Source organism: Clarias gariepinus, chromosome 3, assembly GCF_024256425.1.
Source record: "Clarias gariepinus isolate MV-2021 ecotype Netherlands chromosome 3, CGAR_prim_01v2, whole genome shotgun sequence".
NCBI lineage: Eukaryota > Metazoa > Chordata > Actinopteri > Siluriformes > Clariidae > Clarias > Clarias gariepinus.
In genome coordinates, this window is record NC_071102.1 from 40,450,475 (window position 1) to 40,522,563 (window position 72,089).

Below are 72,089 nucleotides of genomic sequence, written 5' to 3' on the forward strand. Positions count from 1 at the left end.
ATCAAGAAGCTAAAGTACAAGACTAAAAAAGCAACACAAAAAAAAGAATAAAGTAGTCGGGTGACGTCAGTAGGGTAAAGGCTTGATGCTGTTTTTGCAATCAATTTTCTTTCTTGGGCTTTGCTTCATTTGTGGTTAGATTGACACATCGGATCATCATTTGATCAAAATCTGGCATGGGTGATATGCTGGATGACCTTTCTATTACAAACCTCCAATTTTCTAACCAGGCTTGGGACTGGCACTGCATGGCTGGGTTGTATGGCACATAGGGTTAAAGAGCTTTGTCCAAGGACCCAACAGTGGTGATGAACTCCTAAAATTTCGATCAGCAACTCGGAGCCTGAACAACCTAAGCCACTACTGAAATGCATATATTATATATTTATTCCGGGAAATAATCATGTCCAATACACCCCATGACTGCTGCCTCGAACACCTCCTGGATCTTCATAAGAGGTAGGGACAATCATGGAATGATGCAAACCGCTGGTAACGGTTTGTCTAGTTTTAGCCTCTGGATTTCATTTGCCGGTTTTATTATTTTATTTATTTATTTTTAAAGCTTGCTTTTTGACTTTTTTAGGTGTAGACATTCAAATGTCGATTTGCGCAAGATCATCTACTCCTGTTCTCAGACTGAGGAGAAACCGGTGGGGTTTCCCTTCCATCGCCATGATGGACTTTGGGACATTGTGTATCTTGAACCAAATTCCCGAACCTTTTGGAAGTTGGTACCTCAAGAACACAATACCTATCTGATGATGAGTGTTGGAGAACATTGTTACATTTTTGCTCATCTCAGCGTGGAGAAGATGGAATGAATTTGAATACATCTTGGGTTCATAATGAGGCTCAATGCCACAAATCCTGGCTCTGGGTAATAAACTAAAAGTCTTTAGCTGCTACAATGATTGTTATATAATGAGCCACGACTGAATATTATAGACAGTAAAAGCACACCAACACCAAAATCTTTTCAGAACACTTTTAATATATAACAACATATTTACAAATATTTAACATTTGACACTGTGTAGTTAAGATGTTCCTACAGGTGTCTCTATTTAACAAATTTTCCACATAAATATAATTTCAACATGACTCCCCCTTGCCCATAACTACAGTAAGAATAAAGTAGCTCGACAGGCTACAAAGTCAGCTGCAAAGTGTTGTCTCTGATTTACTTTTTCCCCCTCTCAACTTTAAAATACAAAAATACCATTGTCCCAACACAATATTAATAGCAAATCTATAGCTTAAGATTCATCACAACACGCACGGAAGCTCGCATGTCTGCTTGATGGACATTCATTAGGATGAAAATGTGTTGGTCCTGGAAGCCAAATCCCTTATATCATGGAATGCAATTGTTAAAACAGGACAGATGAAGTAAGAGCAAGACATAAAAACAGTAGTTGGTCGCATCATTTTTTTTTTTCTTCCAGTTTCTTTAGGGTCAAGGGAGACTAACAACAAAGCGAACTCGGGGCGTATTCCACAACTTGGGCTTTAGCAGATTGGATATTCACAATGGATGAAGGAGTTATGACAAGTCATATTGTGTATATGGGCTATGGTAAATACAGGGCATTTACTTTAATTACTCAGGTACACGGGTCTATAGCGATGACCAAGTTATGTCAATTGTCCAGTTAAAGTGTTAAGAATTGGGAATCAACAGCATCTGCATTGGCTTGGGACGGTCCCAATAGGACCTTTAACTGAGTAAGGTACGGGGTTTACAGTACATTTATCATTCCTAACTAGGCGTAAATCCTTAAATATCATTTATTTAGCATAGAACCTAATATTTAGTTATATACTCTTTATAATCTCTATAGTCTTTCCTTTATGAACTCAACAATAACTACTAAGGCAATGGTGTTAAAGGCCCTGCCAATGGAGGTGAAGATGGGGATAAGAGTCAGGCGTTCGAGCCTTACAGAATCCAAGTTTCCACTATGACCAAATTTACTAAATATCTCAGAGGAAGGCCCTTACCACGATCTGTTCCGGGGGTTCATTATCATGGTTGACCCCAGACTGGTGACCCAGTTGGGCTATCCAAAGACAGGACGGTAATGTTATGTCCATGTGACAAATGATCATATTTATTCTTGGTATCAGAAACTGGCTGCAGAAATGATGCCTTTATCTCAGGTAGGTGCAAAGATCAGACTTTTAGGATCTTCAACTTTGTTAGTCAGATATGGTGTTGTGCCAATTACAAGGATTAAATCTATAGCACCATTACATTAGCTACGCAAGAACAGGAACATGGTCTATATCATTTTTTTTTAGCCAGTTACAAGGGTCTAGACTATAGCACCTTTACCTTGGGTAGTTTGGGACAGAGTCTACCAGTTGCAGCGATTAACTACCCAAGGACAAGGACAAGGACAAGGACAAGGTGTATATTATCGTTTCCTTAGCCTGTGACAGGGGTTTAGTCTATAGCACCTTTACCTTGGGTAGTTTGGGACATGGATGAGTGTATTATTTTCTCAACCAGTTTAAGATTCTAGTCTACAGCACCTTTACCTTAGGTACTCCAGTACAGGGGCAGGGACGGTATTGTTTCCTTAGCCCATGTATAGGGGGCCAAGGCTTTTAGTACCTTGGTTAGTCTGGCTATACTAGTTACCTGATGTTGATATAGGGATGCTATAGAACCCGGGCCTGGGCTATAGCACCTTCACATCAGTGAGGCAGGTGAAGGAACATCATGGCCTACATCACTGACTTTAGATCTCCAGTGAGAACTGTTAATGTGAGATATCAGTAGTCTGCTTAAAAAAACAAACAAAAAAAAACAATCTGCATGTTGAAATGTGGTACAAGCACACACGAGCCTCTAACGATTTCTGCTGACATGCAGTAGGTAACAAAATTCACATGGGGTAAAATATATTATAGATTTAAATGACATCACGGGTGTGACCCATAAGCTTAAAATTAAAATTTCATGCCAAAGCAGTCAGCCTGATCTGGTGTGTCGTATAGGTAAATGTTACAGCAAAGTTCTGCTAACAAGGAAGATTTTCACATCGTTATTCCACATTATTTCGTACACTGTATACAGTAGTTAAACCCTTAGCTGCTGGCCTAAACCTTTCTATGAATTTAACAGAGATTCAAGACCTAAACGGAAAGAGTGCATGTCAAAGTGGGGTTTTTTTTTGTTTGTTTGTTTGTTTTTGTTTTTTTTTCCCCCTAAAGCATCAGAGCAATGAACAGACACCGAAAACTTGATTTTTTCACAGCGCAGGATACCCGGGGGATTTCAAAAGACGTAAATTTGTGTACCACAAAATGAAATGGCGGACTGTGAGGGGGGACACGGGCCCATTTAAAAAAAATAATAATTAAATCATAAATAGCATTTGACAGAGGAAAGTGATCCAAGAGTTTGTTCCAGGTTGGCTCATTTCAGTGTATGGCACTACAAGAAGTCACTTCATCTATTCCGTTCAGTTCTGCTTCCAACCCTGAATGTTTATCGCGGTTAAAAAGTTAATGATTACACAACACACCCTGATGAATTTGTCTTTTTAGTAAATCCCCTCAAGTGGTCATTTTGTTTCTAAAGTGCAAATAGTGCTTTGTCGCCCATGTTCCAATTTGCAGGGGTCAAGGTCTTGTACGCAGCCGTCCACCAGGGGGCGACAGCAGGACTGTTGCGAAAGCAAAGGAATCCGGGATGGGGGGACGGGTGGGGGTGGGGGGGTGGGGCTGCTCTTTTATTCCTCTGTTGCGCTGGCAGTCGACTCCGGCACGTCCAGTGGCATCACTATCTCTTCGTCGTACACTTTCAGAATGGCTTCACATACAAACCGGTACTGACTCTGTAAAGGCAGAAGAATGAGGGGGGAGGTTCAAGAAATGAAATGAAAAATTAAAGGGGGCCAAAAATTCTGACACACAGATAGTGTCACCATTTAAATGATTATTTGAGACTAATACCCTTGCTTTTTTTTCTTCTTCCTCTGATGTGCTTATTGTGTTACCAAGCTCCTGCTAAAGCGTCACCTTATCAACTACTGGCTCTAAAAAAAAAAATTATCTCTGCCACCTGGATCTCCATAACTAGGTGACGGAGCTTCACTACTCACTGCAGTTTGAATCATCATGGCTCGCTGGTCTCTCATGGCTCGGACAATATCCAATGGATATACGTCTTGACTCCGCTCGATCAGACACATCGCTGTCTCCATGGTGATCAGAACCCCTGTGCGACCAATCCCGGCGCTGCCAGGGGGATGGGGGAGGGCGGGGGTAAAGCAGTGGATCAGTAAAAGACAGGCTGAGCATCACACTGAGCATCTGATTACGATGCACTAACATCACAGACGTACTTAAAAATAAAAAATAATAATAAATAAAAAACATCAAAGCACAACATTTTAATCTCTGTATGGTAAAAAAAATATGTTCCAAATATATAATAATAATAATAATAATAATTGCTTTGAGAATACTGGAACACTAGCGCAACCTAGTGGTAGTCCAGATGTTTACCCCCATTATTATCTGCTGTATAGCTTGTTGAGTGTACACACGTCAGATGACGGTTCGTGTGTAGGACTGACCTGCAGTGCACAACCACGGGGTCCTGTGACTCTCCTCGCTTACTGCGCACCAAGTTAACAAAGCTCAGGAAATCGGTGGAGTCATCCGGAACGCCGTGATCGGGCCAAGCCATGTACTGCATCTGGCATATCTGCCTCTCTTCTTTTGTCTAAACACACACAAGTTAGTTTTTATACACAGTTTAATGCGTGTGGGCATTAAAAATGACAAATGATTAAAAAAATAAACTAATGCATTGTATTCGCAAACTACTCCAAATGCCATTCAGCGGTCTATAACATCATACAGTCGTACCTCCACGTGTGTGAGAGTCAGCTCTCGGAGCAGATACGCCGATTTCCCATCCTCAGACACGCAGGACACCTGGAAGTTGCCGTAACCGCCCGTGGCAGAGACGTTAGGCCAGTACTGATGGCATTTCACCTGAAAAAAGACGTCTCATTTAGATAAACGTGTGGACGTAGCATTTTCTTATCAGCAAACCTTAAACTCCAAGATACAACTCTGGCCTTACTTTGTCCTCTAAAATAAGGTTGCTAAAAATACAATATTGAAATTGTGGTATGAAAGTTAACAGATCTGTGAGCTATGGAAAAATATTACGCAAAACATTATCGGATAGTGCGTTTTTAAATCACTTCAATTCTGAACTGCAATGAGTTTAATGGATTAATCATTAAGACTCCTAGTTTAAAGTAAGCGCCACTCTTACCCTGCCCCGTTCCACCTGCGTGGTGAGCATGACCACCAGGGTGATGCTCTGCTCCCATACCATCTGCCAGAAATCGCAACAAGTGCTGGGTAACGGGCCCTGGCATGCAATGTACCGTCTTACCCCACCTCCACCTGGGATCTCCATCTTAGGACAAAAAAAAAAGAAAAAAAAAAGCATACAAACATTGTTAATAACACCATCAGGCAGATGCAAATGCTATGCATAACTTTCACACCAACGTAATATACTGGAAGAGTGCCTAAATGCAAATAATATACGTGAAAATGAACACTTTTTCAAAAATTGTGAGATCCTCATGAAAACGCAAAGAGAGATTTATCGATTTATCCACACTGATTTATATTTGCACGTTCTTACATTGATGTAGTTTGCGTTGATGTAGTCCTCGGCTCCTTTTAGGACGACTCGGGTTGCGTCATCTGCACGAAACACAGTGTCCGTGTGTCAAAATGCGCTGAATAATTTAAACTGGAGGAATTCAAAAAACACAATACATCCGCTGTTATAAATACTCACATGGTGAAATGTCCCGATAGCGATTCTTCGAGAGGTTCTGCTGTAACCGGGCACAGGACATGGACATCCCCGGTCTTTTTCGATACAGTTGCTGGATGTTTCGATAGAAGATGTTTGAAATGATTAGACAGGAGACGAGACGAAAAAATTAAAGACAGAAGGATTTAAAATGTAAAGCTATCGGTTTATATAAGTTGCTGATCCAGGAGTTAAAGGGCCGGTTTCACAGACAGGGGTGAGAGTACGCCAGGAGTACTCCCAAATCAAGACAATACTAAAATAATTATGTCAAACCATCTGATCTGTACTTAAAATAAAGATACTTTTCTATTTCAGATTTATATTAATATGTTTGTGACATCATGTCTATCGAATTATACCTATAAAACACCTAGAATTTAATACTGGTGGTTTAAAACAACCAAACAAACTCCCTGCCTGGAATAATAGAGTATGTCACGAATATTCACGAGTGTGAGTATTTTCAGCACCACCTACAGACTACCTTGGTTTGGTCACTCTTTAATGTTGCTGTGACTTAAACACCATCAAAACAAATGAAGACATTCCGTATTGAAATGCAGAGCTTATCTAGCTGGAGTGAAAGCATCCCCGAGTGCAAGCCATCCTTGGTCTCCAGTAGATATGAGCTAAGGGGACATCTACTGGATTCTGATCATCCATTGGCGGACGAGGACAATAATGCCGCAACCGGCTGTTGTTCAGTTCTGCTATAGCAATTCTCACCTCGCATCATCTTCATGGCTTCCTGCCCTGGATTTGTACAGTATGGATGGACATTTGAAGGGAACATGACATCCATCTCTACTTATACGTAGTGCCCATATTCATGGGGTTTTACTTGTCCAGCATCTTCACGGAACTTGATGTAAAGACTCCTCAGCTCACTAACGGTCTGCAGACTTTATGATCTATTCTATACACGACCAAAAACCTCAAAGTGATCAGAGGCGCAGGTAAAGACATTCCTCTTTGGGACCAAGACTAAAGCCTAGGCTTTGGCTCCAAGGCTTTCTCTTTGTACCCAAGAAAGCAGTCTTAAAAAGTTTACTACATTAAAGTAAAGTCAGTGGATTATTCCCATGTAGAGCTTCGTTAAAATATTCCAGATGGTCCGTTCTCCCTCACAAACATTACTAAGCAGGATTTATTTAAGCTTTAGTTTATTCCTAGAGTAACTAGGTGATGAGCTTTTTATTTAATGTGCATGTTGCTAATCTTAGCAAGAAGCTTAAAGTAAGCTTAAAGAAATGCAACTTTTTTTTCCCCCAATGATGGAGCTTTCACCTTCTTCTTTATTTTTTTTTTTTTAAAGAGATTAGTGTACTATACATGCTTTATCACAAATGCCAAGTCTCTTACACACCATTGCATTCTTTATGGTTTGGTGGGTTGGACACCACTGACCACTCTGTACAACTGGCTTATGTTTTTAATTATAAAGCAATAATAGACAAATTCCAGCTTATCTCTGTCTCCGCTCTTCCAGACGGTCGCATTTTAAAATTTTAAGTTTTTACAGAGTTGGGAAAAAATGCATTTTCCTACAAGAGATCGTGAAATGTCCTGGAATGATTTGCAGAAAAGTCTCAATAATATTCTGTGAAAGATTTCGTAAAGAATGTGTTAAAAGATGCACGTAGCTTTGATTTTTGGAAATCTTATTTATTGTAAATGTATTCTAGAACTATACATTTTTTATTTATTTATTTTATTATGTCATATATGTATATACATATAGAAGCATTTAATTGTCATGAAATAGTATGGCTGTTACTTTGGCCTTCATTGTAAAAGAGATTGTTGATCTCAAAAGGGACTTCCTGGTAAGTTAATGAAAAAAAGAAAAAAAAAAAAGAAAAGTAGCTCGAATCCTGCCTCTGCAATCAGTTGAGGTTAATCCAGAACAGGCTAAAACTGCGACAGAGTCTTTACAGCTGACTCTGAGATGAAGCAGGCGTTTTATTCGGAGACTAGGTGTAAGCCGCGTCCGTGAAACCAGCCCAAAAATGTGTTCTCAGCATTGGTTGTCGGAGTGTGTGGTGTGAGAAAACTACTACAGAAACTGCAAAGTCATGAAACAGGAAATAGCACGGCGTGCACAATGATAACAGGAAGTGATATTGAGATGCATAGTACGGTACGGCGTCCGTAGGTCGCTCATTTAAACAGCAGGCTCAGGCGGTGATGTACAGCTTTGGCCAAAGGTTTTGAGAAAGACACTCCCATGGCTGTGAAGCCACCGCACGCGGGAATCGTTTCAGGATGCTTTACTGTTGGCATGACAAAGGACTGACGATGGCGCTCACCTTTTCTTCTCCGGACATGCTTTGTTCCGGATGCCTCAAGCGTTAGGAAAATGGGTTCATCAGAGGAAATGACGTCCACTCCCTGTACCTGTCCCTGATGTTTTTCCTGGAGAGAGGGAGCTACTTTGCTGCCCTTCTTGAAATGTATAAAGGTGAGCGCTACTCTCAGTCATTCCAACAGTAAAGCATGACATGCGCGGGGTCGCTTCTCAGCCAAGGGAGTGGACTCAATCAATTAATCAATTTTACCTAAGAACACAGCCATGAATAAAGAACGGTACAAAAACATCCTCAGAGAGCCACTTCCCCCAATCATAAGCAGCTGGATGGAGCACCTTGTCATAAGGCAAAGTAGAACTAAGTGACTCAAAGGACAAAACATCGACATTTTATGGTCCATGGCCAAGAAACTCCCCAGACATTAATTCGATTGAGAACTTGTAGTCCGTCCTCAAAAGGCAGGTGGACAAACAAAACCACAAAAATTCTAACAAACTCCAAGCATTGATTATGCAAGAACATCAGTCAGGATGTGGCCCAAAATTGATTGACAGCACGAAAGGGGGAATTGCAGATGTCTTGAAAAAGAACCGGCAACACTGCAAATATTGACTCTTTGCATAAACTTAGTGTAATTGTCAATAAGGCTTTGACACTTACTGTATGAAATGCTCTAATCAATCATACTATATATCATATCATCATACTATCAATCATATTATATAGCACTTTACAGCAACCTAAGGTGAACCAAAGTGCTTCACAGCACTAAAAATGACAATAAAATGGCAATAGACATGGAAATAGAAATAAAAATACAGGAAGAAAATAAAACACAGTTATAAATAAATAAATGAAACATGTAAATAAAAAAATATAATAATAGTAATAATAATCATAATAATAAATAAAACAAAATTATAAAATTATGAAAAAAACATAAAATAAAATAAAAAAAGCCATTCTAAATAAGTGAGTCTATAGTTTTGCTTTAAATAAAAAAAAAAGAATATATATATATATATATATATATATATATATATGTGTGTGTGTATGTGTGTGTGTGTGTGTCATTCTTAAAACTTATGTATGTATATATATATATGGGCAAATATTAAGTCATACTGTAAGACATTGCTGAACTGTATCATCCATAAGATTAAACATACAACTATTACCTATAAAAAAAAAATTTTTTTTTTAAATGAATGTAGCATGTGTGAAGGGTAACTCACGTCAAATTGAGCGAGGACTGTCCCGGTGCTCAGTCCTTCTCGCAGGATCTGGAAGGACGATTTCCATCCGTCTGGTTCCGAGTGTGACCGGTCTAAAGAGCAGCTTTCTGGAATGTACTGGAACTCCGGCTCCAGGTCCAGCTTCTCCTCTTCCTCGTCCACATCGTAGATTGCTGCGAGGATTCAATTTAAGATTTAAACTTATCCGATTAGCCAGAAATCCCAGGTGACCAATAACTTTTTAAACCTGTATTTATACCACCGTTATAGGACCTCCGGTTAACATCCACACACTACGGGTAATTTGGGAACGCCAATTAGCCTAATCTGCCTGTCTTTAGACTGTAGGAGGAAACCGGCGTACCCAGAGGAAACCCACCAAGCACGGAGAGAACATGTAAACTCCATGCACACAGACCCCAAGGTGGGAATTAAACCCAGACCCTGGATGTGCTAGGCGACAGTGCTAGCCGCCGTATGATATAATAAATCCTATAAAAAGGTTTTAAGCAGCTCCTCACCATTGGGCCTCACTAGCAGAATGAGCTCTCCCGATTGGTTTTCACAGCTGGCCTTAATCAGCATGACCACGTCGTCGTGCGTGTAGTCGGAGATGTCCCGCCCGTTTATCAGCACCACCTGGTCACCCTCGTTCAGACGCGGTACACACAGGTCAGCCTGAAACGACCGAGAAGCCGGAGTCACATGACACATGACACGTGAGCAGGATCTCATTCTGTAACTGGAATTAAAATGAAAGGCTGTGTAGAAACATCAGGCGACGTCTGGAGCCTACCGCAGTTCCAGGAGCGACACGAGACACGATGATTGGCATTCTCTGATCAGCGCCACCCTGTGAACGGACGGATGGAGGACAAAAAGCGTGGGAGATTTACATTTTTATTATTTTTTTTAGGATTTTTTCGAATGAACAAATTGGTTTTTCAATCAAGCGTACCTTGACGTTGAAGCCGAAGCGTCCGTTTTCATCCGGTTTCATTTTGATCAGCACAAGGTTGTCGTGTGGAACCGCACCGTTCTGCACAGGAGCATGAAAGAGAAAAAAACACTGGATATGTACATTGATCAAGTGATCAAGTGAATTTACAATACGGAACCAAAAAATGCTGAACAGGAAACAAGGATTACTAGCTAACATTTATTAACAGCCTGATTATCATATAAAGTGGAACCTCGGCGTACGAACGCACCACCATAAGTATTTTCACCTTCCGAGCTGAAATGGTGCAAGCGAACGAACCGAGCCGAACCGAATGTTGGGCCGTCCAGAACATGTTCGCATCAGTGAAAAGCCAAGCGAAATAAGTTAACAAAATGTTTTTTTTTGTATGTTGTGCAGGATTTAGTGAAGACGTCCCAAGAACGTTAGCAAGGACGGTAAAACGGTGCCAAAAAGACAGTAAAAAGCCGGCGCCAAGAGGAAATCCAATGAGGTTTGGCTATGGAACTTGTGATCTCCGGATGATACGGCGAGCACTTTACCACTGCGCCACTCGGAGATCCGTATTGATTGATTTCATATGCAAAAAAATATTTAATTATATTGTTGGAAATATTGGTAATGTTTTTGGTTGGCTGGAACGGATTATCTGCATTTATATGATTTCTATGGGAATTTTTTTTCCTAATACAAAACCAGCCTCTGGAACGGGTTTGATTCGCATGCCGGGGTACCGCTGTACTGTCATCGTATTTTTTTTTCTTCATTTTTTTAAAGTCAATTATTTTTTAATGGTTGCACTAAAAGAAAGAAAACCCCACAACGCACCATGCTCTTATCCGAGGCTATAGGCATGTCGTAGAGTTCGGAGGCGTGCTCATCGAGCTCCAGTTCAGATCGGGATTGGCTGATGTGACTGATCAGGTTCTTCCTAGACTGCTTCGGTGGAAGAGCAGGAGGCTGGCTGTCTATCGCACTGTCTGGTGATCTGCAAGGCAGCACAATAGTGCAGATTAAAGAGGGCATTCACACATCAAAAACGCCAACTTCTTGGAGCATGCACAGTAACTGCACATCTTATCAGATCAGAAAGCATGTAAACGGTTATATTGGAATATTTAATGAGAATGATTTGAAATGGGTTGAAGAAGTAACATCCATGTAAAATATGAGTGTTGATACAGTCACAAAAGACATGGGAATCACCGGAGACCACCTGATACGATACGGTCACCATATGTACTTCGATTTTATAAAATACAGATTCTCTCATTTTTTTTCCCCAGATTTTGTTCCAATTCTAAAAACAAACTGCAAATAATTTGCTCCTACCACATATGCGGCCAATGTGTGAATAGGTTTAGATTGCGCCACCTGTAGGATTATAGTGGTGTAACAGTTTACCACATCAAATGCGAACATATAAATCATAATAAAACGATTCTGATGAATTCTGAACCATGACATGCCGCATGAATGCTTTTGAAAAAGTAACTCTAAACCAAAAGCCTAATCAGACAAGTTTTAACCACAAAACTAACCAAAGTATATATTGATTTAAATGAAAACCCGGTTAATAGTGAGCGACGGCAAAAATAGCCAGCTATTCGGTTTAGTACGCAGCTTTCAGTAAACATGCTGTGTGTATGTGTGTGTAATACAAACTGCCCACATTATTCTCACATTTAAGACGAAGTCCCTACTACCACAATAGCCTGAACCACAATAGTGTCACTGTCATCATTCGAGAAAAGGGCAAAAAAAATTAAAATTAACAGCCAGCATCATGTTATACTGATTATATCAGAGGCGTTCAAGTCAAACTGGGACTCGTAATGAAATTTCTCCTTAATATAGCCGTAAAAGCCATCGACACTTACAGATGACTTAGACGAAGCACAGAACACTGATGACACTCAGTCACAGCAACACATTGGAATAGTGCATGATTGGCATGTCGGGGTGGCTTTTTGACATGCTTGCACCGGAAAGGAGTTCCTGGGAGGCCAGCGTACTGGCATACTGAGCGAACTTTCTACTTTCAACTAGCACTAGTGAAACAGTTAGATAAGTGCGTTAGTTTAGCAGGGGATTATATAGAGAAATAAAAAAGAGTTTTTACTCTCATAACCGTGTTCTGTTATTCTGCACTAACAAAAGTCCCGCTTTGACTTGAACACCACTTGTACATTCAAATGTAGATGACTAAACAAAGCTTTAACCGACATATTACAGATTTAATATTCCAAAGTAAGACTGCACACAGATTTTATTTTTTTTTATATATATTTTCCCATATACTTACTCTAAAATATCATCCTTATCATTATTAATATATGATTATATACATATGAACATAAATGTATGTAACAGTATAGTACTGTTCATATGTACAGTATGTAGGTCCTGAACTAACCACCCATGCAACATCTAGCAGTGCATAAAAAACACAAACACACACACACACACACACACACACAAAAAAAAAAAACCCACAGCTCCAACCAGAGAAAGTTTCCACCTAGTGTGTAAAGCTAAAATAAGCACGGGAACCAAATGCCAACTGAGCACTGTGGAAACTGTGATGACTCAAATACGAACTTGATTAGCAATTCACCACCCTACACACACACACACACACACACACACACACACACACACACAGTCACCAATATATGTAGCGTGCGGTCATCACCTAGTTTCTATGATTTATTTAATACGTTAACAATGATTACATTAAAGAAAATCCTGGTGTCTCTATTATCTCAGAAGAAACGCGTCACTGCAACATTGTCACAATAATTATAATGTAATAAAAACAATGTTCTTCTACTTGTTCTTCAATGAAACAATTCTAGCCAGACATACCGTAAGATACCAACCTTATCTATATGTTTGGGGAAAAAGTGACAAAGTAAAAATGTTTAAAAGTTTAACAACTTTTCATTGTACTATTAAAAAAAATTATTCATTAATGAATGAATGAATGAATATGACAAATACCGACAAATACTGTAGAGTAGATAATGTAACACAATAAACTTCAAAGGCACACAAACATGATTGAGGAAACTCCGTACTACAAGCAAAATAGTTTTTGTTTTGCGTAATATTTCTCCATAGCTCACGCAGCTAATAACTCATACGCCACAAAAGGGGTACACTTCAGGCGATTTGGAACTGACCTTTCGCACTTGACATCACGACATCCGTTCGCAATGGCCCCGCCCATTTCTGGATTACGAAATGGACCTTACTTACTGGATGCCAGTTAAAAAAAAAACATTCAAAACTATTCCTGGAAGCGAATCTTAAATAAGGTAAGGTAAGGTAGGTTCAATCTTTTAATCCTGAAGGTAATTATTTAAAAGATACAAATACAATATGATAAGAAGTAAATTAGAGACTAAAATAAAATACAATGTACTATAATGTTAAAAAACATATAAATAGAATTAAAAAATATATAAAAAAACAACTGACTGTACAGGAAGGTGCAGAACTCTCTCTTTTGTGTGTACATGTATATTATTGTCACGTTGTCTCCTTGGCAATTGCTTTCACCTCATCCCTCTCTAACCACTGAACAAGGTGGTGGAACAAATAAAGGCTTAAATGAGAGATTCAACTCCCCACACTTTCCACTAGCTTTCCATTTTATGCTATTTGGGACTCAACCCCAAACCCCCAGTTAGTGGGGTATCAATTAAAACGCTTGCAATTATAAATCAGTATTATTTTACCACCAAATCCAAGAGGAATCACATCTGTACACGGTTCGACACAACAACAGATCAGATTAATACTTTTATTACCTCATAAAGGTTTGAGTTCCACCACAACAAACTACATAGTTCCTACAGTAGGTTTCTATCTTTTATGTGACAAAACATCAGAAAATCCACTAAACATATAATATACACTTTGGATATATATATATACACTATGTGGCCAAAAGTATGTGGACACCCGACTACCATGAATATGACGCCGTTTACTCGGTGGTGGTGTGCTTTAACCGTTCCAGGCGTGCTGGTGTTGCTTCAGGCGGCAGTTTGGGACTCTGTAGCGAGTGACGCAACAGAGGAAAGGCGAGTTTTACACGTTATGTGCTTCAGCCCTCCTCAGGCCCGCTCTAAGTCTGTGTGGTCTACCACATTGTGGCTGAACTGTTGTTGCTCATACATGGTAGGTAGGCATGTGCTGCCATTTCACAACACTTACACATTTACACTATACAGTTGTGGCATCTCATCCCCGTGCCACATTGAAAGCCACTAAGCTGTAAACTAAGCTCTTTCCAAGCAGATCTACCCCTTAGTGCATGTCTAGGGAAATGGTTCGCCTGCTGTACTGTACCATATGTGCTTGGTTTTTTGCACCGGTTAGCAATGGGCGTGGTTGAAATACTGGAAGTCGATGATGGGTGAAAATATAAAATAAGCATTTATTCAAGCGTTTCTTGTAATGATTCATCACTGTGTTGAGCGAAGAATGCATCCTTGGCTGGTTTCTGTAGTGACAGAAATAGACAACAAGGAACAAGCTCGACGTAACCTTCGCGGGAGGATGACCGTCCATCAAAGCAAGAGAAAAATGTATGACATGGAGAACTGCAAGAGTACTGAATAATTGTGAAACCTGTCCTTTTGATAAACAAACAAAACACCCAAGAACGAGGTGCCACCTGTTTTATTACAGATTATACTACAATGCAGGTTGTACTGCCAGGCGTAAAAATCACACCTGCAACATAAACAAACCAGCAGACTTACGGTGTGGAGTCCAGGCTGATGCTGTTAGCCTGCGTGGACGATGCCGACTTGTGGTTGGTGAAAGCCTGGCACACCGAGTCATCGATAACGTGATCTACCAGGTGCCCGATGGAGGACGGCCGGACACGTGTGCCATCCGCAGTGAATATAGAACTGCAGGTGATAATCACAGTGCTCAGTAATGTGTGTGTGTGTGTGTGTGTGTGATGTAGATATAAATTGTACACGTGAACTTACTGATTGGGCGAGCCCGGGCGCGAGCGGTTGGGCAGGCTCTGCGTTTCCAGTCGTTCGTCTGACAGGGAGTTCCTGCTCACTGTCTCCCAGTCTGTCCCACTCACCATCCTCCTGACCATCGGCTTGCTGGGCGATCTAGGGTCAAAGGTCACCAGAAAACATTCAGCTGGTGGAACCAACGTTGAGTCGTGTTACTACTACACAGTGGCTACTGAATGCTGCGTTCTGATTGGTCAGAAGGTGTTAGTTAACAAAATTAATCATATATACATAATGTTGGTGCACAACCACTAGAATATTTAACAGAAAGAGGAAAAAGCAATTACTATCCTGCTATATATTTAAATAACCAGTTAAATGTAAAACAAAACAAAAAAAAGCCAGTATATACATATATAACATACAACGTGATATATATTTATATGTATGTGTGTACATATACACAGTACTGTGCAAAAGTCTTAGGCACCATATTATATGCTGTACCAATTTTGTTTATCATGTCTGCATCATTATGTAGAAAATCATTCAGTATTTCCGTATATAACTTTAAAATTTATAAACAAATAACATTACAGGAGAATATATGCATATATAGTACAAGACAGACCAGTTTTCAGATGGAAACAAAAAAAAACCTAATGTACGCTCCTGGAATCATGCTCAGTAAAGCTGGTTTACTTCTAGTACTGTGCACATACAAAAATATGGCACAAGCAAAAGATGCTTTTAAAAAACATTCCTGCATAAAAGAAACTTCTAAAACTTTTATTTTTATGCAAATCCCGGGAGAGTACATTTTCCATCTGAAAACTGGTCTGTCTTGTACTATATATTTTTTTTCTTTATAGCCATGCATATATTCTCATTTAATGATAGTTATTTATTTATTAATTTTTAACTTGTATATGGAAATACTGAATGATTTTGTACATAATGATGCAGACATAATAAACATATATAACAAAATTGGTACGGCATAGAATATGGTGCCTAAAACTTTTGCACAGTACTGCACACACACACACACACACACACACACACACACACACACATATATATATATATATATATATATATATATATATTATATATATACACACACACACACATTAATATACATAAAAACTACGTAGAAGTGATATTTGTAAATACAGATGCTCATAATTCCTTCGTATGCACAACCTTAACAACTAATAACTGCCTTGGGTAAGCTTCTGTAAGATTTAACAACTTTAAAAACAAATATATATATATATATATATATATATATATATATATATATATATATATATATTTTTTTTTTTTTTTTTTTTTTTTTTTAACAAATGCTTCCATAAAAACCACTTTGTTCCACTGTAACTTCTCGAGGTTTTACATTTTATAAATAACTTTGCAGTTGTTGCTGTTCAATTTTCATATCACATACCATAACAGGAAATCATTCCTACTATATGAACATCAATGGTTTTTACTGTGATATAAGACGTGTGTAATGAGTTGCTTTGTAACTTGTCACAGATCATTATTAGTTTAAGGTCGTGCTGTCGATCAGATGGCATTATAAGAATTCATTACAGAGAATTATTACTGTAGATAGAATGGGTTTATAAAAGAGCAGTTGATTTTTTTTATAGAAATTGATAACATAACGTTTTCTATTTCTCTTAACAGGATCAGTTCTAAAGTGTGCAACAGTTAGATCTCAGGTCAAAACCTGGAAGTGTCTGTAACAAGTAGTTATCCCATAGGCTGCTTTTGGATTTGTCGAATTTTGTAAAAATTTGTTGTAATTATATAAACCGTGTTAAAATCAGATGTGGAAACTAACGGTGGTATGCTATAATAATAATAATAATAATAATAATAATAATAATTATGCCTTGAACTATAACTACAAAACTACAAATCACTGGTTTCCACATCACGTACACAAGACATTTCTGTTGCTACTTTTTTAAATCCTTCATTACAGTCCAAGCACGCTGGTTTCACTTTGCGTTTTTCTTCTTTTTTCTTTCCTTCTTTTAGAAGGCGCTCTGAAACTCTCAGAGACTGAAATAAAACCTACGATCGAAAAGGCTACGCTGTCTAGCGCTACAACTCCAAAGCACAAAAATGAAACCAGACATGATTAATAACCAGAAGAAACAAACCAGCGGAAAATGTACCTGCTAGACGAACAGCGTGAAAGCCTTAGCCTCATCTTGAGTCCCAACATCATTTAAAAAGCCAACACTGAACAATAACGGTTCTTTAAAATCAAGAGGGAGTGTCTTCATGCTAAACACACACACACACACACACATATGCAAACAGATGCACCCACCCTGTAGAAGCTTCCTGTGTTACTTAGATGTATCTTTCTCAGAATATTTAACCGCACGCACGCACATGGAAAACAAGCTGAGGACTGAAGACTTGTCTCACCCACATGCAGGGACATTTTATCCAGTTCTTTTTTTTTTTTTCCTGCCTGTTGTGTAACGGATTGACATTTATTCAGCATTCAGAACACTTCTGCTTCTTAAGGCGTGTGTTGTGTGTTAAAGCGTTGAATCAGCATTTATAAAGATGTTAGACGATGTTGGTACAGTTGTATTTGATTCGATATGATTGTGATTATTAATATCTGTAGAAACAAGCATCATCATCATCATCACACAGTCAGCTGATCATGAATGCTATATTGATGCATTATTAATAATAAATGAACTCCAGTAGGGTGCTGGATTGGTTGTTGCGATTAAAAGAGCTGAAATTTTAAGAAGTCACGGCCACTCGCCCAAACAACAAGCACAAGAGTGTAGAGCATAATCTTGCACGGTATACTGAAACTAAAAGCTTTCTAAAGTTTCTAAAAGTACCATTTAGATCCTATACCAGCGTACCATCACATACCATCGATATGGTCTGACTAATAGCACTCTGTCTCTTTAAGCACAGCGCATTACAGTACAGCAGTGACATTTGCTTGATGTCTTGGGCAAAAAACAAACAAAACCAAAAAAAAAAAAAAAAAAAAAAACGACCGTGTTTGTTATATGAGCTGCGGGAATCTTTTAAAGCATCACGAGCAACAGCAGAGAGCGCAGAACACTTTTTGTTTACACAAAGGCTAGACTTGAAGACACGGCCACAGCAAAGAGGCGATATTTCAGTGATAAAGGGTGCAAAAATACATAAGTGCCCCAACGCAGCAGCGCAGCAGTTGTATAGTGAATTAGAGTTGATTTTATATTGTGACATTCACTGCACACACACACACACACTCAATTATATCTTTTTTCCATTTCTTAAAAAAACTAACACACAAAAAGGATCATTTGTGCATTTTGTTTAGGGCTGTCGATATTAACGCATGTGATTAATCTAAATATTTTAACACCTTACTTAATTTTTTTTTTTAACAACACTTCATCACAGCAAAACTGTGCTATTCCTCTGCTACTTAAACCTTCACACTCTGCTCTTACTGGTGGAATGACTGGCCACCAGGCTGGTCAAATTGAGCCATGAAACCTCCAACACTAAATTGGCCAGTGTTTCAGTTTCACTGTCCAACCCCTGTACAACTTCTACAACCATGTATGTGACAAATAAAATTCTTGAATCTTAAACCTTGACCCTTACGGCTTCCCGTAATCTCAGCGCGTTTACCCGTATGTATGTGATATCGGCACTTTTAATGCGGATACTAAAACAACTGGGGAAACATCTAGTCATAATAGACATGGTCATCGCTTAAGGAGCAGAGAGGGCTGACAATATCATTGCTGCTACAATGAGAGATTTTATTTTAAAATGTATTAAATGTTATCGTTTGAGGTATTATAAAACTGCATAATCTGTTTTTTTCTAACCAGTTTCGCATGCATTTCTTTATTCCAGCACTGCAGTTTATAAAACAAGTCAATCTGAGTATTTAAAAATTGCGATTAATCGTAATTAATTAGTCTTTTATTTTAAAGTCACGAGCAGTTGTCTAAGCATTTCACTGCATATCGTACTGTGTATGTGACATAAAATTAAAATTTGAATAGGGTTTAGGTCAGTTAGGGATCGTCTAAAAACGGCATGACCTGGACAACTGTGTAAGATTCTACAAAGAACTTTACAAAAGTCTTGAAACACCCCTCATTTCTTCATGGTAAATTAAATGATATAGATTGAATTAAAGAAATGGGAACAAATGTTTTAAAGGCGACAGGCTTCAAAGTACCTACACTTTAAACATTGGTTGTTTATGTGGTTAGTATGATCACTAAGAAAACTTTCTACCTTGATGGTGCCTAAGCGCTAGCGAAACACTGGGATCAATTTTATTTGTATAGCGCTTTTAACCATTGTCTTTGTCGCAAAGCAGCTCACTTTGTGAGTGTGCATGAATCAAAATGGTCAGTTTGTCCCTGGTGAGCGAGCCGAGGGCGACAGTGGCAAGGAAAAACTCCCTGAGATGGCAATAGGAAGAAACCTTGAGAGGAACCAGACTCAACAGGGAACCCATCCTCATCTGGGTGAAAGGATTATAAAGAGAAATAAAGGGAGTGTTCTGTTATTCTGCATAAACACAATCCCGGTTTGACTTGAACAACCCTCGTACTTAACCCTGTCACCAACTTCCTGTCATATCTGTAAGATACTAAACTGCATTCTGTCTGCTGAGGAACACATTCCGATAAGATGTATTTCAACTTGAGGTTTAAGATTTAGAAATTACATTACCACACAAACAAAAACAGTACAAAATCATGTCTTGTCAGTTTTTTTTTTTGTTTTTTTTTTTCGTGTACAAAAACAGTATTATTAGTGAAAATGACGATACATGGTGCAACACGTATTAATGCATATATAATGTATTACCTGGCGAACACTCTGTCCTTGACTCCTTGCTCTTTTCCGTATTGGACAGACTGAGCCTCCGTTCTTCCACTAAGGAAAAAAAGAAAAAAAAGTAGCTATAAAATCTTACACACTTCATATTTGTGACACTCATGAGTTAAATCAAAGGACTGAGATCTCAGATTCTAAGAACCCACATTTTAACCAATAGTTGGACGCTTTAACAATCAATAATTATAAATCGTAACAAGACACTAGTGGGACAATCCATACAATTATAACGTAATAATAATATTATATATATATATATATATATATATATATATAAAAACAGACTGTAGTTGACCTATACAGGTCCATCCACACGGTTTGCAAAGCATGAAATGTGGCTTAATTGCAAGGTTTACCCACCACAGTGCATGATGTTTAACTGTTTCCTGTTGGTGTTGTTTTTTTTTACTGCTGCTGTATGCTTTCACTTGAATTATGCTGATACTTGAATTTCATTATTGAATGAAAAACTCAGCACAGTGTTCCAGGGTTGCCGGACTACACGAAGGGTTTTTAAAATTCCACCCCAAAAAAAAAGAAAGAAAGAAAGAAAAATCAACCCAGATATCAAAAGTCCAACAGCTCATCATGTAGCTCAACTATTTATAACGTTACCTTCTGTTGCTAAAAAGAGGCTAATATTTATTACATGTCCAAAAAGTTTTTTGGCCAAAAGTAATACAATTAGCTCAGTTCCTGGAAAAACCACCCAATCTTTCAACAATGCTCGCTCAACTTTGCAGAGCCTCACAAGGTCAGCTTTGAGTTGCTGTTTCTTTTTTACAATGTCAGTTATTTCTTCCTTTCAATGATAGTAAATGAAAAACTAGCCTGTCAGTTTTTGACCTGTTATACCGCTAAGCTGTTAAAACACTGCTCCTGCATTCAAAATTCAATCTAAAATTGACGACACTAAAAAAATACAATCTCCTGAACTGCAAGTTAGCCCTCTTGCGGCGTTCAAGTTAAAACATGTGCACTATGGAACATTATTGTGCAAAACAAACATTATCGGTTAATACACTTTTAACAGGTTAAATTAGTTGCTTAATAATTAATCATTAACATCCCTACTAAATGCTATTTTTCTTAACCTATAAGAGACAAAGTGATAATAAAGTAACTGATTAAACACTGAAATACTGCGAAAAAAAAATGTGTAAAAAAAAATGCCTTTGTGGTTATATGGCTAAATCTAATCACTAAAGAAGAACCTTTCTTTTATGCTTAGAATTAAAGATTCTAACAAAAGCAGGCTGCAATCATTGCCGATGCAACAGTTGGCACTTTGTATAACCTCCCTTTGCTACAAAAGCAACAAGGCATCTAATTATACAAGGCTTAACGATGGTGGAAAATAAAGACTGATGGATTTAAGACCACGCCCTCAACACAGGATGACTTTAAGGGTATGAGGTCGTCACTGCTTGATTCCGTTTCTTTGTGATTTTTAAATACGGTTTTGGTCAGGACATTACCAAAAGCTACCAGTAACTTTTACCAGCTGAAATCATGAAATATGTCCCAATTGCGGGCAGAGACAGAGAGATTCCCTTTGCTTTGCATCTATTCATCTATTCACAGAATCTGCTGCTAGTCAAAGTTCAAGTTGTGTCTTGCAAACATCATGCATCAATACAATTGTCATCTATCCCGCAAACCCATTTATCCATACAGTAGAGTCCAATTAATCCATCCAATCAATTCATCCATCCAATCAATTCATCCATCCATCAACCCATTATCTAATCAATCCACCCATCCAATCAGTTATTGAATCCAATCAATCCATCTATCCATTCATCCGTCCACCTGTCTGTCCATCTATCTACCAATCCAAAACGTCTAATCCAATAATCAATCATCCAATACATTCATATAATCAATCCATCCATCCATCTCTCAATCCTACCATCCATGTTTGTGGTTGAATAAAAAAACAAAGGGAATAAAAAAAGATGGCGAGAAAAGATAAGTCTTTTTTTACATAGTTAGTAACCTAGTAACCCATCAGAGGGACAACCCATGTTAGATGTTTTGGAGATAAAGTCAGAGAGGCCAGATTGAGGTGGTTTGGACATGTTCGGAGGAGAGATTGTGAATATATCGGTAGAAGGATGCTGAGGTTGGAACTGCCAGGCAGGAGGTCTAGAGGAAGACCAAAGAGGAGATTTATGGATGCAGTGAGAGAGGACAGGAAATTAGTTGGTGTGAGAGAAGAGGAGGCAGAGGATAGGGTTAGATGGAGGCAGATGATTTGCTGTAACCTAGTAACCCAGTGTAAGGGTCTACCCAATGATGAATACTTCAGCACTTTTGTAAGTCACTCTGAATAAGAGCGTCTGCTGAATGCCTAAATGTAAATGTAATTGATCGCAAAATTCCATCACCTTTTTCAAATCTCCAACTGTAGAGATCCTGCAGATTTTTTTTTTTTTTCTTTTAGGCATCTCTCTTTTTTTATGGTAATTATTGTCTCTATGAAGGGTGACATGATGCCTGTGCACGCTGCTAATCTTTATGATAGAAATCACAAAACCAAACAAGGGTATGTCTCACCAGTAACGGAACTTAGAGCCGAGAGTGAAGTAGTGTGTGAAGAAGTTCTTTTGGGGTGGTAAGGGCCGCTCCAGTCGGAAAAAGGTGTGGTGCTCCACGCAGGCCTTCCACACGTTCTTACACGCCCTGTAGTTCGCCATGCTGAAGGCCAACAGCGACTCCCTGCTTTTACTCTGGGGAGGTAAAAAAATAAAGACATAAAGTACAGGGATTAGGACTTCCCACACTGAAATGAGTCAATATTCAGTAGATACATCTTGGGTGTACTGTCTGTAAAAAGCCAAATGAAAAAAGGAATACACTCCGAACATCTTGCAGATCAATGTTTCTAACTTGTATACGATCATCAGTGGTGCAAAATAGTTATTGAACAGTACAGTATGTTGCAATTAAATTTTGATCAGATTTTCTTGGTGGGTGAGCTTCTCATGTTTGTCCACACCTTTTAACACGTCTCTTAGATTGCTATCTAGCTGAGCGGAGTCTCTCATATCGCAGCACAACAACTTCGTCAATCTACTAGTTTCAACATCTCTGCTACTTCTACACTAAATTGTCAAATTGTCATGAACGTACTTCCTGTGAGATTATTTTATAATGTTATTATACGATGCTGATGTGTCAAAACATATTTACAACACAAATGATAGAATGCACATCATCTATGATTAAACCTACTGTCCTGTACACCTGGTGTTCCTAATTAACTAAAAAAAAACACTAATGCACCTATCCCACTTATCCCAGTTATCACTAGTGCTTGGATACCATTAAGGTAAAAAAGTTCTCATTTTCCATTATGCCTGCTTCATGTCTGAAACGCCGGCCTCCCAGGAACTCCTTTCAAAATCCAAACATGTGGAAATAGTTCGCAGCGAGGTCAGGACTGTACAGGGGGGTGGTAGTAACTTTCCTAGCCGAGTTCCAATAATGTGCAAGTGGGGTCTCTGAATCATTGTGTGTACAGTTCACAAAGACAGATACGTCTTTTCCCACGACAAGTTCACGGGAACAACTGCAATGGTTTCCAAGCAACCTGATCACTGCAGAGTGAAATGTAAAGGTCAATCGTTTTTTTACGCGTTCATTCATCAGACGAGTCATTACAAGTCCCTGTTTTACTTGAACGATATATTCTATATATCTTGTCGTAAACAAGGTTCTGGCACTGTTACGCACAATATGTGAAAGCTGCATAAAACAAACAACTCAAACCAACAATGTTTTAGAAATCTTGGAACAATCCCGGTCCACGCGGGGAAACTGCTTACCGCCTCTTTTCGGAGCTGGATAAAAAACTGTCTTGATTTGAAAGATATTTTGACGATTTTCACCCTGAGGAATGAGAACACCAAAGGAAAAAAGAACGAAAAATAATTAGCTCCATGGGACAGAACACTAAGGTCTTACAGATGCATTTATTCTTTATTTGTACTTGATGACTTTTTTATTTCAAATTAAATGCTAAAAAAATGAATAAACAGCAGATGCATTTAGTCAATTACTGTGTCCTTGTCTTTCAATGGAATTTAAAAGAAAATCTTTCAAAGCAACAACTTTGGTTGTGAAAATGTCAAAATTGCAGTCAATGGTTTCCCCAAACTTTGACACACACACACTATCATAGGATCTTATCTGCAATCTGTAGAAACTGAACCTACACCCAGTTTACGTTTTTAAATATCAGTACATATTAAAGTACAGAGGTGTGAAAGAGCGAACTTAAATGTGCATGAGAAACATCAACCACTAATCAGTATAGCCTACACGACCAGTCAAAAGTGGTTTTCCAAGCTACAAATGAACACATTGAATTATGAACCGTAGTAAATAAAAAAATGTTTCATATTTTAGATTTTCCAAAGTACTGGAGCTACATTTGGCTTTGATGATAGCCTGGTACTTATGGGATTCTCTGATCAGATTCATGAGGTAGTCGCCTGGAATAGGTTCCATCTCACAGGTGTGTCTTGTCGAAAAGTTCATCTGTAACATATCTTGCCTTCTTAACCATCAGTTGAAGGACAAAGTCAATAGCCCTATTAGTGCCTCTACAACAAGTGTACATATCCATATTATGGCAAGAAACACTCAGTTAAATAAGGAAAAAAATGACAGTCCATCATTACTTTAGAAAATGAAGGTCAATCAGTCCAAAATCTCAAGAAGTTTGAATGTATACCCATGTGTCGTCGCCAAAACCAGGATGAAACTGGCTCTCATGGAGAGAAAAACCAAGAGCTACCTCTGATGCAGAGGATACGTTCATAAGACTTAGACACCACCGATTTAAAGCCCACAGAAAAGCTTCGTAGAGTTCGAAGAGCAGATGTATTTAAACATTTAATGCATCAAGGCCTTCAACGGAAGAACAACTAGCAGAAAAGATTAGCTTGGGCCAAGAAACACAAGGAAATGGACAGTAGATGAGTGGAAAACTGTCCTTGGGTCTGATGAGACAAATTTGAGATTTCTGGTTCCACCTGCTGTAGAGAGGGTGAACAGACGATTCCTGAATGTGTGGGTCCCACTGTGAAGTACGGAGGAGGAGGTGGTGGTGTGGTAGTGTAGTGCGGGGGTGCTATGCTGGTGACACCGTTGGTGACTTAGTCAAAATTGAAGACACACTCAACCAGCATGGCTACCACAGCGTTTTACAGCATCAAGCCATCCCATCTGGTTTGCCCTGTGTGTGATGATGTCATAGTGATGATGTCATAGTGTTTGGACCCTAATTAACCATTGAATAAAAAAAATGTGTTCAGACTTTAACTTTAAATGCTTTAACTATGAGCTTTACGTACTTGTCGTACTTGATGTACTGGCCTGACGTACTTGTTTTTTCGCTACACTTACATTCAGTGAGGAACGCCTGGGCTTAGAAAATGACAGAAATGCAGATGATGATGTACAGATGCTGTCACGTCACAGTATGAGGTGAGGAACACCTGGCTTAAAAGTTGATGATGCTGCCTATTGTACTCACATGCACAAACACACACACACACACGTACACGAGTCAGCCAAAAAAAGGAAATACTCACCATGGGAAGTGATTGTTCCGTACCCTGTTTTTATAAATGCAGATCCCAGCAGCCATCACTCCAATACAGACCTCGGCGTTGCTCTGGTCCTGTCATACAATTGGACTGCATCATTAAACAGCCTGGTTTAGATTTAGATGTTCACATGGAAAGACATAAATGTGAAAAAGTGTCTTTTCTTCAGAATCAAAATTTTAAATGATTTAGCTTTTTTTTTTACTTTTACCAAAAAACAATTTTTACAAGTCAGATGCTTCTAAAAGTTTACACCAATTTTAGTATCAAGATTTATAATGAAATATGTATAATCCGCATTTTAAAGGATTTTTTGTTTAAAGCAAGACAAGATAAAATCATTTCTCAAAAAACGGATAAAGTTCATTTACTTCCATGTTGCATAAACTTCAGAAGTCGCTTCTTGTTCCTACATTTTCCAATATATATTTGATTTAGATGCCATCCTTTGGCCTGATTTAAAAAGCTTGCAGCTTAATTGTCCCCTATGTAGTGAACATATCTAGGAAGGAAAAATCCATTCGAGATTCAATCAACGCCAATACACTACATTCAATCAGTTCCCTGATTATTGTGATTTACATTTGGTGTGATCGTACTTGGGCCAGTTCTGGATGCGTTTGGAGTTGAAGCTCATATCCAAAGGTTTCCATCCATCCATCCATCTAGGAACCTCTGTATTTCAACTAAGTGGTTGGTCACTAAAGGCCAACAGTGACCATTGGATTGTATTTATTCCCATTTCTACAACCAGGGTAGGACCTCTGGTCAACATTCAAACACTACAGGCAGTTTGAGAAGGAACTGTGGGAGGAAACCGGAGTACCCAGAGGAAACTCATCAGGCACGGGGAGAACATGCAAACAGACCCTGAGGCGGGAATCGAATCTGGCCCTGGAGGTTCAAGGCGACTGCATTTACATGAAATAATTCCTTTCCACATAGAGCTGTGAATCAGAAGCCCTCTATCTAATGGATTCAATGAGATTGTTGGGCATTGTAACTGTCGTCAGAAAATCTAATAAACATTGAAATGCTGAGAAATTGCTCAGATTCTTCTCATACAAAACGCTGATTCCTTTTTTTTTCTGACAAATTGTCTGTGTCACTCTCCAGTCCAACAGGTGGCGGTGCTGCACCAACCGCCCCATAAATTCAAAAGAAGTAGTCTTGCAAAATGAAAGTGTTTTTTTTTTTTTTTTTTTTTAAATACATGATGTACAAGGTTTGGGAGCAAAAACCAAAACAACAAAAAAAAAAGAGAGGAAAGCAGGAAGTAAGGAAGAGTTACTCACTCGAGCATAGTGCAGTTCCACTCCATACAGCTCTAAAGAACTGGCAGAATTCAAGTAGTTAAACTCTGACTGAGCAGGAGTGAGTCCACTGAAAGAGAGAGAGAGAGAGAGAGAGAGAGAGAGAGAGAATTTGTGAAGGAGACTCAATCTGAGGTTGGAACAATGAGTTGCCTTGTTCTAGCCTCCGTGTGTGTGTGTGTGTGTGTGTGTGTGTACTCAGCTGCTTCCTTTTTCTCCCTCACTTATTCCAATCATGTTGTCTTTTATATAATGATATATTTAGAGGATTTCCACATAGCTTCAGTGGTACAGACTGTGGCTCTGCGCTTACGTGTGCTGCTGGTGCAGTTTGGCGACCTCCTTCTCGAAATCCTCCGGCGGATTTGGGATGAAGCTGTATTCCGAAAGGTAGTCCAGTGACTGCTCTGATTGGCTGTAGTCCCCCAACTCGGCTGGAACACAGAGGCGCACATTGTGACCGAGAGATGAGGAGAAAAAAAAAAAAAAAAAAAAGCCGGGGAGCACACAATGGCTCCTTTGGCCCCCTCGAAAGTCTCGAACAGCGAGGCTTCCCATTTGCTCATAAAAGTGTAAAAGTGTAACGCTGGGCCAAAAGCCAAAGCCAGATGTTGATCGTTTAACCAACATCTGAGCCATTATATATTTATATTTTATTTTTTTAAGACATCAGGATCACCACAATGACCATAAATCTTTACCGAGCTGATTGCTGCTATTCTTGCCTTTGAAGAGATTCATTACATCCACTTATGCAAATGAACTTTCCTTTTATGAGCTGTGCATACATTTGCATGTTTCACAAAACCCTAAATCGAATAAGCAAACTGACATTCATGCACATCAATTTGAATCACTCATTCATTAGATCCATTGTTTAAAAACAGTAAAGCCGTAAGACACAGCCTTAAAACACAAGTGTGAGTCAAAAATGATCCGCACTCTGGCCGTGAAATTTATTTCAATTAACTTTTAGAAAAGAAAAAATAAATCATTCTCCGGCATAATCACACTTTGTCCATCGTTCAACAAGCTTTCGTATTTCCAAACAGGAGAAAGTCCGATGGAGCGAGATCAGGACTATAGGGAGGATGCTTTGAGTGTCGACAGAAGTGTGCAGACGTGCATCGTCATGGGAGATCACCATGCTCATGGATATCTTGTGTATTTAATCCGAAGTTTAGGCTCCAGCTCTTTAATAAGCGTCTCACCGTAACGCGCACTGTTGATTGTTGAACCTTTTTCCTGATGGTGTTCCAATACTTCTGGCCCTTGAGAATCCCAGAAAACTTTGGGTGTTGTGAATTTTCCAACTGATGGTCAACTTTTGATCTTTTGATCTCAGTCGGCGATTGAGGATGTTTCCGTTCCGTACTCTGCCGTTTACTTTCAGGCTCGTAGTGATGAATCCGTGTCTCGTCTTCATTAATGACTCTCTTTAACAAACATTCACCTCTCGTAGAGTAGGAGTTCACGTTTTGTTTGCAGAAATCCAAACGCTTCTGTCTACGCACTTCTGAGAGTTGTTTCGGCACCAGGTACACACCGTCAGACCACAAGGAAGAAGGAAAGAAAAAAAGAAAACCCGAATCAATGCAAGCTGCTCTTCTTTCTCGCAAATCACAAGTGGGGCGTCAATTTTTGCTCGTGTCGCAGTTTCGAATGAACTGATGTAACATGTTCAGCCTTGATCGGGGAGACAGTAGACTTGAACGGATAATAAGTACTGATAAGACCAACACAAGTATTAATATAAACGGAGTGCGGATTATTTTTGACTCACCTCCACATTAATATGTTTAGCTCCTTTCTCTAAGGACACATGAAATACTCACCCTGAATAGCGTAAGAGGCCAAAACTGCTGCTGCATTCTGGGGACACGGTAACCTAACAGACCAAGAGCACACACACAAACAACAAAGTAGAGATGTCGGTAAAAGCACTTGGAGAAACCGAACAAGCCGGGTTGAGGATGCAAACTCCATGCACACAGACCCTGAGGTGGGAATCGAACCCGGACCCTGGAGGTGCAAGGCGACAAGGCTCTCTCTAACCACTAAACCACCGTGCAGCCTTCCCTTTGAGATCATGCTGGATTATGTTCTGAACTAAAGTCACTGCTATGATGTAATCTTTTACGTTAGATGTTTAAGGTCATAAATGTAGTGATTTTACTGGTTTCGGATCAAATACAGGTCTAAGCAAATAACGAATCACTTATAACGAATCGGTGCTTATTTAAATGACTGTAGCCTTCCTGTCTGGTAAATAATTCCGGAAAAATAATTTTTGAAAAACACCAACAAGGTTGTCTGGCACCAACATCCCAAGTCATGGTCCAAGTCACCAAGATCACATTTTCCCCTGTTATTGACCGGATAATTGCATGAATGTGCAGGTCTGCAGGTGTTTCTATTAAAGTGGACAGGGAGCATCCAATTGAAATAAAATTAAATAAAACCCATGACTCGATCCACTTACTTCCCACTCTGGATGTCCTGCTTCAACTGCAAAAAGTACAGGTACCTGAAAAGAAATGAAAAAAAAAAAAAAAACATGCCGTTCAAGACTTTTTATTTTTTTTTAACCCGACATAATAAACAATGTTAAGCGTTATATACGGTAAAGGTGGCACCTGGTGTACTCCTCTTGAAGTTTGCTCGGATCGCTCACGAAAAACTTAACCCTAAAACTCAGATTATTTGGAACGACCCCTGGAAAAAAAAAAAAAAAAACACACCAGAAACAGCCGATTTGATATTAAACATGTTACGGGTCAAACTGTTTTCACATGCAGTAGCTGAATCTTTTTAGATTTGTTTTTTCCCCAACATTTAATGTGAGACAGCAACCAACCACATTCAAGTGAAAATCAAAATGAGAAATGTTTTTAGTCTCGTCGTCTTTACCGATTTATCCTGCATACACGGTCGCAGGGGGCCTGGAGCCTAACACAGGAGACTTGGGGCACGAGATGGGGTACACCCTAGATAGGGTGCCAGTCCATCACATAGAACACACACACACACACACTCATTCTTACATTACGGGCAATTTGGGAACACTAATTAGCCTAATCTGCATGTCTTTGGATTGTGGGAGGAAACCGGAGTACCTGGAGGAAACCCACCAAACACAGGGAGAACATGCAAACTCCATGCACGCAGACCCGAGGTGGGAATCGAACCCTGGACCCTGAAAGTGCAGGGTGACTGTTGTTACCACTACTATAAGTGTCACCAGATTTTTATTTTTTTTATATATATAATTAAAAAAAAGACTAGATTAAGGAAACGTGGACTAGTACATTTTTAAAGCAGATTTTTCTAGTACTACAGCTCAATCTTTCGGGTTGAGAATCTTTCGGGTTGAGAAACTAAAAACTTAGCAGATCACTGATGAGGTTTTTTTTATCCACTTCAATAGTTGGTCTAAAGGCTCCCTTTAACTTACTCACTCATCCCTGTATACCACTTATCCTCTACAGGATCACAGGAAGCCTGGAGCCTGAACGGGGTGAACCCTGGACAATCCATCGGAGGGCACAAGGACGCACATACTCACATACTACGGGCGATCTGGAAATGCTAATTAGCCTAATCTGCATGTTTTTGAACTGTTGCAGAAAACCAGTGTACCGTGAGAAAAGACTAAAAGCATTGATGTGAACATGTGAGGTGGTACGCAAACCCTAGACCCTGGAGGTACGCGTCCACAGGCTGGCCCCCTTTTTACTTAATACAATAATTAGTAAAAAAATCCTCGATCGCGGTCAAATGTGTCACTGCCGAAAAAAGGTGAAACCACTGAAATGAAACTTTTCACTTTGACATTAGTGACACAATCGCTGAACAACATACTATTTCTCCATCATTTTACCCCACAAAAGAAAAAAATAAGAAAAGCCGACAATTGTCAGGTGACGTTAAAGATTGCCGTAACAAGTCTGACAAAAACATCAGCCTATCAAACCTTGTCGATGAAAAACATCTGTCAGCAGTTGATCTGCCGATTCCGGGCAATTCCTCAAATTTTACCGAGTATAGCCTCTCACAAGTCGTATGGCCACATGGATGAACAAAAGTAGCCACAATACATGATGCCGCCACCACCATGTTTCATATCACCATGTCTATAGTCTCCTTTAGGGGGGAGGGTGTTGTTAAGAACCCATTATGCCACGTGGTCTGGGGTATTTTTAGGGGCATTCTGTCCAGTCTACCTAACCCACATCCCAAACATGCACAAGTGAGGGAGTGCCCAGTGCCCATTCTCCATCATAGACTCCTGCAGATTATTTAATTCTGCTGTGGTCAGTCTGATAACTGCTCATTTTGTCTTTGCACCTAGACCGGACCGAAACCCAGTTCTTGATGTAACATACATGGTGCGTTAAATTTTTTTTAGATACCTCTCTCTAGATTAACATCTGTCCACGAAGAGGCTCTATGGCTCCTGTAGTCTGATGAAGTAAGAACGAGGTGAAGTCAATTCTACTTGATCTTTATTTAAAGCTAATCAGAATCCTTCAGGAATTCAAGAAGTACTTTTGAATATCATGAGTTGATTCTGAACACAGGCACATGCCTTATTATTAGGTTTTTCTTTTTCCCCTGAAATGTCCTTGGTTGCTGGAAAACAATGAATAATCCAAATTTTTTGAAGTTTTTTTAATTTATTTTTTAATTTAAAACAGAAACACCTTACTCAATACGTGTTCAATTAGTTCACCTACTTTTCAACTGTTTCCTTAGCGGTTTGCTCGGGTCCAGCCACCTCTATAAAAACACAAGAAAGGAAACGGAAATGTCGTCAGTTTTATTTTGCGATCCCATAACAACGGCTTAACATGTTATTTGGTCACACGGCATGTGAAATAGTGATTTTAAAAAAGTAAAACATTTATCACGTCTAAATAACATCCTTCAGAATGGATAAATTATGCATCTGGTGTTCTTGTGCTTTCGCTGTGCTGTTAACACTGTTGTATCAGTGACAAACCACTGGAGTGTGACGTGACCTGAGACTCAACTCCAACTGGTCACAGCGGTGCGGGTGAGCGTGTTTATCTGGAGATCTATCCATCCATGGCTCTTGTACTTTATCTTACTTAAAGTAAAAGCACCAACATGTTTGTATTTATTTATAATGTGTCTTCTGTTACAGGAAAGATTATACAGTGGGGCAAAAAAGTATTTAGTCAGCCACCAATTGTGCAAGTTCTCCCACTTAAAAAGATGAGAGAGGGCTGTAATTTTCATCATAGGTATACCGCAACTATGAGAGACAAAATAAAAATAAAAAATTCCAGAAAATCTGGACTTGGTCACTTACAAACGAGCAAGATTTCTGGCTCTTACGGGCCTGCAACTTCTTCATTAAGAGGCTCCTCTGTCCTCCACTCGTTAACTGTGTTAATGGCATCTGTTATCAGTATAAAAGACACCTGTCCACAACCTCAAACAGTCAGACACTATGGCCCAGACCAAAGAACTGTCAAAGGACACCAGAGACAAAATTGTAAACCTGCACCAGGCTGGGAAGACTGAATCTGCAATAGGTAAGCAGCTTGGTGTGAAGAAATTAATGGTGGGAGCAATTATTAGAAAATGGAAGATGTACAAGACCACTGATAATCTCCCTTGATCTGGGGCTCCACGTATGATCTCACCCCGTAGGGTCAAAATGATCACAAGAACTTTGAGCAAAAATCCCAGAATCACACGGGTGAAAGACCTGCAAATAGCTAGGACCAAAGTAACAAAGGCTACCATCAGTAACACACTGCGCCGCCAGCGACTCAAATCCTGAAGTGCCAGAGGTGTCCCCCTGCTTAAGCCAGTACATGTCCAGGCCCGTCTGAAGTTTGCTAGAGAGCATTTGGATGATCCAAAAGAGGATTGGAAGGATGTCATATGGTCAGATGAAACCAAAATAAAACTTCGTGTTTGGAGGAGAATGAATGCTGAGCTTCGTCCAAAGAACACCGTAGTGAAGCATGGGGGTGGAAACATCATGTTTTGGGGCTGTTTTTCTGCGAAGGGACCAGGACGACTGATCCGTGTAAAGAAAAGAATGAATGAAGCTATTTATGGTAAGATTTTGAGTGAAAACCCCCTTCCATCAGCAAGAGTATTGAAGATGAAACGTGGCTGGGTCCTTCAGCATGACAATGATCCCAAACACACCACCCGGGCAACGAAGGAGTGGCTTCGTAAGAAGCATTTCAAGGTCCTGGAGTGGCCCAGCCAGTCTCCAGATCTCAACCCCATAAAAAATCTTTGGAGGGAGTTGAAAGTCCGTGTTGCCCAGCAACAGCCCCAAAACATCACTGCTCTAGAGGAGATCTGCATGGAGGAATGGGCCAAAATACCAGCAAGAGGTATATCAGTGGATATTTAAGTGGCAGAACTTGCACAATTGGTTGCTGAATAAATAATTTTTCACCCCAATGAAAATTTGAAAATAACTGAATTATATGACAAATTAATCTTAAAAAAGAAAAAAAAGGTTTAAAAGATTTCTCAGCATGCTGTGGGACAGCCATCAAATTTGACCGGAAAACATATAAAAGATTCACGTTATGCCATGGATACTGTTTATCCATGCTGATGAACTCACTTTCAGATAAGATCTTTACCAGAGCAAGTTTAACTAAGAACACCGTGTGTGTGTGGTGTGTGTGTGCATGTGTTATACACCTTTACCTGGCTGTCCGAGGAGTCGTCTGTGATCTGAAGCCCGAAATAGTCTTGCTCTGTCAGTTCCAGATGTTTAAAAACGGCATCCAGTAACACCTGACCCTGATCCTGCTTCTACAGAGAAAGGAAAGTGTTTAAAGGTCATTTTTATTTCACTTGTAGCCGACTAGAGCTTACGCTGTAATGACGCAAAACTCAGAGGCCAGAGTGGTGAGACACAAAACACTACAAAGCATACTAATCTACATTAATTGATGCAAATGTATGTTAATGTGTGCACTTTGGCTCTCTGACCATACTGGGGGGAAAAAGAAGGGGGAGGGGGAGCATTCTGTGTTATTCTACCATGACACAATTAACAATTAAAAAAAAAAAAAATGTGCGTGTGTGTGTGTGTGTGTGTCAGTAATGGCGACAGTGAGTCATTTTAAATAACACAACTCATAAGGGATAATTTCAACACTGGCATGTGAGGCATCAGAGGTGGGCTCGCTGAAACGCCTCTCTGAATTGTCTCGTTTCATTTATCTGATGTGACCGCAGGTGGGAAAAGATGAGCGGCCTAGAAAATATGATATACGAAAATAAAATTATAATCATATCACAACACCTGCAAACATTTCAATGGCATGTGACGTGTCGGGGTCAGGGGTAGCTCAGTGGTTAAGGCATTGGACTACGGTTCAGAAGATCCCAAGTTCAAACCCCACAACCACCAAGTTGCCACTGTTGGGCCCTTGAGCAAGGCCCTTAACCCTCAACTGCTCAGATGTGTAATGGAAAAAAAAATAAAAAATGTAAGTCGCTCTGGATAAGAGCGTCTGCCAAATGCCTAAATGTAAATGTACTACACTGTACAGATCTGTTAGCAAACTGAAAAAGTTAAAAAGTGAAAAGTTGGACGTATATAATGTCTACAGAAATACAATACAGTGAAACCTCGGATTGAGAGTAACGCGATTTGCGAGAGTCCCGCAAGACGAGCTAAGATTTTTAATAAAATTTGCCAAGTCTTGGTTTACAAGTACCGAGTATCATGTATCACACATGCGCTTCTTGTTTTGACGCCAAGCGTCACGTGATCACGACTGAGCCAAAAGGGAAGAGGGGGAGGGGCTGCGTACTTTAGCTTCACACACACATACACACAGCGCCTGCGTGCACAAACTTATCTGTCTGGATTTATTTTTACTTTTTTCTTTTTTTTACTTTATATTTTTTCTTAATTATTTTTATGTATTTATTTTTTGGGCTGTGGAACGAATAATTCAAGTTTCCATTATTTCTTACAGGAAAATTTCATTTGATTTACGAGTGTTTTAAAATACAAGACTTCTTGCAGAATGAATTATGCTCGTAATCCAAGGTTAATTTTTTCGTAAATTCGTGATCCAAATATTCTAATAACAGATGAACAGAAATTCTTGTTTCTGTAGTATGGAATCCTCAATCGCTGGCCGAGAAAAAGTTTAAAAGTCAAACATCTGCTGGAAAATTCATCGACGCTTATAGTGTTCTGGGATTCTCAAGGGCCAGAGGTTTTGGAACATCATCAGGGAAAAGCTTCAACAATGAACAGCGCTTGTTACAGTGAGACGCTTATTGAAGAGCTGAAGACTTCGATTAAACACAGAGGACTGATATCCGAGGTCGTCATAATCTGACATGACGATGCACGTCCGCACACTTCCGCCCACACTGTCGACACTTCCTCGCTCCATCAAACTTTAACCTACTTGTTCCCCTGAAAGCAGCCCTATGAGGATAAAGACTCACGTCGTCAAAAAGCGAATACAAAAACTCATTGAGAGATGGACAAAGTGTATTAAAAAGCTATGAGATCATGTAAAAAAATATATGTATTTATGTTTTCTAAAAATGTATTTAAATAAATTCTACAGCCAGAGTGCAGATCATTTTTGACTCACCCTTATCATCACTAAGCAAAATAAATCAAAACCCTACAGGACGAATAAAAGATCAGTGCCGCGTTCATCACGTTATCAGTATTATATCAGACCCATATTGAATGATGTTTAAAGGAGTCTCCAGTATCAGGACAAAGATAAGTAGTGTACGAGCAAGTTCATGTTAAACAACTAAAGATGTCCACCACACAATGTCCTACATCAGAAAGGAGAGGATAATGAGGCATTATGTTTTCCATTCACGTCTGTATTAAGGCACCTAAATGCAGTATCTTTCACAGTACCTTTAGGTTCGCTAATTTCAGTCTATTGCATTTCCAGATGCCCGAAAATAAAAACTGGGAGCGAATTCAAGTTTGACTTGGACTGTGGGCTAGCCTGTCGATCATCTGCCTCTGTACAGTCATATCCAAAAATAACGGAAATGCAAAGCTAATTTGTTTCGTTTAGTTTCCCAATACAGTGAAAACATTTAGGTCTGAGATTAGAGGGGTAAACTGATCAAAAATACTGGAAGCTGACTCTGACTGGCGCTCGTTCTTCCACACGTATGTCCCGTTAGATTGACACTAACCCTACGCTTGGTTTGAGCTCTGGGTTTCTACGGTGAAGACGGCAGTTTTGTTGAAGAGGATAAACCAACATGAAGACCAGAGAGCCGTATATGGGAGAAAAGCAAGAGACAGTGAAGCTTCGACAATAAGATAAGCTAATCAGTACGGGATGGAATCACCAGCGACCAACCGATATGATGTCACTATACCCAGGTGTCGAGTCAATTAATAATGCAAAGTATCAAAAAAAAGCCCCTGATTTTGTTACAATTTTAACACTTTGAACCATTTTTTTTGGAAAACAATTGATGGAATTGGATGGAACACTAGGATTGAGTCCCGAAACCCAGTCCCAATATAGCACCGGTACCATTATAACTGGTATGTACTAGAACCAGATCAAAAGATAGATTCTGTTGCCTCACTTTGGTGCCAAGCCAAGGCCTAAGCAATTGATTTAAATATTTGCCCTCTGGTTCTCTAAAACAAACATCTCGGAAATCTTGAATAATACAACTTCAACTAATCTCGTGTTGTTTTCACAATCAGACTTATTGTAATTACACTTGCTCTGACGGCAGCAGGTAGCGTTAGCTCACTAAGCTGAACGCGTTTAAATTGAAATGCCTAAAGCTAAACGTACTAAAGTACCAAAGGATTCCCATACTGCAGCATGCAACAAATGTCTTCACACAAATATGTGTAAAGGGGGAAACACGTCAAGTGTACACACGGGATGAAAGAGAGATGCACAGAGTTTAACAGCTTGCAGTGTTATCAGCTGGCAGCGTGGGCGTCCCCGTCCCCACTCAGACCAACACTAGCCTGGGTTAACCTGGTTTGTAGCAAAACAAAGCCTGCTTTGCTGTTATTGGTGTTAAACTATTGTAGTTGGGATAGATGTGTTGATGAACTTTCGGCTGTTCCCGTCGAGGGGTCGTGACAGCGGACCATTCAATCCACACATTCGGTTTTACACCGAATGCCATTCCTGATGCAACCCTTCCATGTTATCTGGGCTTGGGACCGGAACGGTATCCAGTGGCTGGGGTTTGGGCATTGAGTGGGAATCGAACCCCGGCCGACGAGAAACGCAACTTGAGCCACCAATGCCCAGCTTGGTTAGGTAGTATGTACAGTAAATACTTATGATAGTATGTAAATACTTATATTTATGTATACTTTAAACACTTAAATAAAGAGCCCTTCTTTAACATTATCCACCAAATAATTTACTCCTAGCACACGGGATGCCAGTGTGGGAACAGTTGAGTGTACGACCTTTAAGATTATAAATAAACAGCGTCTTTTTAATGCATCTCCGCGTGTTTAGCAGTTGTGGGCATGCAGGAACGAGACTGATTAGCACCTGCGGTGTTCTGGAACTGATGTAAGCATGTATAATGAGATTGGTTTGGGAAAAAAAGGCAGATCAGAGATGTAACTTTTATATAGTATAGCATGATGAAAATGTGTATGTTGTACCAGTCTGAAGCAAGTGCGCTCGGCACAGAATCGGTTATATTCAACATGATCGGTCATGGCAAGACAAGCTGAAGACTTGTGCATCTCTGTTCTAAATGTAATAAATAATTTAAAACTTGATTTTGAAGTCAATGTGGCGATACATGAACGAATTGTGATTTCGAACTGAATCGATTTTCCACCATCTCTACTGATCAGAGCTAAACAACATGTTAGAACCTACTGAAAAAGAAAGACAATACAACCTGACACTGATCAGCCAACAGCAGTTGATGACAAAAGGTTGTAAAAGCTGTAAAGAAAAACTCATCAACAGCCCTCAGGGTGGAAGTTATTACAATCCACTGCTCGAAGAGCAAAAATATAGAAACCATATCATATAATGCAATCCATTCATAAGCAGAAAGAATCAAACGCCAGATTGGAATTCACAAATGGCATACTTTTTTTTTTTAAGACGTAAAAGGTCTGCATTCGAGATTTACCTCTGGAACCAAGAAATAAAAGACCCACTCACGTGCCTGGACAAACAAGCACATCAAATAAGCAGGCCGTGGAGGTCGCGTCACGGCTCAGGCTTGCATGGCTGCTTCTGGACTGGACTCACTAATCTTAACTGCTGATGGAGCTCACGATGGAGCAGCAGAATGAATCCAGAAGGTCGACAGAAACGTTCTGTCTGCCGATTTATTAAGGAATGCATCCCATTGAATTGGAAGGAACTTCATCATGCAGTAAGACGACGACACAAAACATACCGCCAACACGACATCGACGGTTTTAGACTGGCCAAGTCAATCACCAGACCTGAACTCAACTAATAAACAGGAAACTGAGAGAAGACACCCTTCAAAACTACCAGCTGAAAGAAGCCCGGAAAAGCATCACAAAAACGAGAACGCAAGAGTTGCGTGATGTCACCGGGTCACCAGCATAACACGGTTATTACAAGACTGGTATAGTAAGTGGCACTTCATTTTTTTAAATGTTGTTCCAATACTTTTGCTCACATTAGAACTGAGAAGTCTGCAACTAAAAGTGTCAATTTAAGTTGTCTGACGCATCAGAATAAACAGGTATATGAGTGGTAGCGCAAGAGGGAACTATCCGCTACTAGCCAACCGATTGCAGATGGCATCGCTCTCCCGGACAGATTTTCAAAAAAAGGGTGAGCAATATACTTGGGTGGCCATCGATATACTTGGGGTGGCTCACCCGAATATAGTCCACATGCAGTAAACACTGTCCAAGTCCATCTTTTTATATCAAACTCAAATGGCTTTACTGTATAACAAAAAATAAAGAACCGGCCTTTCCAATGCATTCAGAGAAGACTGTATATTCAAAAAAACCAAAACAAAAAACCTCAAGTGTGTGAATGTGTTTTTACTTACATTAGCACTGAATTCTTGCACCGTGTTGTCCAGCAGCAAAACGTTACACACCACCTGTGAGCTCGGTCTGTCTCGTGCCACTTCAGACTCTCCCACATCGGAGCTTCGGCCAGCAGGCAACCGGAAGCGTGCTGTCATTACTGTCCCCACACCGTCTGTGAAAGACAGACAACCTGTATGAGTATATTCAAGACGAAAAAAATACACGCAGAAAACGGTTGATGATGGTGTTGAATTCTTCGATCTAATTGGTCAAAATGTGTTAATTCATTTTCAAGAACAGCAGTTCGTTCTATGGCAACAACAGTGCCGCTTTTAATAGGATATTTTCTGCCACAGTAAAATAATCCAGATTTAAACCAAATAAAAAACAAATTGAAAAAAATATTATTGAGAGAGCTGGAGAGATTCAAGACAGGAATTCAAGGAAGAGTTTCAATAACTTTGTCATTGTAGAAGCACAAAGAAATTGCAATTGTGTCAGTCTCCAGGGATGCAACTTCCAAATTTAAAAAGAGGGTGTCCAGGGCGTTTAAAGTCTTTAATGACGTTCTTAGGCCTTCTCACACAGCGAGTGCTGTGAAGATGTTCTAGTGATTGCAGCTCTATGCCAACAATTTCCCATGCTGGAGGGTTTGTTTTTTATCAGTGTTGGTGCAGCTGCTGTTCCAGGTTCCTACACAGTTTGCTAAGATGATCTCTGTGGTGCAGCTCTTAAACATGACCAAGTCTGTGGGGTAGGTTTGCTCTTCTTTGTCCTCTCAAGAAATAAAGTCATTGCCGTGCTTTGCCCAGTACAGCTGACATTTGTTAGGCCAGGAGATGACCACTGCAATAGTATCGCCAAGGAACATAAAACCGGAGACCATCTAAACAGCCTCTGTCCTGGTGTGGACAGGACCATGTGTGGTCTTTTTGGTAGTCTAAAAACCAAAATACTCTCCTTGGTCTTTTTAATATTTAAAACCAAGTTATTGTTGGCACACCATAGACCAAAGAAAATATGTTGTCAAGTTCCAAACTTCCCTATGGTCAAATTAGAGCGAAGAAAAATAGTTGGCAGTTGCGTGAAAGGTGCATAAGGGAGCGGGCTCAGCACACAGACCTGGGGGACACCGGTGCTCATGCTGAGATTGTCAACCAGGTTGTTTGGTATGATTATATTACATACCAGTCAACATGTTGCAGTCAACAAAAAAGATCCAGACATAGGTGTTATTATTGGGATAACACCTGAGAGAGAGGCAGTGCTGTATTGAGAGTCACACACATGGGTGTCCATCTGTTTGTTTGCCTAGTAGTCAAAGTTTATGGTCTAAATTAATCAGGATAGTGTGTTTGATGTTGGTAGGTACCAGTCATTTAAAGTATTTCATGTGGTAGATACTGTAACCCATGCGCATGAGGATAAACTTAAGGTAAAAAATCTCTAATAGGCCTGGAGTACCTTCTGAGGTTTCTTCTGCCAGAGAGAACCTTAGGAGAGGTACCAAGTCTGCAAAACACAACTATGTATAAATTTCAAACTATGAATAAAGAAGCATGTAAGCAGTAATTCCCATCTCCTGTAGGCAAATAGTCTAGTTCATTAGAGGTTACAAAAGGATAAGTCAGGGTGGTTCAAATCCAGTCATGGAGAGCCAGCGTCCAGTACAGTGTGTAGTTCATCAACACTAACCCATACACCTAACTGGCAATGATTAGAGTAGTTGAATCAGTTTAGATTGAAAATACACCAAGAAAATGCCCCAAGCTGTACTGGAGTCTGGTCCTCCATGACTGGATTTAAGTCAGCGGTTTATTTACTGTATGTCCTTAAATAATAAAGTGACTGTTTAGGCAGTGACTGTCTATAGCCACTATCGAGTAAACAGGAACATATTATTGACCTTATAGATGTACAGTACAAAGGTATCAAAAAAGGTATTATCAGTACAACTTACTTAAGTGTTTAACCCAACATTTTGCAATCAGGCATGGATTCCAAACATAATGGACTTCATTCATCAGTAGTTCTCACTTTATCTTTGCCAGGGTTGCCATAGATGCAGAGCCCATTCAGAAAACATGTTATGTTCTGGGTGTATTTTTAAGCTACTGACATTAAACTAAAACTTATATTTTAATAAATACATCTATTCCATTCATACATCCATCCATCCACAAACCTCTAGTTAAACTAGGGACTGTTGTGTCCAATGGTCACCATTTGACCATTCACAAACAACAAGCAATTTGGGAACACCAATGAGTCTAAATCTGCATGTCTTTGGACTGTGGGAGGACACCTAATTACCCTGTGGAAACCCACCAAACACAGGGAGAACATGCAAACTTCATGCACACAGACCCCAAGGTGCGAATAGAACCCGGACCCTGGAGGTGCAAGTCACTAACTACTAAGCCAGGTTCGGAAGATCTCAGGTTCAAACCCCACAACCACCAAGTTGCCACTGTTGGGCCCTTGAGCAAGGCCCTAACTGCTCAGATGTGTAATGAGAAAAAGAAAAAAAATGTAAGTCGCTCTGTATAAGAGCGTCTGCCAAATGCCTAAATGTAAATGTAAGCCACTCAATACATCTATTACAGGTGAAAATGAATACTTATACTGAATGAGCTGGTTCTAATCAGAATTCGCAACTGTTTTTTAAAAAATGCCAGAAATAGGTACCTGCAATATCTCGGAACAGTGCATTGTGAGCTAAACTGCCTGACAAAAAAAGTTGCTGTTACAGAAGGATCAAATTATTCGTCATCAAGCAAAGAAAGACATTATAATAGCTGGAATTGGGTTAAGAATCATTAAACACATTATAAAAACATGATAGGGTATTGTTAAACCCTTATTTTTAGAGAATAAGTGTGGTTGAATTTTTTTTTTATCAATCATGATTGCCAAGGTTGCATCATAATTTTTTTTTCAAAGCTGGAAAATAACAGCTTATGCCGTAATGCTGCCTCCATAATGTTTGACAGATGTCGCAGTATGCTTTGGATAATGAGTTGTTAATTTCTTTCCCTATACCCTTTTCTTTACATTGTTCTGGTACAAGTTAATCTTGGTTTCATCAGTTCAAAGTGTCTGGCAAAGTCTAATCAGTCTAATCTGGCCCTTGTGTTCTTGAGTGTTATTAGTGGTTAGATCCTTGTTGTGAAGCATCTGCATTTACTTCAAGACTTGGTCTTAACTTGGCTAGATATTGCGAAAGGATCATCTTCACCATGGACAGAATTCTGTGGTCATTCACTTTAATGGTCTTCTGTGGTCTTCCTAACCTTTTGCTGTTGCTCAGCTTGTCAACAAATTCCTTATTCTTACAAACGTTCCAAATTGTTGTATTGGCCAATGTTCTCTCTCAATGTTGAGAGTTACAGTGAACAGCTGACAAATGCAAATATAACACTCAGAAGCACCTTCAGACCTTTTATCTGCCTGATTAGTCGTTCAGTAAACAGGGAACAGGCCATATATATATTTAAGGTCAAACACTTACATGGACTCTGATTTAGGTTAGTGCCACGAAATATGTACAATCACTTATGGTAGCCCTCCACAAGTTTCTCATAATACTTTGCAGAGTTGCAAGGTGACAGTGCCGCCCTGTTCAGATATGCAGTCCCCATTTTTTTTTATGTGAATCCGGGCAGGGTCTTGTCATTCCTACTTTAATTCCTCTCATTTTTTTTTCCTTAGAGCATTAAGAGACAGCAATTTAAGGATCATTGTCTGGCAGGAAAGCCAAATTGAGACCAAGTTCTACATTTGTCTTTAATGTCTTAAAGTGTTGCTTCAGTATTTTTGGTTAATCCTATTAACCTTGTAATACCATCTACTTTTTAAAATGCACCAGAATTTACTCAAGAATAAAGCCTTACCCTTTTCTCATCTGTATACAGTGCTGATAATTATGGCCAAACAGTTCAATTTTTTTTATTTCACTACAGATCAGCTGCAAAATTCGCTTATAAAAGAAATAGTTACCTACAGTAACTAGCTTGCGCAACCCAACGTTAATCAGCAACACAAAAGTGTTTAATGATGATAAAATGTTGGATTAGTCCTTGGGTTAGGCAAGATCACTTTGAAGCATGAGATCTCACGTAGGGCAAGTGAAGCGCTTGCATCAAAGCAAAAAAAAAAAAAAAAAAAAAAAAGCCATTAAGGTTTCACAGCTTAATAATCATTACATTGTGGGTACGTCCTCAGAAACGTTAACTGTCTTCCTTCAAACCGACAGAGAGCCGGTGAAACAAATAACAGGCAAAAGAAAGCGCAACGTTACAAATAAAATTACAGAAGCGGTAGTGATGCACATTATCGTAATGAAACGAGAGGCGTTTAAAAGATTAATTGAAACGCTGGAGCACAGTTACTTCATCCCTAAGCGTTCGACAATCTCAGAAGCTCTCATTTGTATGCACAGTAATCCTCAGGCCCATGTTCTAACCCAGAAAGGAGTTCTACATCACTGACGGCAAACATCCAACAGTAAGTGTCCATTTCATTACCAAATACGACAGATACTACAGTAGGGAAACAATGGACAAGCAACTGGAAACTTGGGTATATATTCTAGCCTGGTAACCTTTTCAGAACCATGCATTTATTTTTTTTTATTTTTTTTTATGAAAGTGTTACGTAGTAGCAAGTTAAAAAAACTATAAAAGCTAACCAGTTTTGCAGATATTCAACATTACATACAACAAAAATTAGCGCGTGCCTACCGGGTCCTGTGCCTTCTGAGGGTTAGATAGTGCTGGTTACTTACAGTAGATCTAGAACCTAAACAGATATTCTGCTCATACTCTCAGGAAAACGTTTAAAAGTTTTTCTACACAACCTCTGTGGTTCCGGTTTAAAGAGGATGTCAAGCATAATCCTTTTAAAAAAAAAAAAAAAAAAAAAAAAACACATTATGTATCCATAAAAAAGGCACTTTAAAAGAAAGCTTAAAAACACTTTCCGAGAACCATCAAGAAGTTAGTTGTGCCAGTCAAGCCTCCTTCTGGTAATGTGGATTTGATGCATGAATTCAGAGCACGCATCTACGGAGCAAAGGTCAGCCAGGGTCAGTTCTCAACCTGTTCACAAATAACTTACCAAAAGCTCTTTCAAAAGCTGCGAGCACAGCGCCAACAAGTTAGCACTGTTTTTTGTCTTTAACACACTCTGAGCAGGTTTTAGGACGGGTGGAAGGTCAGCTAGTGTTACCTAGGGTGACATATACCATAAATGGCTCATGCTATCACATAACATATGCAATGCTAGCTGATTTTCTGAGGTGACACTGGATGGAGATAGTCCTAATCCCAAGTTCTGCTTTAAAAAAAAATGGTTTAAATCAACGAAAGGCATTACGGTTGAGATCAAGTTCTATCAAGTTATGATATGCCTAACTGTAATATCACCTGTACAACTTCAAGTACCATCACTACACCTGCAATACCCACACTAACCCCTTTAGAGAAAAGATACACACGACACTAGTTGGTAGGAAATATAAACAGCCACAACACTGTTACTACCCCTTCAGTACCCTCATTACACCTTCAATACCCTTGCTACCCCCGGAATACCATCACTACACCTGCAATATTCTCGCAATCCCTGCAATACCATCACTATATCTATGGTATCCTTACTATCCATGGAATACCCCCACTATCCCCTGTAATTAGAAATAAGATATATGCAATGCTAACCGCTATGAAATTTCTATTAACAATATGAAGAATTGAAGCACCATCACTATCCCTGCAGTAACCTTCGGAAAAATGCAATATCCTCACTACTCCTGGGATGCACCCACAATCCCTGGAATACCCTCACAGCCCATGAAATACCCTCACAGCCCATGGAATACCCTCACAGCCCATGGAATACCCTCACAGCCCCCGCAATACCCTCACAGCCCATGGAATACCCTCACAGCCCATGGAATACCCTCACTACCCCTGGAATACCCTCACTACCCCTGGAATATCCTCATCATCCCTTGTAATAGGGAGTAAGGTACAAACAATGCTATCCGATATGACATTTTCATTAACAATATGAAGAACTGGTGCATCGTCACTATCCCTGCAGTGCAGACACCCTTCTTACCACTGCACTACCCACACTACCCCTGCCATAACCACACAACCCCAAAAGGTCAGGGGCTAATGGTCTCTAATTTGTAATATAACATACAAAAAAGAAAGAAATAAAGAGATTAAACCTGATGGAGTGCATTTTTAAATCTCTAAGACTGAAAACACATTGACTACCTTAACTGGCTGGCAGAGTTTTATTAACTATTATAATTAGTTTGCAAATTGACAGATTGTGTTGGTACGCTTGAATTTAGCCATTAACTCACAATTTGGCTGTAGGTTTGTGTGCAACAAGGTGATGTGATTTCTGCGACAGCACCAGGAGCTGATGGAACAGCACAACAATGCTAAAGTGACATTCTTCTCAATTCTGTGCATAAATAAATTCAGTGAAACGTGACAAATGCAACAACCGATGCACAAAAATGCATGACTAGCCTACAGCTAGCCGTGATTTCCCTTCTCATTCTGTCAGGTACAAGCAGTCATTACTGTAAATGAGGAAAAAAATATTATGAAGAAACAAAAAAGAGGTAGCAGAGATGCTAGTTATACAGCAAAGGGAGCTTGTTTTGGGATGCTAGCATGAATCCTAGCATGTAACATTTCAAGCTAACAACACATGTGTTTAAAGCTGTATAATTGTTTATAGTTGTGTTTAATAGTGTATAAAGCTGTATATTTTGGATATATAGGTTTAATTATGTTAAATATATACTGTTTAGAGATTGGAGACACTAGTCAGCTTGCTCCTTCATAGAAGCAACGAGCTAATTTACAAAAACGCTGTGTCATCCTTTTACATTCTACACATTATGACCACCCACATACTATTGATATCTATTTTTACATTTATAATAAAGATGAACTGATAGATTGGCCAATGACCAGGATTGTCTGGTTTTCATTTTCATTGGCCGTGACTGGTGATGGGACCATCAGCCTTGGATAAAACAATTTTATCCCGAGTGCATAAACGTCCGAACGGTGAACAGAAATGCATTTGTATAGCGTTACATTATCAAAAAGCTCCCAAACCTACTCATTACACCTGCTTACAGCAGTCTCAAAATGTTATATGTTATATTAGGCAGTATGTGAACATTTCGGCCCTGAAGTTGATGTGTTGGAAGCAGAAAAAAATGGGCAAGCATACCGTAGCAATTTTGACGACCTAGACAAAGGCCAAACGGTCAGGGTAATATGACAGCCTTCTAAAGCAACTTGATAACTGGAGCTCTTGTGGAACGTTCCGGGTCTGCAGTGGTCTACCAAAAACGGTCCAAGGAAGGAAAGCTAGTGAAATGGGGTCATGGGGGGCCACAGCTTACTGATGCACATGGGGAGTAAAGGCTGGTCCGTGTAGTCTGATCCAATAGAAGAGCTAGTGTAGATCAAATTGCTGAAAAGGTTAACGCTGGTTCTCATAGGTATCAGAACACACAGTACATCACTGTTATGGTGGCAAAAGAGGGGATCTACTCTATATTACGCGTGAGGTCATAACGGTACAGCTGATTGGAGCCAGAATGAAATGAAACAACTCTTCAAGTAACAACAGATAAAAGTGAACAAGTGCTGAGATGCTTAATCCAATGACACAAAGATTATTGCAATTATGGCAAATATTGTGACATGCCAAATGAAAGCTTGTTAATACCACATTTTGCTCCTTTATCAAACCATTATTTGTTTCTTTCTTTTTTTATATACATAGTGAGCATTTGAAACTCGATGTATAGCTGTCCAAACAACAGGAGGTCATATAATAAAGATAATAATAATAATAATAATTATTATTATTATAATAATAAAATCCTCATTACTGAGTTATTGCCATGTGGGATTTCTGCCATACTGAAAGTTTGCAACATGAACAAGATGTTCTTTTCTCTCGAGTCATAAGCGTTGGAAAATAAAAAGGATTTCAAATGCTTACGTAAGCTGCTCTCACAAATTCTTTGTCTTTAACACAGGGTGAACTTTCCTCCGATTTTAAATCATGTTGAGGCGCAAAATTAGACAATGATACATTTTAAAAAGGGAAACGCAGCACTCCTGAGCCAGCGTGCTTAACACAATTAATAAATAACACGGTGTAGCGGTAGCACAGCAATAACTTATGATTATTTTAATTTGCCCTTATATGACCCTGCGTGTCTAATGCTAATTTGTGACAGGTGGTCATGTGTGTGTGTGTGTGTGTGTTTGTGAATATTCCCCAGGTGCCATATGAATCCACACATAGATCTTGCAATCCTTAGGGACCCTATGGGTACACTCTCCAAATGACTCCTCTAACCTCTCCTTATTTCCTTTACTAGCCTTTTTTTTGAATGAACCAGAGCAAGGGCACACCCAATACATATATACATAGAAATATATATACGTGTATACAAAAAAACATATATTAGGATGGAAACACTCATATTTGTGTCATCAACTATCCTTTTATACACAATGCATGACAATAAGCTTTTTCATGAAATACAGGTCTCTGTGCGCACACACACCTGATTCATGCAACAAAACACACACACACACACACCTACCTTCTTAACAATAGGTATCTCACAGCAACATGGGTTACTTCCTGCCTGCCCTACAGCAACGCAGGGGAAAAATAACAGAACAATCTTTTGGTTGAATCGTCAGTTTGCTTAAACGCACGCAAATCTGGTGATATATTTATATTTCCGTTCAGGACTCTAGTCTTCCTAAATGAAGAGATGAACAGGGCAGGTGCTGCAGAAGAGTGCGCACCTAGACAGAGGAGCTGAGCGAGGTGATGTCATCCATTCAGCTGAAAGAGGCGTGCATGTCCAGCGCTGTAATAACACACCTACAGTGTACATATAAGTCCAACTGGACACTAATTAACTCGGTGACAGTCCATATAAGGATATTTCCACCTTGGGAAGATTTACATATGTTGTATGTGTTGGCATGCAAGAAGGCACAGCGTTACATAATGCACAGACTGGGTAAATATGCTGTTGGCCAGTAACAGAGGACTGTGTGGTGAGAATCATTTCAGATGATGTAATGTGGCATACGTGCATGCATGCAGAAAGACAAGAAAGCAGGCTGTGCGTGTGTGTTGTGTGTGTGAGTGAGAGAGAGAGAGAGAGAGAGAGAGAGAGAGAGAAAGGCTGCAGGTGCACCTTGCAACCAAGCAATTTTGGATAAAACGTAGCTGCACCGGCCAAACCGGAGGGTGTGCAGTGCAATCCATGTACCTGATTCATGCAACATGATTGATAAATCTTATGAAAACCCTTCAAAGATCATGATTCATGCAAAAAACAATCAGAGAACCTGATTCATGCAACAAAAACAAAAATAAAAATCAGATCCATGCAAAATACAAAAAAAAAAGATCAGAGAACCTGATTCACGCAAAAAAAAGATCAGAGAACCTGATTCACGCAAAAAAAGATCAGAGAACCTGATTCATGCAAAAAGGATCATAGAACCTGATTTATACAAAAAAAAAAAGAAAAACAATCTGAGATCCTGATTCATGCAAAAACAAAAAAGATCAGATAAAATGATTCATGCAAAAACTAAAAAGATTAGAGAACATGATGCATGCAAAAAAAAGAAACATCAGAGAACCTGATTCATGCAACAACAAAAAAAAAAGAAAAGAAAGGGAAAAAAGACCAAAGAACCTAATTCATGCAAAAGAGTGAAGGCAGTGCTCACCGTCATATACAGGTCCGAGAGAGTCCAGATGATGAAAAATGATGATGATGATGTTATCAAATGAATAAGGAGAGCCGGTGGCAGAGAGAAGGACGGAGCTCCGTTCATCCGCTGCGAAACCGAACAAGATCCATTCGCTCTCCTAAAACAGGGCCAGCAGCCTTCAAACGCGCGCACGCACGCACGCACGCGCACGCACACAGGCGAACGACGGAAATAATCCCTCCTGCGTCTGATCTCTCCTTTACACACAGAAATTCACGCCGACACGATTCTCACGCCTTCCCACCTTATGCTAGCTGTAATTTTTTTTTTTCTTTTTCCACCCATGCCCCAAGGCGTGCACGGAGCTGTATTAGCGGCTGAGCTGCAGCAGCGCGAACATGGCGCAAACGCCCCGCGCGCGCCCACACGCTGACAGCGGGGAGGCGGGGCTTAAAGCGAGGGCGGGACGTTTGTGCGGAGGGGGCGTGGCCTTTATGCCTAGAACAGTTACTGGAAGATCGTTGACGTAAAAAAAAAAAAAAGTGTTAAAAGGTTAAAGCTAAAAATAAGCTGAGGAGCGTTAATGTAATTATTATTATTATTTCAGGTTGAAACCAACATACATGTCTGTTTGTCTTTCTGTATGGCCGAACTCTCTAAATTATTAGTACAAAGAAATCAAATTTTGTAAGGTTGAGTATCTTAAGTCTTGTTTAGCTACGCTAAGTTGTACTTCTTTCGTCGTCAGTCAAATACACTCCCTGTTTCGGTAATCGCAGAGTGAATCCCAGATAAAAAATTTACCTACAGTATACCACTCCAACGCTTTTAGCGGCGAAAATATGAACTTATCCCAGTAAAAATATTCATCTTTTCTAATAAATGTATATTGGTGCAGGTGTTTGTTTACATTGAGCAAGTAGCGCATTAGTAGCTTATTTTAAAGTAGATTATTAAATCTGACACATAACTGTTCATAACCTCGCTTTTGCTCATTATTTAGATTTCATTTTTGGTGCAGGTTAAACTTCAGGCAGATATCCATGTACTGAAAAAGTTTTAATAAATTCTGTCCAGCGGTTGATTTAAGTCATGCCCACTTTCTAATCTGGCACATAACTGTTCACAACTTCATTTCTCCTCAACATTTGATTTTATTTGTCACCTTGCACCCCCAGGGTCTGGGTTTGATTCCTCCCTCGGGTCTGTGAGCATGGAGTTTGCATGTTCTTCCCCTGTTTGGTGGGTTTCCTCCAGGTACTCCGGTTTCCTTCCACAATCCAAAGACTTGCAGTTTAGGAAAATTGGCGTTCGCAAAGTGCCCATACTGTGTGAAATTGCATGTGAACGTGAATGGGAATAAATACAGTAATCAGCATTGGCCTCCACAGTGCCTGGTTGGACTACAAAGGTTCCTCGATGGATGAATGCATGGAAAGTGTATTTCAAAACAAAAATAGGATCAATAGCAAAGGTGTTTAAAGGGTTAAATCATCACGAACTACCAAAGTCTATCTGCAGCCTAAACATCTCAAATGCTTAATTTTCCAAAATGAACCAATGTTACAAAATCTTGCAGCACTAAAAAAGTCACCACAGTGTAAAAATTACTGTAAAATATCAACAAAATATTTCATAATATATGAGCCAGTCACAAAAATAAATCACAGCTAAAGTTTGTTTGTGTGTCATTTTAAATCCCCTAAGGCAGAACTGCCTTAAATCTGGGTTCAAGGCAGGTCTGCCCGTGCGGAAGAAGCCACCATGTTACCCTCTCTGACCTGAGCTCTACTGAAGGGATCACCAGTTGGTGTTTAGCAGCATCGACCTGTACAGTGTAAATAATATAGAATAAAACGAGATGTACTACCATAACAACATACAGTACACTATAGTACAAAAGTATAGTGTACTGTATATTATTAATACCTTATGAATAGTATGTATTGTAGTGTAATATATTTAAACACTATCACATGAGGAGTGTTGTTTTGATGAATATGTGTGATGATGCCGGCATCACAGCCACACCACAACTTCGCGGGATATATTGCTTTTATTCAACAGTTTAACAGTTCAACAAGCACCATTTATTCTAAACAATGATGATTTGATGATATGATTTGTTTGTTTATTTAACCAGTTATTTTACTCCACCTAGCAAAATAAGGCAGAGCATCTGCTGCAATTTCTGGCGACTGACAGTAAGGGTAATTAACTAGATGAAAGATTTAAAATCTCACTGATACTTTGAAGCCAAAAGGTGAGGAGAATAAACCATGGGGGGTGATGGACAGTCCTCTGGGATTTACGTATGGAATTTACTTTATATTTTCTCTTATTCAGCTTTAGAACATCAGCTATGGTAGCTTCTGGGTTCTGGAGTTAAACCCCAAATAGTGTTAAAATAGGTAACTAGTGCATTAGTGTATACAATCCCTTGTTCCAGACACGAAGTGGCACCCTTAAATAGGAGTAACAGAGGAATTTGGAATTCAGCCTTATATTAAAAGCAAGTTAGCTTTGTGGATTGTTCTTAAGTGTAAAAGCATTTATTAAGCACACAAAGTAGTAACAAAGTATTTTGCAGGCTAAGCAGTATAAAACAAATTAATGAATGAATAAATTCATTAATGAACAATAATAATTGCATGTTACATATTACTATGTTTTCCTTTATACAACAAGAGGATGGAAGCTCCTGGAACAGACCTTTTTTAACTTTCATACACTTTCAGACCTTTTTTAACTTTCAGGTACTTTCTTACCTAAATATATAATAGTATCTAGATTGTAAGTGTAGACTACGTTTTTTGTAGGTCATAACCTCTCAAATCTAAAAATGCCTCACAGGACGTGCCTTATTCATCTTTCCCACAGATTCCTGGAAAATCTCATTACCATTTAAATTTTTATTATTTTTCCTATGTAATTTCGCATATTATTTCTGATCTTATTTTAACTAGTAGAGGTACATAATTTAGGAGTGTTGATATGCGTGGATTATCATGGATTATCACGAAGCTGTATTAGCTGTGACAACACAAGGATCATATCAGACTCAGTAACAGCTGACACTCAATATTAAAGGACTCAGATTGGATCAAGTCTAAGTAAGCAGTTGATATCTGATTGATTTTAACATGATGCCTAAAGATTAAGTTGTGTATTTTGAGTTGAGTGATTGTGTACTGTATATTAATCTAGTTTAGAATGGTACACTCTCAGAGCACTTTATTAGAAAGACTATACACCTGCTTACTTATGCCGTTATCTGATGACAGCTTATTTAAATATTGTGGCTCTCCATGTGCATCCCTTCATGGACAAACATTTCCCCCCTACTAACAGCTACTTTTAGCATGATAATGCCCCATGCCACGAAGCAAATATCCCCTCCCCTGTCACCAGATCTGAATCTTACTGAACAGTGAAATGTGGTGCAGAGCATTAAGGTTCATCTTAAAGGAAAAAAGTGTGATGCAATCAGGTCAACATTGCAATACATGTGACGAAGAATAGAGGTTGAACAGGTCGCCCTGGCTGGTGGACTGACGATTCCCCAAAGAAGATTTGATCAATGAGAGGTCAAGAATCAAGGATTAAGCTCACCAAAAGACTATTGCCAAGGAGAAAAACCAGTAGACAGACAGAGAAGGACATAGTGAGTAATTAACTACAAGGTTGAACTGACAGACAATAAGGAATAACAGATGGACAGAGATTAAGAGAGAGGAATAACAGACTGAAGGACAGATAAATGGTGTGACAGACAGGTGGACTGACTGTCAAAGGAGATAAAGTTAAAAACAGTTACATGCTTATTTATATTCATGTAGTTTTATTGAGGCTTTTATTGAACTTCTGTGGTGTTGGTACAAGTACTGTTAGTTAGTTCAGTGACTCAGTGGTAGCGTGAAATTATAGTTATAATAAATAATCAAGCTGGTGACATTCATAAGCAACAGATTCATTTTCTTATACATACAAAGAAACAGAAGGAATATATTATTATGTGCCGAAAGAGTCAGTAGAGAAAGAGTCAGTCTCTCTTCATTTAGAGAGAGTCAGTAGAGAAGAGCAATTCAGAGAGTCAGTAGAGAAGAGCAATTCAGAGAGTCAGTAGAGAAAAGTAATTTAGATGGAGCCAGTTAAGAAGAGCCAAAGAGAGTCAGTAGACAGTAAAAAAGAGTCATTCAAATAGGGTCAGGAGAGAAAAGTAATTTAGATGGAGTCAGTTAAGAAGAGTCAAAGAGAGTCAGTAGACAGTAAAAAAGAGTCATTCAAATAGGGTCAGTAGAGAAAAGTAATTTAGATGGAGTCAGTTAAGAAGAGTCAAAGAGAGTCAGTAGACAGTAAAAAAGAGTCATTCAAATAGGGTCAGTAGAGAAAAGTAATTTAGATGGAGTCAGTTAAGAAGAGTCAAAGAGAGTCAGTAGACAGTAAAAAAGAGTAATTCAAATAGGGTCAGTAGAGAAAAGTAATTTAGATGGAGTCAGTTAAGAAGAGTCAAAGAGAGTCAGTAGACAGTAAAAAGAGTAATTCAAATAGGGTCAGTAGAGAAAAGTAATTTAGATGGAGTCAGTTAAGAAGAGTCAAAGAGAGTCAGTAGAGAGTAAAAAAGAGTAATTCAAATAGGGTCAGTAGAGAAAAGTAATTTAGATGGAGTCAGTTAAGAAGAGTCAAAGAGAGTCAGTAGACAGTAAAAAAAGAGTAATTCAAATAGGGTCAGTAGAGAAAAGTAATTTAGATGGAGCCAGTTAAGAAGAGCCAAAGAGAGTCAGTAGACAGTAAAAAAGAGTAATTCAAATAGGGTCAGTAGAGAAGAGCCATTCAGAGAGAGTCAGTAGAGAAGAGTCATTCAGAGAGAGTCAGTAGAAAAGAGTCATTCAGAGAGAGTCAGTAGAGAAGAGCCATTCAGAGAGAGCCAGAAGAGAAGAGTCATTCAGAGAAAGACAGTAGAGAAGAGTCATTCAGAAAGGGTCAGCAGAGCAGAGTCATTCAAAAAGAGTCAGTAGAGAAGACTTATTCAAAGGAGGTCATTAAAGAAGAGTCAGTAGAGAAAAGTTATTTAGAGAGAGTCAGTAGCGAAGAGCCATTTAGAGAGAGTGAGTAGAGAAGAGTCATTCAGAGAGAGTCAGTAGAAAAGAGTCATTCAGAGTCAGCAGAGCAGAGTCATTCAGAGAGAGTCAGTAGAGAAGAGCCATTTAGAGAGTCAGTAAAGTAGAGTCATTTAGAGGGGGTCAGTAATGAAGAGTCAATATAAACGAGTAATTTAGATAGAGTCAGTTAAAAAGAGTCAAAGAGAGTCAGTAGAAAAAAGTCATTCAGAGAGAGACAGTAAAAAAGAGTAATTCAGAGAGGGCATTGGACGATCGTTCTGGAGGTAACAGGTTCAAATCCCACAACCACCAAGCAAGGTCTTTAACCCTCAACTGCTCAGATGTACAGTATAGTGCAATAAAAATGTAAGTCTCTCTGGATAACGATGTCCGCCGGATGCTGAAAATGTAAATTCAGAGGAGTCATTCAGTCAACAGATTAGAGTCACTCAGACAAAGTTCTTTGGGAACAAACAATTTGAAGAATTTATTAGGAAAGAGGTTTTTGGAAAAAGTCAGTAGAGGAGTTATGCAGATAAAGATTTTTTTTTTTTGTTAAGAAAAATCAATAAGAGGAATTCACTAGAAAAAAGCTGTTTAAAGAGAGTCTTTGTCGAATATGAACGTGTCTGAGTTTCCGGCCAGATTATATACTACCACCTGCTGGTCATTGACACAACTGCCCTCTATATTGAGGAATCTCTCTCTCTCCCTCATGCACACACACACACACACACACACACACTTTCGCACTCAGTAGCGTGATGAATAAGTGATGCATATCAGCAATAACAAGCACGATGATGTCACTGAGGGCCGTGAGTCAGCAAAGGCAGATAACGTCACAGACCACTAGGGTATAAATAGAGGATTCTCTCTCTCTCTCTCTCTCTCTCTCTCACACACACACACAAACACACACACACCATGGATCTAACCCAGGTCTCAAGTAATGCTTCATGGTGGAAAAACACCAGACCAGTGGAGCATGGTGAACATGTGGCACGAATACAAACTGCCGTTCAACCCTCTCTGTTCTCGAGGCCTCATACTTTCCAACCCCATCACATTCTGACGTATTCACAGGGTGAAGCCTTGGTAGTGGTCCTTCTGGACCGGGGCCTACTGGAACCAGGGACTATCAGCAACAGGCCAGATGAGCTCCTGGTCTGATCAACAAGACCAAATGAAGACGTGAAGTCTTTGTGATAAAAGGGTACGCCTGGGAGAATCGTGCTCTCTTACCAAATCACTCACTTACCTTCTATACCACTTTATTCTGTATTTGAGTCAAGGGGGGCCTGGAGCCTATCCCAGGAAGTTTAGGGCATAAGGCAGGTTACATCCTGGACGGGGTGCCAATCCATCAAAATATCTACCATAATCTGCATGTTTTTGGACTGGTGGAGGAAACCCACCAAGCACGGGGAGAACATGCAAACTCCATGCACACAGAGATGGGAATCGACCCTGGCCGGGAATCGAACCTGGACCTTCGAGGTGCAAGGCGACAACGCTAACCACTACACAACCATGCCGCCCTCACCAAATCATGGGGCAGTAAAATGACATTAATGTGTTAAATATGTGATGTAATAAATTTCTGTGTGTGGGATCAACTATTAAACAAATGGTACTATTTAGTTAATGTGAGTCATCTAATGATTGAATATATTTTTGGGCATTTAACATTTGGGGATTTTAAATCATTTTTCCCTGTTTGGAGAAATTCTTTTACGGTTGTATAGTGAAATTTCTTATAGAATTTATTAACATGAAAATTCAGAGCAATATACTGTACATTTGACAAATTCATACCTAGGACACCTATAAGCAATATTGGCATTAAAGGGAATCCTTTGTTAGACGTGGAGGCATAATGCAACACTGCGACTGTAAGATATCGCTGAGTTGTTATTTATTTTATTCATTCATGTGTTTGTTTTGGGAACAGTAGCATAAAAACATAGTAATTAAATATAACAAAGGTACATTAAATTATACAGGACATATCATTCATTGTAGTAGGGCCAGCACCACCTGCTGACTAAAGTTTTTACCAAATACCTTTGGATACGTATACATTTTCTAATTTGTTGATTGGGAAAAAAAATCTGTCTATAGAGATTTTATGTCCTTTTTTTATTGTATTTATTTATTTATTTTTACAAAAAGCAGAACACACTGAGCTTCCATGATGATGTCAGTTTACATTTCTGTGGTTGTATCCTAATTACACCCCTACTGGACAGACAATGCACTACATATAAGAAGTACTGTAGAAGCCATTATTGAAAATAACACCCCCTCCCCATGTAGCACACTTATACAGAGAGATAAGGGGGCAGCTTAGGATACGGCCCATGCATGGCTGTAGGAGGATTCTGGGAGAAGGCTGCTTGTTGCTAGGCAACCAAAGAAGGAGGCATGTTCTGTAGATGTTCAGGGATATTTCAAAGCAGATCATTTAAAACAGATTGTGTTCCAAGCATTTACCAAAATGATTTACGAACAAGCTGAACTGATGATACGTTTATTAGACAACATTAAGTTTAAAACCTAGATCACAGTTTTTAGGAATCTACAATACAATCCTGTGGAAAATATGCTTGTGGTAAAATTATTGACATAATCTAAACATGTACATGACATTTATAGAAACAGAGTTGTATATAATTTACACTGTACACACTCTCATAAACCAAACTGTACTTTGTCTTGCCATCATGGAACCATCTGTTACTGTACATCTTTCGGATCTTGTACCTGTACTGTATACTGTATACAGTACTTCTTTAAAAAATTTTTTTTGGACTTAAGAACCAACGCTGTGATGTACATTAATTCATTACATGTAAGGTAATGTACATGATGTACATTAAAATCAATCAAAGGTACACCATATCCCAAGTTAAAAGGTACAAAAGCTATGTTTTTGAAGTATCACTACAGCAACAGGGAGAAGTACTAAGTATTTCTTAGTGTTTATTGTACAGTATGAGCAACGATGTGGGACTTATTCATGTGCATTCAATGTACAGTAACATACAATATACAGTGATATGACAGAACCCAATATGATCCATTCATTTATTCATTCATCTTCTATACCACTTATGCTGGGTACAGGGACACGGGTGGGCTTGAGCCTAGCCCGTGAGACTTAGGGCACAAGGTGGAGTGGGTGCCAGTCCATTACACTATGGGCAATTTGGGATCAGCACTGTGTCTTTTATAATCCTGTAAATTGCAATGATTTCCTTTACAATTATGAATGACAGTTCCCTTTTTGACTTATAGATTCTGTCCTAATAGCACCTCACCAGGGTGTTGCTGTTGGCACTGTCATCTTGTTCATTATGGATCTACTGTACATGTAAACACACCTACATCTCCAGTAGATTTGTGTGAAGCTACTGTGTGACAATATCTACTTTCTAAAGTGTTATACAAATAAATTTTGATCATGATTTCTTTTTTCCACTTCCATGCCAGTGATATGTCTTGTTTAATCACTAATGATAGAGTGTATAAATATTTAGGTAACATCTGACATTGAGAAAATTAAGAAGACATTCTTCCTGCTTTAAATCACTTTGCTTTACTGTGAAGTGTGCGTTTTTTTTTTCCTTTTAAACCTGCCAGCTCTGCCAGTGGACTGATCCATTGCTGTGACAGGGGGATCCCGCGCTTACCATTAGCACGTTTCATTATTATTACTAACATGACTATGACTATGTGGGTTGTTCCGAAATGTATTTTACATTCCTCATAAAAGCAAACGAAGCAACAAAGCAAAGGGATGTTTGTAAAAGGATGACGTGTGTCTTTGAAGTTGCTAACACCCCTTTAAATACAAGTGTGTTTTAAATGTAACGGCTGTCGCGGTGTAAGGAACTGAAACACTTTGAAGCGGATGGATGAAGAGCGCTGTGTTCTGGAAGAGGCAACATTGTAACACTGAGGTTCGAAAAATAAATAAACAATAGAACTAAACAAAATAACACACCGCCTGGGTTCCAACTGGAATGTTTGCTTCAACGTGTCCTCAAAAGGACCTGTTCATCCGCACCTGGTGTCTTCTGCTTAAACGGTAACACTCTGCTTTTAATGTGTTTTTCCTGTTGTTTCTTTCTTGTGTGTCAGAGACTGTTGCTGGCTTTGACAGTTATGGCACAAAAAAAAAAAAAAAAAAAAAAAAAAAATCACTCTGCAGGAAGCATCAGGCCTCGGCGTCCGTGCTATTAATAATTCACTAATGCCAAGGGCTTACAGCTGATCTGCATCCTGCGTGTCTTAAAAGACAGAAATCAAGCTTTTACACCTTTACAGCATTTAATAGAGACACGTCTATGGAGGGAAACACTATTGCTTTCTGTCCAAGAAATTAGAATGATCCAGGTTTTTTTTTTCTTTCTGTTCGCATGAAATAACCTTTTCATGTGTGGTTAAAATAAATTAATAAATAAACATCTGCATTTAAAGACCAATCAAAAATGTTTTCAAACATATGCATGTTTGAATATTTTGTATTTACATACAATAAAAAAACAAACATTTCAAGTAAATGATCCAAGCACGACTTAAACGCCTACACAGCTAGAAAGATGGTTGCAAGAATATGAATATTCATATGCACTGTATACAGTATAGATAGATGCATAGATACTGCAGATAACCTATTGGCTATATTCAGTCTAGTACCTACTTTGCATGTTTTTTTTTGTAATCTAATAAACCTTGTTAGGTTTGATAGAAACCTGCAAAATATTCCTGCATTCATGCTCTATTGCATCTTTGCACGGAATGTCTTTTGCCATGTCAGGTTCAATCATGTGTTCGTTATAAGCAATGAGCCCATTCGGTCCGTTCAGTGTGCATGGCATGTTTACTGAGAGAAAATGAGCACGCGGTGATGTAATCTTTGACCACAGGTGAGGTCAGCGTGCTTCCCTAACGTACTAGTGCGTGCTAGTGGGCAGCAGCAAGATCAATGTAAATGATATCACACACATTGTATTGTAGAAGCACATTTATTTCATGGTTCTATGCTGTCTGTGGATTTTGTTTACATTCAGTTAAATATCGAATCCTGGACAACTGTGTCGGAGGCACGTGACGTGGACTTCTCAGATTTGGGGTCAGAGTCAGAAATGTACTGTATTTCGACTAATTATATGGACCAGAGCGATTATCTGATCGCAAAAGGCTAGCAAAATTTACTAGGGACGGAAATCACCAGGGACCAGCTGATATGATATTATCACAATACCTAGGTACCGATGCAACTTGTATAGCAATTCTGTAGGTATCATAATTTTATATATATATATGCATCTTGCATATAAGTCTTTTCCTTTTCAGTTTTTAGTTACAATTCTAAACAAATAATTGGCTTTGTGAACAGTTAAGAGCGCACATAGAGGAAAAGCAGTATTTTACCACCTCAAAAGCAATAAGTATAAATCGATAGGTATGTTGATAGATGTCACAGTTTAAATTGTAATCGCAATAAGATTTAAAATAATCGTTATGTTTTTTCTTTTATTATTGACATAAATAAAGAAGTCATCTATGAATTGTAACTTGGGATTCCAGCCCTTTAAATGTAAAAGACATTGCAGATTTTTACAATATTGAATATATAATTTATTTCTTTTTTGGCAATTCGGTCCAAGCAACACACTACGGACAATTTGGGGAAATTAGTCTAATCTGCATATCTTTGGACTGTGGGAGGAAACCTGAGTACCTGAAAGCAACCCACCAAGCATGGGGGGAACATGGAAACTACATGCATACAGACTCAAGGTGGGAATCCACCCCATTACCTTTGTGCAGAACAACAGTGTTTAACCACTAAGCCACCACCATATATAACTTTTTTCCAATCTTTACTTACAAGGACAACCATGCAGACAGACAGTAAACATGCCTTAGGCACTCACTCTGAATTTTGTTTGGCATCACAAGATGCAAAAAGTATATCGCACGCATTTTGGTACTTACAGTAGGTCTTTGGTAAAGAGCACTGTATGACTGGTAGACCAACAGCAATTGATAATTAAAATGCAGTTGATTTAATTAAAAAGTAATTAAAATTATTATATTCGGACACTGTAAGTGTAAATGTTATATATCCATAGTATGTAATTGTTGTCACTGTTGCAATACGGAGCAAGTTCGACAGTTAATCCGGGTTGTTTGTAACCGATAAAGCTGGATTATAGAGCAGTATAACTGTTGCTGCTTGAAGGAGAGGCTCATGATTATTTCAAAACTTGTCTATTTGAGTATGTACGATTTCTTAATGTTTACTTCCACTCTTTCACCATAGTGAATTACTTCACTGAAATGATGTCAAGTGCTAATCATGGGCTGATATCGAATAGTTACTGTATTTTTATGATCTAGAATCGTACGAAAGACACCTTTGTGGATAGACGCTTTTGAAATGGCGCTGGGCGTTGTGCTTCCTGGTGAAGCCGGACGAGTGTTTTTATTTAGTTATTTTTTGGTTCAGGGCTATGGGTTGGATGCGACTTAACATCCTCAACACAGCAATTGTTTCTAATATCGCTTACTAAACTGTTTATGCAAGAAATGTGTTATTTCTGAAAATCGAACTAGCAGGCGATAAATCCACAAAGCTGTGAAACTTGTGACATCAGTATATTGTATTTTTGATGAAATGTGGATCAGGATTTATATTATAATGTGTAAATTTGCCCTGTTATCAAAATGTTATGGGATTATTTAAAAAAATATGAAAATAAATCTAGTTCATGGTTAGAATGTTAGCATTAAATGATGCTTTGATGATGGATTATGCCTAAAGCTGTGTGTGCTATTTATTCTAGATATCTAAAAAGTTTCAGAAATTCGAATTTTCCACATATGCATCTATGTGTGTTTATAAACGGAAATCACCGTACATTACCGATGTACAGGACAACCCATGATGACCTGTGTTTAGGGGCGGTGGTAGCTCAGAGGGTTAAGGCACTGTTGAAAGGTTGGTGGTTTGAGTCTCAGCTCCACCAGGTTGCTGTAGGCGCTGAGTAACGTCAGCGAGCGCCCAACATATCGCTAAAAGAGGCAAAACGTTTCATGTATTAAAATTTACCCGTTTCACCCGAACTTTTCCTAGAGCTGGCCGGCCATCTAAACTGAGCGATCGGGGGAGAAGGGCTTTAGTTAGGGAGGTGATCAAGAACCAATGGGCACTCTGTTAGAGCTCCAGAGGTCATCAGTGGAGAGAGGAGAACCCTGCAGAAGGACAACCATCTCTGCAGCAATCCACCAGTCAGGCCTATATGGTAGAGTGGCCAGAGAGTCTCGTCAGACCTGAGAATCCTTCAGGTGCCTTTTGGCAAACTCCAGGCGGGCTGCCATGTGCCTTTTACTAAGGAGTGGCTTCCATCTGGCCACTCTACCATTGGGTTCTTGGTCAGCCTTCCTGACTAAGGCAAAAATCTCAAGTAAACTTTTTTCATGTTGTCATTATGGGGTGTTGTGTGTAGGAAAAAAAATAATTTAATCCATTTTAGAATAAAGCTGTGACAAAACAAAATGTAGAAAAAGTGATGCGCTGTGAATACTTTCCGGATGCACTGTATCTGCACGATCATATAATAGATATGAATCCGATCTAGGGCCACCACTTGAGCAACTACAGGAAGTACTCTGCTGTGATGTGTGCACAAATTCAGCATGTTGCTGTACAAGCTTAGTATTGACTCCCTCATTCCGCTCAGTCGACTGCAGACTCCACGACTTCTTTGCAAACTTCTTTGCAGACTCCACGTGCTCAGTGGTTAAGGCATTGGACTACGGTTCGGAAGATCCCAGGTTCAAACCCCACAACCACCAAGGTTGCCACTGTTGGGCCCTTGAGCAAGGCCCTTAACCCTCAACTGCTCAGATGTATAATGAGATGAAAAAAAAAAAATTAAGTCGCTCTGGATAAGAGCATCTGCCAAATGCTTAAATGTAAATGCGAAGTATTTTCAAGACGTTTTCCCTAAGTTTTTTTTCTCGGCACAGTAATGTTGCAGAACTCATTCATTTCACTGGTTAGCATTGTCGCCTTGCACCCCCAGGGTCGCTCGATTCGGTTCCTGCCTCTGTCTCCGTGTGCATGGAGTTTGCATGTTCTCCCCGTGCTTGGTGGGTTTCCTCCGGGTAGTCCAGTTTCCTCCCACTGTCCAAAGACATGCAGATTAGGCTAATTGTAGTTCCCAAATCGCCGGTGGTGTGTGACTGAGCTTGTGTGTCCATGTGCCCTGTGATGGATTTGCACTTTGTCCAGTGTGTACCCCACCTCTTAGGCTCCAGGCCCACACGACCCTATATACAGGATAAAGTGGAATATTCACCGGTAACGATTCACACTGATCTTCTTTCTGTGGTTAAGTTCTCATTCCAACAACCGTGGATTTACAACCACGAGCGGAGGAGACGCTGTGGCATGAATTGTACTGTAGTTGCACTTTTTTTGTTTGCTCGGATATATCTCAGTTTAAAACAAAACGGTCCACTAATTCACCGCAAACTCTAACTAGCCTCTCTGATAGACACGGAAGAGTATATTGTTATCCATCCCATGTAAAAAGCACGGCCATTCCTCGCCACGCAGCCATAGATGCCAAATGTGAAAGCAAAGATGAATTCCCGATCGCAGCGTGTTCTGAAAGTTGAACATTACATTTAAGTACAAGTTGTACGGGAAGGTATGGGGAAAAAATCTCTCACATGCTTGTTTTACTGGATGTAATCGATATTTTATACGCACGAGTGCTTTTATTTGGACGCCCATAAAAAGCTTCGATCAGCAGATATTAACCGAGTGCCTGCTTATTCTCAAAAGCTGTGGCCTACGTATCGCTTTACAGCCCATTTAGAGTGTTAGGGTTCATCGCTTCTCCTCTCATTCCCATCCATTATGTGCGTGTGTGTGTGTGTGTGACCAGGTGTAGCGGTCTCCATGGCGACGAGCGCTGTGCCCGGGGACAACCTGCCCACTTATAAGCTGGTGGTGGTGGGTGACGGCGGCGTGGGCAAGAGCGCCCTCACCATTCAGTTCTTTCAGAAGATCTTCGTGCCTGATTACGACCCGACCATCGAGGACTCCTACCTCAAACACACAGAGATCGACGGACAGTGGGCAATACTGGACGGTAAGAGCTCTTTTACTGTCAGTGTGTGTGTGTGTGTGTGTGTGTCACTATTGTTAAGTGTATTATTAAGTGTGGATTTACAGTCCCTTTGTCTAATTTGATCAAGGGTGTGACTGTGCTTACTCTGTGTGTGTGTGTGTGTGTGTGTGTGTGTGTTTTACTTTTTCTTTCGAGGGTGTGCCTGTGCATACTCCAAGCATACACATGTGACTGTGCTTACGATGCGTGTCCGGGTGTGTATGTACAGTATGTGTTTGTGTGTAACTTTTTTGGTTCCCCCCTCTGGATCAGGGTGTGTGCTTAATACAGCAGATGTCAATGTCAGCGTAATTCATGCTAATTATATTACTTGAAGCTGATACACATAAGTAAGACACAAAACCTTTTTTTTTTTTTTGTGCTTCTGAACATTTTAATCCATAATGAATGAATCTGTCCGGTTTGATGAACGAGGCCCAATATCTTTATTTGGTCTGTGGACGGGTGCATGGTACTTTATGTGCTTAGGATAATCTGAGTTTTATTTGGTGTGTTTGTGTGTTGCTATGCCCCTGCTTACACAAGATTTAATCTGCATGTCTGTTTGTTTAGGTGCTTATTACACCATCTGAGTACTTTGTGTTGGTGTCTAGTTTGTCCTGAACTCCATTAAAGGTCCCATGTTATACCATGTCTTTAACAAGTGAACTCGGAGGTCTCAGAGCTCCAACAAAGTGTATATTAATGCTCCAGCTGAAATAACTCTCAGATATTTTTTTTCTTAGCATTTTTTGGGACACGGTGGCTTAGTGGTTAGCACCGACGCCTTGCACCCTCAGGGTCCGGGTTCGATTCACGCCTTGTTCTCCTTGTGCTTGATGGGGTTTCCTCCGGGTACTCCGGCTTCGGATGAGGAGTGAAATAAAGAAGATTTAAGGTATTAAAAATTCATTCATCTGGGAACCTCTGTAGTGTAACTAGGGACCATGGAGGCCATTGTATTTACAGTATTAAAATTTTTACAACGGTCAACATTCACACAGTACGGGCAAATTGGGAACACCGTTTAACCTAATCTGCATATATCTTTGGGAGGAAACCGGAGGAAACCCAACAAGCACTGGGGAAACATGTAAACACAGACCCCGAGGCGGGAATTGAACCCGGAACCTGGAGGTGCAGAGCAACATTGCTAACTTCTACACCACCTACGCCTACGCCATCTACGCCTGCTTCCTTCTTCTGGGTCACGATAAACACAGCCAACTATCTGCTTGTCGTCCTCCAGAGCAAAACCCAAAGCACAAGCAGATATTTTGCTAAAATTGCATCTCTTGTTTGAAATAAATGATCGCTCGCAATGAAAATGACATGGTTTAACCTAGATGGCACAAACAAAGACGTATCGATGTACACCAGTGCCGTTTAAGAGGACAGGAGTGTCCACATACTGTAAATGTCAGAAAAAAGGCCACTTGTAGTGGCTTGTAATGTGAATGTAGCTTCAGTGTCAGTCTAAACCACGTTTACATACGGTATAATAAATGTATTGCTCTCTAATAATAATAATGCTCTCTATACCGTTTATCCTGTGAAGGTTTGCGGGGGCTGGAGCCTATTCCAGGGGGCACAAGTATAGGCTCCAGGATGGGGTGCCAATTCATCGCAGGGCACAAACACACACTCACTATGGACAACCTAGAAATGCCAGTTGGTCTAAACCGAGGAAACCGAGACCTGAGCCGGGAATTGAACCCTTGACCCCGGAGGTGCGATAATAATGCTGATTATTGAAATAATGAAAACGAATGATTGGAAAAATCTTAGCTAGCGTGCGTGAGGTTAAGTAATCTCGCCTTCTGCATTATGATTGGTTACAATAATTTGCTCTCAAATAAATATGGTAAAAACCTAGACGATGAAGGCGGAGCTTAAATAGTGTTTCCAGACAAAGTTTGTAAGACACCGAAAGGAAAAAAAGCACCATTATTTATTTATTTATTTATTTATTTATTTTTTACATTTTTTGTCTTTCATGTCACTTTAGAGATTTACGTGTCATTTGATCGTGAGCTTTAATGTAATCCTGTTTAATCTTATTTAGCTCGATTCCCCCCACAGTGCCCCTTGGATTTAAAAAACCCATTTTCACGGTGCAGTCAGGAAATTCAGCACAATAGTCACAGACATCTTTACAGACCTGTACAGTAGGTGGTGTTAATGTACCAGCATTAGTGCCACCTGCAGTATAATAACCCCACGGATGGCTTATTATCTTCTCCTTGGTGTTTACTGGCGGGTGGCATCCTCAACGTTGCATTACTGCCACCTTCTGGTCTTCATCTCCTTCATCTTCCTTCCAGTTTAAATCCTCTTTTCTAGTCCAGTTCCTCTTAAGAAACCTATTAAATACTTAACTCCAACATCATCCTTCTTTGTTTTTACAAATACCGTAAAAAAACGAGAAGAAAACGTTAATAAATCGCTGATCATTATCTGGGTCCTGTACGTTTCTCTTCATCCAAACCTGCTATCAGAATAAGATCACAAGCTTGACAGCACTAAAAACCCGTCCTGCGATTTGATCACTTGTCATAATCTGTCTCTCTTTCCCGCTCTCTGTTCTCTCTCTGTGTGTGTCTGTTTGTGTGTAGTACTAGACACGGCAGGTCAGGAGGAGTTCAGTGCCATGAGGGAGCAGTACATGAGGACTGGAGATGGCTTCCTCATAGTGTTTTCAGTGACCGACAAGGCCAGCTTTGAGCATGTGGACCGTTTCCATCAACTCATCCTGAGAGTGAAGGACAGGTAAAAAAGGATAGATGTTTATTCGGTTATATCTGAAACAGATCTACTAAACCTGATTAGGTTATATCAAGATAAAATTGAGTGCAAGACAGACACAGTAATGACAAAACCATCAAACCATAAAGGTCAACCTAAGAGTATTCTCACTCATCATCTTTACCGCTTCATCCGGTTACGTTGGGCCTGGAGCCTATCCCAGGGGACTTAGGGCACGAGGTGGGGTACACCCTGGACATAGTGCCAATCCATCACAGGGCACACACATATACACACTCACTCACACACTATGGGCAATTTCGGAACTCCAATTAGCCTAATCTACATATCTTTGGACTGTTGGACGAAACCAGAGTACCTGGAGGAAACCCACCAAGCACGTGGAGAACATAGAAACTCCATGCACACAGAGACGGGAATCGAGTCTGGCCGAGAATTGAACCCAGGCCCTGGAGGAGCAAGGCGATGCCTAACCACTACACCAGCGTGCCCCTAAAAGTATTCATCTAGCATAAAAAATATATAGACACAGCAGAATGCCAAGACTTCACAATGATTTGCTGAACACCATAATAAATAAATCAGGAACTGGACAGAAACCACTTCCATCCATCATCTCTACAGTGTAGGATTTCAGGAGACCGGAATTTTTCCCAGGGAACTCAAGGCACAAGATGGGGTACGCCCTGGTTGGGTTTGCAATCCCCTGCAAGGCGCAAGAACAAAGATTTAAACACCCAGTCATAGACTCTGAACTGAACTGTAGTAGGACATGGGAAGAACATGCAAACTCCACACACACGGACTGTGGGAGTGCTAACAACTAAGCTGCCGTGCCGCCCGGATGATATGGGTATTGGAAATATTTATAAGATACAGATGAAAGATTTCTACCCATATCACTGACACAGATGAGACGTATAAACAGCACAACATTACTATGCGTTAATAAAAATAAAAATATAAAACACTCCTGTCAACCAAGGCGCAGATGGTCCAGACACAGATAGTCTGTGGTCCTAAACTGTGTTTTTATGAATACTATGATGCTTGAGGAAGCGCTTATCGCACAGAAGAAATGTTGCTGGTACAACTGTATCCATACATCAGACTGTATTGTGTAATCATTTGTTGTTGTTGTTGTTCTTCTTCTTCTTATGACAGCCCTGTATTAGGGCCTGATACTCACTTTTTCCATTGTGTTTGTGTGTGTGTTTGTGTGTGTGTGTGCATACACATGTAGGGAGTCCTTTCCGATGGTCCTCGTTGCCAATAAAGTCGACTTGGTGCATTTGCGCAAAATCACAAGCGACCAGGGGAAGGAGATGGCCATGAAACACAGCGTAGGTGCTTCTTCACTATTTGTAAAGCAGCTTCATGCTTTTGAAGTGTGTCAGGTTTATGCCTCGTCTAAGCAGTTACTCTGACGGAAATAAATGATTGTATATAATGTTGGATTACAGCCCATATGGAATTCCAGCATTTTTTCATAATCTACACTATATGAAAAAAAAGTATTCGGCCAAACCTGTTAGGGTGTTTCAATCAGGCCCCTTATCCCCAGTGAAGGACAATCTTAATGCTTCAGCAAACCAAGACATCTTGGACAATGCTCTGCTTTTTATTAACTTTGTGCCAACAGTTTGGTGAAGGCCCTTTTCTATTCCAACATGGCTGTGCCCCAGTACACAAAGCGAGGACTATAAAGACACGGTGTGATGAGTTCGGTGTGGAAGAACTTGACTGGCCTGGACACAGAGCCCTGACCTCAACCCCATCCAGCACCTTCGGGATGAACTGGAATAGAGATTGCGAGCCTGGGCTTCCCGTCCAACACCAGTGCCCGACCTCATAAATGCTCTATGGAATAAATGAGCACGAATTCCCACAGAAACACACCACAATGGACAGAGTGGAAGCGGTTATAGCTGCAAAAGCGGGACCAACTGCATATTGAAGTGTATGTATTTGGATACAATGCCATTGCAGGTTTGGCCAAATACTTTCGACTTTTTGATAACCAGTTCAGAACATTGCAGCACAGAGGCCATTGTTAACTAGACGAGCAAGCATTCCATTGCAAATTGAGTAAAGATATTGCAGGACGCTCAATTCAATTTTACGCTCGGGGGATGTTTTGATAGATTTGCAGTATGGCATACATTTGGAGTAAAATTAGATCATTGACTGGTACAGATACAAACCCACAGTTTTACCATTTTGCATGCAAGTGTGTTTTACTGTATGAATTTATTTATGATTTTTTTTTGCCCAAATTTTATTTTTGAAATCCTAAATATACTAAATAATTTCTTCAGAATGCATGTTTGCCTTGTCTAGATCACATACATCGAAACGAGCGCGAAGGATCCACCCATGAACGTCGATAAAGCGTTCCACGAGCTCGTGAGAGTGATTCGGTGAGTGAAGTTTGAGTAATTTTTAAGTTTTGAGTTATTCTGTCCCTGATGATGAAAAAATAATGTGGTTATTATATTTAGTGCTGTATTTAGAAGAAAAGCTACATGTACAGTATGAACATTCTACACAGATTTATTTGCAACTGTGACTTTACAACTTAAAATTATGATGTTATGCTACATGCTAGATGCTAGATGCTTTTGTATGCAAAACTGTGTCTTTCCATTTGGCAACTGGAAGTTAACATTTCACAATTGTTACTTTTATATTGCGATTACTTTGACATCATCCAACGGCTTGGATAATAGTAATAGTTACAGCAGGTACGATACTTTACATAGTGAGACAAACCAACATGCGAAATGATACTAAAACCCAGGAATAAATAAAATGCACAAGTGCAAGTTTGTACAAACAATCCAAGACGGTACAGGAAGCAATGTGCAAGACAATGTGCACGGTTAAGGACAGTACCGCGCTGACCAGTACAAAGTACTAATGACTCTAAAAGTGCAAATAAATTCAATAAAATGCAGTGAGTATAACATGGCAGTACATCATTATGACAGTATGCCATGTTCATACTCATTGCATCTTTTATTATTATTATTATTAATAATATAATTAAATGTATATATTTTTGTTGCATGTTTACTTATTATACTAGTTATTTTTACTCAGTATTCTAAGGGTTTTCAGCAGCCTGGTTAAATGGTTTTCAGTTTAGCGTGAGAATGTGTGTGTGTGTGTGTGTTTGTGCGTGTGTGTGTCATTGCGGTCTCTGGATATTTAAATGTCTGATGGCTTATGGAAAGAAACTATTACCTTGTGTTGTTGTGTGGGCCCGAATGCTGACGTATCTTTTTCCAGATGGCAGGAGAGAATAGTGTGTGTTTCTCCATCATATTAGTGGCTTCACCTGCTACAGAACTGGTTTGATGCACCTGACAATCTGTCTATAAGGGCGTTTTCATGTTAGGAACTCGGGATCATTTTCAAATACTTTTGATCCCACAGTCTGGTTTATTTTGATCAGTGAGAACACCAGAGTTCCGGGCTCTGAAATTTTTAGGCATGGGTTAAGCATGGAAAGGCTCGGAGAACATCCAAACAGAGATGTGTCTGAGTAGCTGAGATGGGTCAGATAGCTATGTTGTCATATTAAATTGAAAATAAAAGAACAATGCAACCAGGTGAAAAACATAATAGACTATAGGTTTAGGTGCATTGATTGATGGGATCTTAACATATTAAGGTTTAATAAATGCAGAATGTATATGATCATATTTATAGTGATATTGTCAAAGAATGAGATCCTTCTCCTGACACACAGCGGAGCTATTGTAAAGTCTAATTGCTGTCTGCAGTTAAGGCCTTGAGCAGAGCTGAAGTATTCTCTTGCTGAAAGTGCTCCGCTGGTTAGCTAATAGTTTGTGGAGGGGATATGACGTGTTCTCCGTGATGTTCAACATGATGTTATGTAGCTTAATTCTTACCACCACCAGCTCCAAGCACTCCAGGGGAGTCTCCAATAGTGACCTAGCCGTCTTGATTAGCTTGTTCATTTGCTTAATGTCACCCGAAGTAGAGGACCTGAAGTAGAGTCTGCTCTGTCCAATTCCAGTCCAATCTGTGGTCAAGATGAACTCCAAAGTATCTGTAGCTCTCCACGACCTCCTCATCCAAATTATAGACTGTGTTTCATGGAGTCCTAGTCCTTCTGAGGTCCACAATCATCTCCTCGGTCTTGGCTACATTTAGGGTGCAGTCATCTGAGAACTACAGATGACAGGGTTCAATCGAAAATAAAAGAGAGAGCTGTTTCCTTTACTTACCCACAAATTGAGGTCTGTCTGTCAGATTGTCATTAATCCAGGAAGTTGTGGAGGTGACCTGTATCTTCTAGAGCAGGGCTTCTTCGGGTCCATGCCCCATGACAAGTCAATCCAGACCCAGCTCACACCTCAACTTAGCAATGCAATAATACAATGTAATAAAGTGTCTTTTTTTCTACTTTGGAAAAAAACGCTTGAAGTTTGTGGTTTCAGTGACCCCGGCCCGAGATTAGGGCTAAGCTTAATAGTTTCCTTGTTTGTCAAACAAGTTTAATAAAAGTCATTTGCTCATCTCCATCTGTTCTGGACCTTTGACCTTGGATAGACCCTTCGGACCTTTAAATATTAAGCTTGAGAGGTCCTGTTTAAGAGCTTCTCTTTTCTTAAAGGCACTGGAGATATCAAAAAGCATGATTCTCACAAGGCTGCCCACACCAACCTGAGGGTGGTAGACAAACTGCGTTGAGTCTAATAAGGTGCTAACTTGAGGTCTGAGATGGTGGAACACCAGTCTTTCCAAAACCTTCATTATGAGATGTAAGAGCGACTGGTCTGTAGTCATTGAGGATGGATAGAGATGACTTCTTTGGAACTACTGTATAACAAGGCAGGATGTCTTCCACAGCATAGGAACCTGTAAATTTTTAAATCTGTCCCACATATCCGGTTAGCACATGTCTTCAGAACTTTGAGGCTGATCCCATCAGGACCTGCAGCCTTGTTTTGATTCAGTCTCTCCAGCCGTCTCATTGTCTGAATTCTTGAACCAGAGAGTGAATTTAAGGGACGCCTCCATGTTGCTGGACAAGGTGGAAGAGCTTATTTTCCAGCTTGCTTCAGTATTCATCTTTGCTCTTCCTCAGTTACACTTTCCGATTCTTCTGGAACTTCCTCAGCAGATCTTTACCCATCTCTGAAGGCTCTCCTCTTCCTGTTCACCGGCTTCTTTAGACCATTGGTAATCCAAGCCTTGTTATTAGCAAAACATCTCATTGTCCTGTTAGGACACAGAAGTTTACAGTATGTACACTGTTATGTAGTCTGTCATGGAGTCAGTCATGGGGCTCCAGTACAGTGGTGTAAAAACTATTTGCCCCCTTCCTGATTTCTTATTCTTTTGCATGTTTGTCACACAAAATGTTTCTGATCATCAAACGCATTTAACTATTATTCAGTAATAACATAATTGAACACAAAATGCAGTTTTTTAAATGATGGTTTTTATTATTTAGGGAGAAAAAAAATCCAAACCTACATGGCCCTGTGTGAAAAAGTAATTGCCCCCCTTGTTAAAAAATAACTTAACTGTGGTTTATCACACCTGAGTTCAATTTCTGTAGTCACCCCCAGGCCTGATTACTGCCACACCTGTTTCAATCAAAAAATCACTTAAATAGGAGCTACCTGACACAGAGATAGACCAAAAGCACCTCAAAAGCTAGACATCATGCCAAGATCCAAAGAAATTCAGAAACAAATGAGAACAAAAGTAATTGAGATCTATCAGTCTGGTAAAGGTTATAAAGCCATTTCTAAAGCTTTGGGACTCCAGCGAACCACAGTGAGAGCCATTATCCACAAATGACAAAAACATGGAACAGTGGTGAACCTTCCCAGGAGTGGCCGGCCGACCAAAATTACCCCAAGAGCGCAGAGACAATTCATCCGAGAGGCCACAAAAGACCCCAGGACAACATCTAAAGAACTGC

At 39.6% G+C, this 72,089-nt stretch overlaps 2 protein-coding genes across 5 annotated transcripts in view; one reads left to right on the plus strand and one right to left on the minus strand.

Annotated features, from left to right (window-relative positions):
- Window positions 1-974: 974 nt before the first annotated feature.
- On the minus strand, window positions 975-49,468 carry ptpn4b (protein tyrosine phosphatase non-receptor type 4b). 2 transcript variants are annotated; one of them, XR_008357791.1, is made up of 28 exons: window positions 49,075-49,468; window positions 39,271-39,425; window positions 33,916-34,023; window positions 31,944-31,986; window positions 29,844-29,922; window positions 29,690-29,734; window positions 29,043-29,095; window positions 27,521-27,641; window positions 27,190-27,277; window positions 25,880-25,968; window positions 24,107-24,170; window positions 22,836-23,008; window positions 20,247-20,315; window positions 15,384-15,518; window positions 15,147-15,299; window positions 11,200-11,359; window positions 10,369-10,449; window positions 10,207-10,263; window positions 9,932-10,088; window positions 9,411-9,583; window positions 5,846-5,936; window positions 5,687-5,748; window positions 5,306-5,452; window positions 4,888-5,016; window positions 4,593-4,741; window positions 4,116-4,251; window positions 2,464-3,848; window positions 975-2,332 (listed from the first exon to the last, which is right to left on the minus strand). XR_008357791.1 is itself a non-coding variant. In XM_053492349.1 (27 exons), the coding sequence occupies exons 2-27, from the start codon at window positions 39,406-39,408 to the stop codon at window positions 3,744-3,746; spliced, it is 2,805 nt and encodes a 934-aa protein (XP_053348324.1). In that variant the 5' UTR covers window positions 39,409-39,425; window positions 49,075-49,468; the 3' UTR covers window positions 975-3,743. The 2 variants fall into 2 exon arrangements, 1 of the variants encoding a protein (XP_053348324.1); XM_053492349.1 differs by having other exon boundaries at window positions 975-3,848.
- Window positions 49,469-58,072: 8,604 nt separating this feature from the next.
- The window catches only part of mrasb (muscle RAS oncogene homolog b), an 18,024-nt gene continuing 4,007 nt past the window's right edge, over window positions 58,073-72,089 (plus strand). Inside the window, exons 1-6 of one of the 3 annotated variants that reach the window (XR_008357828.1) lie at window positions 58,073-58,254; window positions 63,134-63,340; window positions 65,974-66,127; window positions 67,368-67,467; window positions 67,767-68,084; window positions 68,465-68,544. Coding sequence is in view for 2 of the 3 variants with exons in the window: in XM_053492656.1 (XP_053348631.1) it covers window positions 63,148-63,340; window positions 65,974-66,127; window positions 67,368-67,467; window positions 68,465-68,544 (527 nt within the window). In the remaining variant the exon portion in view is untranslated. Of the gene's footprint in view, window positions 58,255-63,133; window positions 63,341-65,973; window positions 66,128-67,367; window positions 67,468-67,766; window positions 68,085-68,442; window positions 68,545-72,089 lie in introns of all 3 variants that reach the window. The other 2 variants (XM_053492658.1, XM_053492656.1) reach the window with 2 other exon arrangements.

Excerpts from the sequence above, each read along its gene's own strand:
- ptpn4b (XM_053492349.1), bottom strand. The coding sequence starts at position 39,408 with ATGACAGCACGCTTCCGGTTGCCTGCTGGCCGAAGCTCCGATGTGGGA. Across the intron at positions 34,024-39,270 it reads TGCAAGAATTCAGTGCTAAT|AAGCAGGATCAGGGTCAGGT; the intron begins GTAAGTAAAAAC and ends CTTTCTCTGTAG. Across the intron at positions 10,089-10,206 it reads GTGTCGCTCCTGGAACTGCG|GCTGACCTGTGTGTACCGCG; the intron begins GTAGGCTCCAGA and ends CGGTCGTTTCAG.